General features: G+C 42.6%; 1 protein-coding gene across 2 annotated transcripts; it reads right to left on the reverse strand.

Annotated features, from left to right (window-relative positions):
- Window positions 1-3,251: 3,251 nt before the first annotated feature.
- Window positions 3,252-39,331, reverse strand: CRK (CRK proto-oncogene, adaptor protein). Of its 2 annotated transcripts, none has more exons than XM_073616651.1 (3): window positions 38,922-39,328; window positions 26,234-26,766; window positions 3,252-5,869 (listed from the first exon to the last, which is right to left on the reverse strand). In XM_073616651.1, the coding sequence occupies exons 1-3, from the start codon at window positions 39,133-39,135 to the stop codon at window positions 5,732-5,734; spliced, it is 885 nt and encodes a 294-aa protein (XP_073472752.1). In that variant the 5' UTR covers window positions 39,136-39,328; the 3' UTR covers window positions 3,252-5,731. The 2 variants fall into 2 exon arrangements, with proteins under 2 accessions (XP_073472752.1, XP_073472753.1); XM_073616652.1 differs by having other exon boundaries at window positions 5,733-5,869; window positions 26,404-26,766; window positions 38,922-39,331.
- Window positions 39,332-72,089: the final 32,758 nt, after the last annotated feature.

Genomic DNA, 72,089 nt, shown 5'->3' on the forward strand with positions numbered 1-72,089 from the left:
TTGGGCCTTATTGGAGAGATTGAAAGCAGCAGGAGCCATTGGCTTCCGTTGCGGTCAATCAAATCCAGTGACACGGGAGCCGGTGGACGAGTCCTGCTGGCTGTGTCATTGGATGCAGCAGGACTCGGGAGCATGCCTGCACGAGTGCCCCTTGGAAACCGGGTCTCCGAGGGGGCACTCGATGCGGGGAGGAGCCAGGAGTGCCGCTGGTGGACCCCAGAAGAGGATTGGGGCCACACTGTGCAAAACCCTTGCACAGAGGAGGAAAGTATACCATTTTTTTATAGCAACCTTTACAACCCCTTTAATAAAAAGACCTAAATCCACATTTTGAAAGGTGGCATGATTAGAAGTAGACCAAAGTGGAAACTGGGTGATTTCTGCTCAAAACACAATTTTGCTATCAATTTTACCCCACAAAATAGCAGTTGCTGTGCATTACAAATGATGTTCAGATGTGTTGGGGAGCACACACTATCCAGACTGAGGATTGCCTTTGTAATATAAAAGGTCTCACTTTTTTGTCCAAAAGGTAAATTTAATTACAATATCCGAGTTATCCAGAGACTGGTTTAGGGCTTATCTCTACAGGAGATTTTAATCTTATGCTACTGAGCAGTTTAACCACTTGTTTGCAATAACCTCGTTAGCAGCACACCGATTTCAGTGTATTGTGAATTAGGCAGCTGTTAGTTGTATAGCCTGGAGCTAGGCTTGCTATACATTTGTCAATTTTATCGGTCCCTGCCAGGAGAAGACTATGCTAGCCACTTGCAATAAATCGCATGTAAAATCCAGCAGGCTGGTTGTACCCAATTTGATCGATCAACGTTGTACATTTGGCCTGTCCACACATGGTTCGAATCTCGGCCAGTTCCTGCTGAACCGGCTGATATTCGAACTGTCTATGGCTGACCTAAGCAATCTACCACCCTTGGGGGGGGGGGGGAACAGTCAAAAATAAAAAAACACCTTATGGCAATTTTGTCAAAAGAAGCGGAATTTTGTCACCAGGTTCGATGGGAACAATTTTGATCTTGCGGTTCTTCAAAACCATCATTTTAGGTCTTGACAAAAAAAAAAAAAAAAAAATTACTAAATTGCCACGTGTATGGCCAGTTTTAATCTAAGTATGTTGCAAAACTTCTAGCTAAAAGAACGGATGTAAACTGTCAATGGCACTTTTTGAGACATAAAAAAAAATGATGGTATTAAGTACATATTAAACCATCACAATACACAGATAGCATATTGTGAAGTAGAATATTGCTACATCTTTCTGAATGGGGAACTTAAAAGAAAAGCAAAAAAAAAGGAAAAGCAAAAAAGGAAAAGCCATTAAACAAATCTAAATATTGCAAGCGTATATAGTGCTGTATGAAAACCTAGGCAGTATTTTGGCAACATAAGTTCTAAGAATTATGGGTTCATAAGATTCAACTTAATTCTGAACATGTACAATAGTATTGCCACCTTGTTTTACAATATACAATAATACAAGGACATTGCATGATCAGTAATACAAACATTCAGTTTTGCAGGTGATAAAAAAAGGTGCTTCAAACTAATAACTGGAAGAGCCTATTGTTCTGTAACAACCACATACATAAAAAAAGTCACACAAGACTTTGGTTTATACATTTGTGGCTGACCAGAGCACCAATTTACTTTGAATCTATTTACATTAGTGTTCTAGAAAGAAATTAGTGTTTGTTGCAGCTCACTAGGTTCACTTAATTTGGTCTGGAATCTTTTCCAGGTGATCAACAGTCAGTGTCAAAAGGCATACAAAATAAGTATAATAAATCAATGTTTCTCAACTCATGTAACCGATGGCCACCAACCAGAATTTACAGCAGAAATCAAAGGGGAAAGAAAAACATGAACGGCAGTATTAAAACAATGCTTTACAACATGGCTTTAGCTTGAACTAGAGAAACTAGATTGACAAAGTGCAATCACAACAGGTCACCAATATTTAGATATGGCCTACAGTATTCGTATACAAGCAAATTCAACTTACTGAGCATGAAGCCTATTGTTGGAGATACCAGAATAGAACAATGCAATGAGAAAACATGAAGTTGTGACACAGTCACATGGGCATCTGCATCCCTGAGCAGCTAAATCATGAAGGTTTTGGAAAATCTCGTTTCAGACATTATAGAAGACGTGACAGGAAAAAAAAAAAAAAAAAAAAAAAAAGTATTCCATAATTTTTGGGCTCTTTAGGGCCTGTGTTGATGGATGTTCCTGTCAACATAGGGCATCTTCCTACAAGTCAACAGTAAGGCAAAAACAGCCTGAAGGTAATTTACCTTAGGAGGTCACCCACACTGAAGTATGAGTGACTGAAAAAAAACAAAAAAAAAAACCTGGACCTCAAAAGCTAGCGGAATGCACTTGAAGCGTGCCATCAATGCAGGCCTGAATTAAAGGAACCCGACAGGAAAAATACAGAAAGTGCATTTGCTGCCTTTTTTCGAAGTACAGCTCAGGGGCTGACATTTTTATCCTATCTTTAGTATCTTTTGGGAAAGACAATGTTTACCTGTGGTCACGGTCTTGGAAAATCGTTAATTATAATGACTGTGACAGTCTTCACATGCAAAGTCAGCAAATGCAGCTTCCATATTTCTTTACCAACAAGTTGCCTTGAAACTCCTCCTGTCACAATTCCTTCTCATATGCATGGTTCATGATCATTTAGGAAGCCTTTTTCTTTCATTTTCTAGTAAATCTGTAAAACCAAAAAGGCACAGGCTGGAAAAAAGCTGCAGTAAATTGCAAAGAACTGGGTGCTCACTTGAAAGGTTGTTTGTGAACAAGCACCAACATGAAATCTTGGCTTAATTCTAAAAGTGGGTCCCGGGCACTTGAGATCAGGGGTGGGAACAATAACGTAATGTTTAGTGGCTAGCCAAGCCAATCTAGGTGCCAGCAAGCAACTTGACTCCCCCTGGCAAAAAACACATTAGGCACACTAGCTGTCCACTTCACAGGATCTGTTAAACCCAGGTTGACAAACAACAGTGGCAGGTCATCTGAGAAACAAGACAACAAACAGGAACTAAACCTAGTGTTAAACATTAATTGCACATTTATACATACACAAGTCACAAAAAAGGACTTCTGTATGATAAAAGTAAATTCGACATACAACAAAGTCCACCTAAATATTTATTAAAAACAGGAAAAAAAAAAAAAAAGGGTAGTAGTAGCGCTATATAAAAAGGCACACAATCCACAGATTTAACACCCCCATTAACTTGCCTTTATTAATCCTTCAATAAAAATAAACACACAAATTTGCATTAATACAAAAACATTAACAAATATAGTGTGCCGTTATTCATGCCCATGAAACTACTACCTCAACATAAACCTTCTAAAGACCATCTAGTGGAAAGCTCAATGTCTTACTAGCTGTAGGATTCACTTATGAGAAAGTTATTTCATTAGTATTAAAAATCAGTTTGGTTTTTAAACGTACACATTGGGCATATTTATGAAGTAGTAAATTGACTTTCACCAAACATTCACTGGTTTTGAATCAACCACTGTCATTTAAAACATACACCAATATTCACCACCTGTAGTGAATGTTTGGTTAACGATGTAGTTCCATTTAAGAAAAATACAAAAACAAAGAACAAAAACCGCAGGATGTAATTGTACTCATTTGATAAACACATTCACCCATACTCTCAAATAGCAATTTGAAAGTGATACGTTACCTGACATAAGAACTAAACAATCACAAATGGGATTAAAAGGAAAGAGCTTGTGGGATGTGCAATTTGAAAAAAAAATACAAAAAAATATATATACACACACAATTTAAACAACTTTTTAATCATTTGGAAGTGGAAAATGCTGCAGACATGGCCTAAATGATGCTTTCTGCCTTTGTGTTACTCCCCCTTTTTGTCAGGCTGCTATAGGTGTTGCAGTTCACATCTGGCACCATGTTCAACGTTAATCTCTTTCTGTAATACTGTGCCATTGCAGCTGAAAAATAGAAGGAAATTCCTCCTCTTTTTCGAGCACGTGTCAAAACACAAAATTTGTCACAAAAAGCTAGTACTTACATGACTAAGTTCTACAATGATGACCCCGGTAACATGATGCTCTAACTCAAGCTCATTTTTTATTTTATTTGACCTGTTCAGCATTGAGGCACAGCCAATGAATGGACAGAATATAAACTTGTCCGGAAATAATAATGGGGTTGATGTAATAACAGTACCACCATAGGGGTATTCTTATTTTGGGATGGCAATGTAACCATGAGAATGAAATAGGTGGGGAAGTGAGGCATGACCAATCCAATGATTGGACTGAGTTATTGGTTGGTGCTTTTGTCAAAGATAAAAAAAGGTTCAAAATGAGAAGGAGGTAAACTGACAGGATCAGTCTTCTAAACTCAAGGGACATCTTTTTTAGCACTCTTCAGTGACACTGTCAGTCCTTGCCATTGCTTTGCTAATGCCGTTTATCAATAGCGGTCTTTCTCATGGAATACTGCATGACAGCGCAGATCACTAGAGACACCCTATTTGCTCAGTACTCTTAGCTGGAATGATTTTCATGGTACTGTAGAAACCCGTACTTTGATTACTGGAGATCACTCGCATGTTTTGCTTCTTTAATGAAAAGCTGAAGACACTAATTCTCACTCGCAGCGCTGCTCTCCAGAACCCTTGGAAATGGAGGGGACAGATGTAGTGAGTGATAGGAAAGTAGAGCAGCAAGGGATAACAGGAAAAGTAGGAAGGAGGATAGTGATGTAAACAAGAGCCCAATAAAGGGCATGTAGTAGCGATTACAAGACTATCCAGTCAGAGTGCTGCTAAAAAAATGACTGTAATAAGTGTGGAGAAAAGGAGACAGCAAAAAAGGTCTAGACCCCAGGGAAGAAAATAAACCAAACAGATAGAAAGATAACTCATAAGGAGGAATCAGAATGCAAAAGCACCATGCCAAGGTTAGTGGAGTGTAGCCTCCAGGGACCATAAAGGGATGTGCCAGGAAGAGGAGAGAGAAGCGGGCAGGTGCAGAAGAGCAGAGTACTGGGTAGAAGACATGAATGATTTCTGGAACAGACTGCAGCACAGCATATAGATAAGTTGAGGCAAAAACTGAAATCCCATTGTCTTGAAAATTTAAAAAGCCTTGCAGGTTTATATATTAAGGATTAAAGAAATAATACTGGAAATAGCAAAGCAGCTCTTTGATTTTCATTTACAGCTGACTTAAACACAAAATGCATAATTTAGCCAAATAAATTGGCGTACAGTGTTTACAAAAGGAAACGTTAAAAGTCAGTTTTAGAAAATGGTGATGTCCAATGTCAGATCTTGAGACTTCTGCTGGTCTGGAAAACTATACAAAATGAGAAAGAACAAAAGCCCTGTAAAAAATATGTCTCTTGTTCAAATAAAATGCCTTGCTATAAGCAACCGTGCAGTTCACTGCATTTGCATGTGGTATTGCCATGCTTTGATGTTTCATTATTGCCTACTTTCAAAAAACAAAATGCGAGCTTGTACCCTGACTCTGCCAAAACTCATAGGAACTGCTTGATCACAAGCAAAGGGATTTTGGGGCATTTGCTACTTTTTTTAAGCTACACATCTCGAAACCTGTGGAAGGCAATCTAAATGGCAGATGGAGAAAGAGGGAAACAGAGCAAGATTGTTCGCATTTTGGGAATTGGTCCAAGTCACACTCAGCTGAAGTCTTCATCGGGGTTCTGTTGATCCAGCAGACGTACATGTGTAAATGGAAAGTGACCATATTTTCCGTTACACTCGCCTTCCCACTGACCACTCACGTTAATCTTTGTTACTTTCACTAGTTCACCAACCTGTGGAAGAAAAATGGGAGAAAATTAGCCTAAAACAAACACACACATATGCAGCTGCTCTGTAGACCAAGGAAATATTAACATTTTCAAAGAACATACTTTGTACAATGGGCTAACAATTCATGGAAAAGTGGAGATGCGGACCATCATACCAGCCAGTTATTAACAGTCTCATTTTCTAACCTAACCTGTTATGATCTATTAAGTGATGTGCCTAAACCGTAGGTAAAACAACTTGCTCACTCTTGATTAAAAACACACCACTGAAAGCAATTATAGGTTCAGAAGGGACAAACTGAATCAACAGCTTCAAAATCTTCATAAGGATTACACAAAAAAGGAAAAAGTTCTTTGTGCTTTCTTTATGCGCACAGGAAGTGACCAGGCCAATGCATTTCTGGCAAAATTAAAAAAAGGTATTTTCTGTACTTACTGAAAATGTTTAGCCGGAAAAGTGAACAAAAACAAACACAGCCAGCACATCTAAAGACAAGTAAACTGCAATACATTCAGGTTTTATGTTTGGTTTAGATAAGCTTTAAAGCAGTTGTGCATCAGACCAAAGATCATGCTCTTGCTATTTTTTGGAATGGTCTGATCAAAGCCGGTGGGTGGTAATCTTATGAAAGAACTTGATATTTGGTGAACAATGTAAAATTTTGATTCTGGACTAAGGCTGGGTTCACACTATTGCGAATTAAATGCAGGATTCCAGCATCTAATTCGCAATAGCAAGAGATTGTGATCAGCTCTCTATGGAGTCGGTTTACATACAGTCAGGTCCATAAATATTAGGACATCGAGATAATTCTAATCTTTTTTGGCTCAATACACCACCACAATGGATTTGAAATGAAACGAACAAGATGTGCTTTAACTGCAGACTTTCAGCTTTAATTTGAGGGTATTTACATTCAAATCAGGTGAGCGGTGTAGGAATTACAACAGTTTGTATATGTGCCTACCACTTTTTAAGGGACCAAAAGTAATGGGACAGATTAACAATCATCCAAACTTTCACTTTTTAATAATTGGTTGCAAATCCTTTGCAGTCAATTACAGCCTGAAGTCTGGAACGCATAGACATCACCAGACGCTGGGTTTCATCCCTGGTGATGCTCTGCCAGGCCTCTACTGCAACTGTCTTCAGTTCCTGCTTGTTCTTGTGGCATTTTCCCTTCAGTTTTGTCTTCAGCAAGTGAAATGCATGCTCAATCGGATTCAGGTCAGGTGATTGACTTGGCCATTGCATAACATTCCACTTTCCCCTTAAACTCTTTGGTTGCTTTTGCTGTATGCTTCAGGTCGTTGGCCATCTGCACTGTGAAGTGCCGTCCAATGAGTTCTAAAGCATTTTGCTGAATATGAGCAGATAATATTGCCCGAAACACTTCAGAATTCATCCTGCTGCTTTTGTCAGCAGTCACATCGTCAATAAATACAAGAGAACCAGTTCCATTGACAGTCATACATGCCCATGCCATGACACTACCATCACCATGCTTCACTGATGAGGTGGTATGCTTTGGATCATGAGCAGTTCCTTTCCTTCTCTTCTCATCACTCCGGTACAAGTTGATCTTGGTCTCATCTGTCCATAGGATGTTGTTCCAGAACTGTGAAGGCTTTTTTAGATGTTGTTTGGCAAACTCTAATCTGGCCTTCCTGTTTGAGGCTCACCAATGGTTTACATCTTGTGGTGAACCCTTCTCTTGATTGTTGACTTTGACACATGGACACCTACCTCCTGGGGAGTGTTCCTGATCTGGCCAACTGTTGGGAAGGGTGTTTTCTTCACCAGGGAAAGAATTCTTCGGTCATCCACAACAGTTGTTTTCCGTGGTCTTGAGGGTCTTTTGGTGTTGCTGAGCTCACCGGTGCATTCTTTCTTTTTAAGGATGTTCCAAACAGTTGATTTGGCCACACCTAATGTTTTTGCTATATCTCTGATGGGTTTTGTTTTTTCAGCCTAATGATGGCTTGATAGTGACAGCTCTTTGGATCTCATATTGAGAGTTGACAGCAACAGATTCCAAATGCAAATAGCACACTTGAAATGAACTCTGGACCTTTTATCTGCTCCTTGTAAATGGGATAATGAGGGAATAACACACACCTGGCCATGGAACAGCTGAGTAGCCAATTGTCCCATTACTTTTGGGACCTTAAAAAGTGGGAGGCACATATACAAACTGTTGTAATTCCTACACCGTTCACCTGATTTGGATGTAAATGCCCTCAAATTGAAGCTGAAAATCTGTTAAAGCACATCTTGTTAGTTTCTTTTTCAAATCCATTGTGGTGGTGGTGTATAGAGCCAAAAAGATTAGAATTGTGTCGATGTCCCAATATTTATGGACCTATCTCCGCTGCGGCTCCGGTGCAAATTTGCACAGGAGCCCTATGTGTCTTTTAGACAGTTTCAGGTCCAAATTCAGCCAAAAATTGGGGCTGAAATCAGACCTGGTATTAGGTGTGAACGAGCCTAAAGATCAGCAAAATCTTGTTTTCTCTAGTCCATCCAAGCTTTATCCTGTTGTCACTGAGACATACTGGCTGTTTTGGTCTGGTGCTCCTTTCTGTATTTCTAAGGTTTGAACCCATATTATCAGCAGTACCCCTCCCTTGAGATGTTAAATCACTTTAGCCTCAGAAGGATTTACCCCCTTAATGACCATTTTTTGACATATAACACTGCATTCGCACGATCACGCAATTGTCAGTCTATGTGGTACCCAAACAAAATTGGATGTGCTTTTTCTCACAAATCAAGCTTTCTTTTGGTGGTATTTGATCAACTTTGTTTTTTATTTTTTTGCGCTATAAAACAAAAAGACAATCAATTTTGAAAAAAAAAAAACAAAAAATTTTACTTTCAGCTAATACATATCCAAATAAACAAAATGTATTCAGTTTATGTCAATATGTATTGTACACATTTTTGGTAAAAAAATCCCAATAAGCGTATATCGATTGGTTTTATGGCATATTTATTTTTTTACTAGTAATGGCGGCAATCAGTGGTTTTTAGCGGGACTGCGAAATTGCGGCAGACAGACCGGACACATAACCGACATTTGATACTTTTTTGGGAACCCGAGACATTACAGTGAGCAGTGGTAAAAATATGCCCGGACATTGTACTGACACTGGCAGGGAAGGGGTTAATATGTTCCCGATTTGTGTTTTCTAACTGTAAGGGGGACTGGTACTACAGAAACGCACAGATCCGTCTTCCTGCTTAGCAGAAAGACAGATCTCAGTATTATCCCCTGACAGAACGGAGATCTACCATGTTCACTTCAGCAGATCCATGTTCTGTGTCTGCAGGTAATGATTGCGTGCAGCTGGCGGACAGAGTCCGCCAGGCCTGCTGATTGGCTCCCCCGATGGACAATCAGAGCTTGCCCATGAAAGCTACTGCATGAATCTCCATAACGGTACAGTGATTTGTGCAGCCAAGCCACCTAGCTGCAGTACATCTGCGGCGGGTGGTCGGCAAGTGGTTAAATTACCATTTTTGTGCATTTAATCTTCCTGTAATTCTTGATATAGGATACTGAACTGACCCAAGGCTGCTGGTGGGTGCCAAAATCATGGATGTGACATCAATAGCCCCAGAGCTGCCATTCAATTGACACTGTAGTATTCCCCTGCTATAATTTATTTACATTCCCTCTCTCGACAACCTCTCGTTTTATCTGACGACAGGGCAGAGGCACTGATCATAGGCGCCATCAGAGAGCACTGAATATTACCAGCAGTAACACTTGGCACATATTACAATTAGCTCCAGCTTAGTTTACATTTTTGTGCACCGACTGCTTAAATTAGCACTTATATTTAATAACTTCATGACATCTGGGAACTCTGCTGAGATAATGTGTGTAACAAATAGTGTGCTACAATCAACCTTCTATAAACACACAAACTAAAATAATAATAATAATAGTAGCCCTATAAGTGCTCAGTGCAATATACTGAATAGATCCAGAGGCATACAAACACATCAACACCAATAGCGAGACCTGATGAAACCCCCAAACTAAACAGGAATATCCACAGATGCTAATGAATAAAATAGCCTGTCCAGAGAATGAACTGGAATAAAAAGCACAATGATTCACCGGTAATTGCTCCAAACAGCTACTCCTACTACACTCTCAATCCATTAGGGGTATTCAGCGGTTTTCTCTTGCTGCTCCTCTTGTTTTTCCTCATTAAAGCGGGGGTCCACCTATCTATCTTTTTTTTTTTTTTTTGAGTTCATTCACAAACTTTTCTTCTCAGCATTACATACTCACATATTGTGTGTAATATGTCCGCCTGTGTCAGATTTTGTCGGAAAGAATAACTTATATTATTCACTGCAGGCGGTTTCCATCTTCATTGTGGGCATTTGAAGCCCTCAAGCATTTATTTCCTGGATGTGGTGAATGCTGTGCTCCCAGCATTCACCGCTCATTCCAGCACATGCTCAGTGGCATCCTGGAAAGCCTGAGACTAGCTCCCAGGAGTCTGGGAGAGGCTAGAAACACGCCTACTCCCACGGGAGGAGAACCAGGAAGTGCAAAGAAGAATAGAAAAATAAAAAAAGGTAATTACAGCGATTTAAATTTTTTTAAACGGCATGTCAGCATCTAGGCAAGGAAGAGAATACATACAGATATTGTTCAAAATTTGGGTGGAACCCCGCTTTAAGTATGGGTAGTCACATGAAAAAAAAGAGAGGCATCATTGCGCAATGATAAGGACTTGTAAAGGTATAGGGAAAGAAAACGAATCCACACACATTTGCTAAGATCAACAAAGGCTTATTTGCAAATTGTCAGACGCCTATAGCACAACCATCACTCCACATCTATTGTGCTTACTGACGTGCGCACTAGATGTCATCACTGGCTCCTGATGCGTTGCGTCACGTGACCCTTCCCTATACCAGTCCTTATTGTGCAATGATGCATCTCTCTTGTTTCATGTGACTACCCATACTTAATGAGGAACAACAAGAGGAGTAGCAAGAGAAAACAGCTGAATACCCCTAATGGATTGAGAGTGTAGTAGGAGTAGCTGTTTGGAGCAATTACCAGTGAATCATTGTGCTTTTTCTTCCAGTTCATTCTCTGGACAGGCTATTTATTAATTAGCATCTGTGGATATTCCTGTTTAATTTGGGGGTGTCATCAGGTCTCCCTATTGGTGGTGTTGATGTGTTTGTATGCCACTGGATCTATTATTATTCAGTATATTGCACTGAGCACTAATAGGGCTACTAGAATTATTATTATTTTAGTTTGTGTGTTTATAGAAGGTTGATTGTAGCTCACCATTTGTTACACATTATCTTCTCACGGTGTCAGAACACCATTAGAATGGTTGCAGATTAATCATTTGGTTATCTTTTATATATATTTATTCATATCAGCGCTTTAGTATAACTTTCAACATTATAGAACTGTGCCGAGTCCTCAGCTATCTCAAGAAGCAGCGGTGAGGTGAAGTGACATCACCCATACCTTCCGGAAGCAACGTATTTATCTTTGTATTATAACCACTACATTTTGTAAACTTTTCTTTGCCGAAAATTGTTTGGACACAGGTAAGGAAGGACAGGTGGTGGGTTAGGTTGTGGCAGGAAAGCAAACCTTAAATTTTTCATAAGTATGTATTTTTTAAGTAAGTTTTTCATATGTATAGCTGTGCTCAAAAGTTTGCATACTCTGACAGAAAACGTGAAAATTTTGGCATTGATGAAAATATGATTGATCATGCCAAAGAACTGTCATTTAAGGATAGTGATCGTATGAAACCATTATCAGTTGTTTGGCCCCTTTTTTAATTACAAGTCACCCAAATTGCCCTGATCAAAAGTTCACATACCTTGGAATGTTTGGCCATGGTACAGACACACACGTTAACATGTCAAAAAAAAGGCCAATTTCCTACAAATGTGGCTTTAAAAATTTCAATTAGTGTCTGCATATAATAATAGTCAATGGGTTTGTTCGTTCTCACATGGATGCACTGAGCAGGCTAGATACAGAGCCATGGGGAGCAGAAAAGAACTGTTACAAGCCCTGCGTAACAAGGTAATGGAACTTTATAAAGATGGAAAAGGATATAAAAAGATATCCAGAGCCTTGATATTCAGTCAGTACTTTTCAACCACCTATTAAGAAGAAGTGGAAAATTCAGGGATCTCTTGATCCCAAGCCAAGGTCCAGGAGATCAAGAAAGATTGCAGCCAAAACTGCCAGAAGAGTTGTTCAGGATACAAAGTAAAAACCCACAGGTAACCTCAGGAGAAATACAAGCTGCTCTGGAAAAAGACGGTGTGTTTGTTTAAGGAGCACAATAGGATGACATTTTGAGCTGCATGGTCAAGATGCCAGAAAGAAAGAGCTTTACTCTGCCAATGCCACAAAAAAGCCCGGTGAGGAGTGCCAAGGTTTTGTGGGGCATAGTGTAACCAGGCTTTTTTGTGACATTGGAGCAGTAAACACTAACTCAACTGGCAAGACACCCACCCATCACAGTATAAAGCTAGACCACCTTTATGAGGGAAGCAAATGCTGGCATAGGCTGGGTTTCTTTGCTTAGGCACTTCTGTTCTGCACTTCAACGATTGCAAAGCATGCCGGTAACTTCTCCCCATTCAGCCCTTTCATCTCTTACCCAGTCCACCTGTTAATCCCCATACTCTAACATATGCTCTCTACCTCTCCTCCCAGTTGTGTCCTCTCTAGAAAGTCTTTGCTTTTTTTTAATCATATTAATATATTATATTCGCACACATATCACCCTCACTTATGTCCTCTCCTTATTACTGCACTCAACTACTGCTAATTCTAACCCCACATACTAATAAAATCTCAAGACAGTAACACTGGTGCATGAATTTTCAAATCACTCACACTCCATATTTCCTCTTACCCTTCTGCCAACTTCTGGAGATATATCCCCAAACGCTGGGCCTCCATTTAACTGTGGCCATGACACCCATAACCACACAACCTCTGGCAGCACCCGCAATGAACAAAATTGAATTCCTATGCCTCTCCTGTCCAAAACCAGCCCCCCCTTTCTCATGTGTCCTATGGAATGCCCACTCTAAAACTCACCTCTGTCCTTTTTATCACTAACTCCTTATATCTACCTGCTGTTACTGAAACATGACTTCATGAATCCGACTCTGCTTCCCTCTCCCATGGTGGCCTTCTCTGGACTCACTCTTCCAGACCCAGTGACCGGAAGGGAGGTGGAGTTTGAGTCCTATCCCCAACAAAGCACATTTCAGGCTCTTCACTCTCCTCCGCCTCTCCTCATTTGAGGCGCACCGTTTTAGTTTATTTTCAGCAGTTTTTGAGAATTGCTGACCAGCCTCCTGGAACAGCACCAACCTTCCTTGAGGACTTCTCAGGCCTAGTAACCTTAATTTTTCTCTTATGAAATTCCCACAATCATTCCCAGTGATGTCAATATTCTTGTTATGGGCTCATGCACACTGCTTTTTTGCAGAGTATTTTAGCATAAGCGTTTTTCTGCAAACCCTCCCCCTTAGCTCATTTTTTTTGTGTGCGTTTGAGCTTCAAGCTTTTTCACACTTTGGCGTCTTTTCTGCTTGAAAGCGCCTCTCAAAAATGTGAGTTTGGTGGGCGTATCTGCCTGTAAGAGCATATGCCAAACTCACAAAGAGCTTTAGTGTGCATGGACATATTGGCTAACATGGAGGGGAGTTTCCAGGCAGAAAAAAAAAAAAAAAAAAAAGAGCCCAAAAGTCTGTAGGAGCAGCTTCGAGATGCAGTGTGCATAAGCCTTAATACTATCACTCCTTTGATCTGAAGCAATGCATACACAAGGTGTGTGTAAAAAGTTCAGTGATTGGTCCGATAGCTCAATGGCAACATGGGCCAGGTGTGCACGTGTTCACATGGCTATCCAGACATGCTGAAAAGTGTCACCTAGCGTGGAGTACAAGCGACCATCAGGGTAAACCCACTGTAGTCAGTGTTAGAGGTAGGGTCACAGTGCAATTGAGCAAACTTTAAGTTCTGCTACAAATTGGGGAAACCGGTGACAGACGCATGAAAAGATGGCGTAAAAATTACGGGATGGGAGCAGAAAATGTGTTGACTGGCTCAAATTTTTTTACCGACGGGAAGGAAATGACCGAGGAGGAGCCACGTTTGGGTCGGCCGTTGACAAGCAGAAACCCAGACATGATCGAGTGAGTGTGACAAATGCTGGCACAAGATCGGCGACTGACAGCAATGGCGGAGGAATTATACATTAGCAAGGACATGGTGCGCACCATAGCCCGCAAATATTTGGACAAGCAGAAGATCTGATCCTGGTTTGTGCCACACAAGCCAACAGACGAACAGAAAGCAAAATGAATATAAACCTCTGGAGATTTAATTTTGTGTGACCAGAATCCATCCTTTCTGCGAACCATCATCACAGGGGATGAGACCTGGTGACCAGTTCAATCTGGAACCCACGCGGCAATCGATGGAATGGTGTTCGCCATCTTCCCCGCCTGAAGAGCGTCATGAAAGGCGCACTTTTGCAGACGTGGCAGCAATACAAGAATGTGTGACAGGGGTTCTGCGATCAATTCCTAAAGAGACCTTTGCTAACAGTTTCCAGAAGGTTTATGAACGTTGCCAAAAGTGTGTTGTGAAGGACGGCGATTTTAAAGGACAATAAAGGAAATTAGTTTGTATTGTCTGTCTTGTTCCGATACCATTCAAACTTTAGACACTTTTTATACTCCTCACGCTGTGCAACATCTCCAACAATCCTTTTCCCCTCTCTGATCACCACCTTATTTAGTTTCACTCTTGTCCCTGTCTTCCACCTCCTCTCCTTCCAACCCCCTAACAGTTCTCTTTGCCACTTTACCTCTTAGCTATTCTGTTTTGGACCACCTCTATGAAAAAAAAAAATCTTACCCTGTCCCAAACTAGCCATTGCTGTCTACAACAGTTCGCTGTCATCCTCCCTGGACACATAGAATTTTTAACTGGGGCGATACGATTTCCGATTTTTTTGTCAGGTGCTTATATTCTGTAGATTTAAACTTATTTTTACGCTGCCCTTTTAAATTTTTTTTTTTTAATCACTGTTATTGCTGTCACAGGGAATGTAAACATCCCTTGTGACAGTAATAGGCAGTAAAGGTACTCTTTATGGAGGGATCTGGGGTCTATAACCCCAAACCCCTCCCACTTGAAAGTATTCAAAACGTCAAGATCAGCGTTTTTGAATAGTTTCTATTTTTTTTTTAAACTGGTGCCTATAGGATGCCAGTAATCTGGAAGTGATGACATCACTTCCAAGTTATTGGATCTAAGACCCAAACAAAGCCTGGCTGGTCGTTCGGGCCTCTCAGCGGGACAGGATACCCGGGCGGAGCGATGTCCCCTCCCGCAGCTTGCAATAACAGCCAAGCGGCTGCTGAGCCGCAAAGCCGACCGTCCGTTCTAAAGAACGGTACTGCAGGCATCACTCTGGTACAACAACTTGAAGCAATATCGGTAACAATGAAAATGACAATCCTCTACCAACATCATAGCAAACCAGGCCTCTTACCCTCAGAAGTGGACCACTTCACAGCTTATAGGTGGTCTGACAGCGCTCAAAAACCCATCAGGCTTGCTCCTGTTCACCATAAACTGCACAAAAGTTTAAGGCTTAAATGCTGTTGTCCCCTCTGAGAAAGTCTCTCCAAAGGTTAGATTCCTATATAGATATGCCATAAAATGAATTGTTCAATGCTCAAAATATACAGCAATGCCAATTCCCTCTGATGAAATGCTGTCATACATTTCTGTTGTAACAGCTGGAACTCTGCCTCCTCAAACTGGTTCTAAAACTTTACCACTGCCTCCCTGGACATGCTTGCACCCCCCTCATTACAGATAGAAGCAGGCCCCAACCCCTACAACCTTGGGACAAACAGACAAGTCTCAAAAAACATAGCCGGGCTCTTGAGGATCTGTGGCTTAAAACTAAAGCTGACCATATATTACACAATTTTATTGTACTATTTTCTTTTAGATTTACCAAAACCATATAATATTAGGTCAAACCTAAACACTTTAAATTCATATACATTAAGGCAGGCTCTTGACCTACACAGTTAAAAGGAAAATCTAAATGAAATTAAATAAGTATATTAGTATTAAATTAAATTGTACAATGTAAGGCCAGCCCAAGTCTCGGAAAGATAACAAATATACTGTAAATCTGCCCTCCAAAAAAAAAAAAATTCCTATCTCAACATTGAAAGCAGACCACTCATTAACACGCTCATCCTGTTCCCATTAACTCTTCTCTACTTTGCCCTCCATTGCCTCCACCCACTAACTCACTCACTGCCCAGGAGATCGCCAATCACTTCAAAAATGAGATACAATTCCTGATGAGATCTGCGTTGTACAGATACCTCCCCCCACGTCCACAGGTACACTCATTACGTCCCTCATTCAACCCAGCTACTATAGATGAGGTTGCTTAACTTTTTTTCTAATGCCGACATAACCACCTGTCCCCTCAGAACTACTACTGTCAACCTCTGGCTCTATCCTATACTCTCTAACACACACATCCAATCTTTCCCTCTCTTCTAGTGTTTTCCCCAACTCTCTAAAAAATGCACTAGTCATCCCTGTGTGCACCAGCCCCCCTAATACTTACCCGAGGTCCATCTAGATCCAGCAATGTTGCTCGAGAGACTTGGCTGTCCGGGACTCCCCCCTCATTGGCTGAGACATCAGCGTGGCGCCACTGGCTCCCGCTGCTGTCATAGAGCTAAGCAGAGAAAGGGGGCAGGGCAAGCCCTGGCTCCGTGTCTGAATGGACACAGGGAGTTACAGCTTGGCTCGGGTGCCCCCATAGCAAGCTGCTTGCTGTGGGGACACGCAAAAGGAGGGAGGGGCCAGGAGCACCAAAGCGGGACCCGAGAAGAGGAGGATCTGGGCTGCTCTGTGCAAAACCATTGCACAGAGCAGGTAAGTATAAAGGTGTGTTATTTTTAACGAAAAAAATAACCCCACAGAACTTTAGTATCCTTTTAATCTACGTCCCATCTCATTTTTTCCCCTTCACCTACAAAATCCTCAAATGCCTGGTCTACAAACAACTGAGCCATTACCTCACAGCACAACCTTGACCCCCTTCAGTCCGGATTTTGCCCTCAACACTTCACAGAAACAAATCTCCTAAAACTCACAAAATTTACTAAACGGCTAAAACCAATGGTGACCATTCTATGCGCCTACTCCTGGACCTTTCAGCTGTCCGATACGGTTGACCATTCCCTCCACCTCAAAAAACCTTCACTCCTTTGGTCTCTACGACTATACTCTTCATGAGTTCTCATTCTACCTATCCCACCGCACTGTCAGCGTCACCTGCAATTCTACCTCCTCTTTTCATTTTTCGTCGGGGTCCCCAAAAGGTTGCATTTTTGGACCTCTCCTATTCTCGATCTACACCTCCCTCGCTTGGTTAATCTCCCGTGGCTTTTAATATATCAGCTGATGAGATCCAAATCTCTCTCCACCCTTCAAGTTCACTCCACTTCCATTCACACAACAGATTAAAAAATTCTAAATACTAACAAAGCTATCCACAATTTTGCCCCCAGCAACATCACTAACCTTGCTTCAAAACGCCACCCAAATTGTTCTTTTCAAAATCTCCTGCTCTCTAGCTCCCCCATCACCTCCTACCATGCGTGACTCAAAGACTTCTCCCAAGCCTCCCCCATCCTCTGGAACTACCAACCCCAATCAGTCTGACTAGCTCATGTTTTGTCCAGTCGATATCTGAAAACCCTTCTTTTAATAGAAGCCTATCCTACCTCCACCTGACAACCGCACATTTCTTCTCTATCAACTAATCCCCCACAATTACCTTTTGGATCACTTGACCCTTCCTTTTAGATTGTAAACTCAAAAGCGCAAGGCCCTCCGATTCCTCCTGTACTGAATTGTATTTTAACTGTACTGTCTGCCCTCATGTTGTAATGCTTAGCGCTATATAAATCCTGTTAAACCCATGTTTGGGGGTTCCAAGTCATTTTCTAAGAAAAAAAAAAAGCTGATTTTAACATGAATGTGAGAAATGTCAAATTGGCCCAGACAGCAAGGTGTTTGGGCTGGTTCACACAACGTGGAGTCTAGTGCGTTTTTTTTCTGCATTAAAAAAAATGCATGGACAGAAGGTTACATGGATTCCAATGGCAAAGCTCACACCATTGCAGTGTGTTCCAGTACAGTCAGCAAAAGTAGAACATGCTGCATTTTTTCTGCAACGAACTGCACTGAAACACCAAAACTAGAGGTCGGCCAATATTTGGCCTTTAAGAAATCGACATCGGCCGATTTTTGTACAAAAATCATCCGATTACCTCCCTTCCCCACACTCCACTGACAGTTTCACACACTGAGCAGCTCTGTGCTCAGTGTGTGAAGCTGATTTGCAACTGAATACAGAGAGAGGAGCTGTCAGAATTCAGCGTGATGTCGGGGGTGGGTGGGACCCAGATATCAAACACCAGCTAATGGGATGGGATCTGGGCAGACGGCTACACGTATGTGGCCCTGCCCACTTTAAGCAGCCCAATCATTGGCTGGTGTTTGATAGCTGCAGGGCCCCACCCACCTCGGGTCCCACCCGACATCACGCTGAATTCTGACAGCTGGTCTCTGCATTCAGTTACATATAGTGTAACAAACTGACAAATCAGCTCAGTGTGAAACCTGCCAGTTCCAACCAATGCCACCTTCCCGTGCCACCTGCCAAAAAAAAAACCCAAAAAACACACGGCTTAAAAAAATAAATATCGGCCGCAAAAATCGTCATCATATATCGGCCGGCCCGATTTCTAAATATCGGCATGAGGGAAAAACCCATATCAGTCGACCTCTAACCAAAACGCCTCAAATGAAACGAATTAGAGCAAAAAAAAAAAAAAACAAGAAAACTGAAAAAAAAAAAAAAAAAAAAAAAAAAAAACACAAAAAAACAAAAAAACAAAAAACCACACCCACACAACTCAGGAAACTTTGCGAAAAATATGCACTGGAATGCATTTAAAACACATCAAAACATCAGAATGCATAACACGCATACAGAAACGCATCCGGAAAGCATCTGAACTGCGTTGCTGTGGTGTGAACTGGCCCCAAGCTACACTGTTATCTGCATACACTTGGCACCGATGCTGTAAAGTACTGGCCATAAAATGCTACTGGTTCATTAAAGACATAAATGGCAATTTTTCTCAATGACCCTAAAAATCAAAAGGTTTTGACAAAAAATGTTAATGCCGTCTGTAAAATTAGGCAGAAACAATAGGCTGTCCAACTGTAAATAGTACAGATATAAACAGAATAATGAGTCAACTTGGAATCTCATGTTCCATCTGTAGCTTCGAGTTTCCAAACCTCATGAATAAATGACTGAAAATACCCATTGTCCATAAAATATTACAGTCAGGGACTTCCTTCCTTTTCTAGCTACTCAATCTTTATGAAAAGGTCACATACAGGTCTAGAATCAGGTATCTTAGCATGCCCAATGGCTCAAACTACCAAGTCACAGGGTCTGAAAACAAAAACTTGAAAATTTGACACATGGATAGCAGGACATTATTGTAAAAATATGGAAATGCAGGATAAGTGGGCATCTGTGTGCGCTCTTTATTGTAGCCATCGCCTTGATATGCAACCATAGCTAGACCAATTCTGAAAAAAAAGACAAAAAAAAAAAAAAAAACACACAAACAAAACACTTGGTTCTTTTGGAAGCAATTAGCGAGTATTGCATTGTCCTTATACAAAACTTCCTTAATTTTACGGAATGTTCCATAGAAATGTAAAATGATTGCGGTATACAATTTAGTAAAATTCTGAAAATCCAAACCTCCTGTGCTATGAAGTATAACATAAGGCAAACCCTTTTTTTCCTTTTTGCTAGCGTGGAGAGAGATTAAAACTCCAGTCGGGTTTCTATTGCCGTCTGTGCCCATTAGTGACATTTACCCCCCCCCCCCTTTTTTTTTAATGTTCTCAAAAGTAAAAGAAAATCCCAAATATTGGGTTGTCACCAGAACAGAAATAGAAAAAAAACAAGGGTTGAGACAAATCATTTAACAATTACAGGGATGCTTCCATTAGTCAGCTTTTACTCATTTATGTAAAACCTTTATCCAAAAAGGGAAAAAGACCAAACATTACTTTTTTTTTTTTTTTAGGTTAACAAAAAAATTAAAGTAAAAATGTCAAATGGGTACAGCATTGCAAGACCGTGCAATTGTTATACAAGGTGTGACAGCACTGAAAGCTGAAAATTGGCCTGGGCAGAAAGGGGGTAAAAGTGCCCTGTATTGAACTGGTTAAAGTGGAGTTCCACCCAAAAGTGGAACTTCCACTCATCGGATTCCTCCCCCCCTCTGGTGTCACAGTTGGCACCTTTCAGGGGGGAGGGGGGTGCAGATACCTGTATATTACAGGTATCTGTACCCACTTCCGGCATAGATAGCCGCAGAATCTGCGGTTATTTACGCCACTTCCTGTCCAACAGCCCCCCCCCCCCCACGCGCTGTCTGCTGGGAAACACATGGGTCCCAGAGACAGCAGGGACCATCCATATTGCGCTGTGCGACTCGCGCATGCGCAGTAGGGAACCGGGAAGTGAAGCCGCAAGCCTTCAATTCCTGATTCCCTTATCGAAGATGGAGGTGGCAGCACCCGAGGACCGAGAGACGGTTCAGCCTCGGGTGCCGACATCGCAGGCGCCCTGGACAGGTAAGTGTTCATGTTTTAAAAGTCAGCAGCTGCAGTATTTATAGCTGCTGACTTTAAAAAAAAAATTTCAGCGGAGCTCCGCTTTAAGGATTGGTCAGCTGCAATCAATATACTGACATTTTGTTATTGGGTTTCATACTGCTTTAAGACTGGAGTATCTAGTTCAAGGATGTTTCTTTAATGTTAACCCCTTCATGCTCAAGGCTATTTCTGACATTTGTTGCCTACAAGTTAAAATCCTTACTTTTTTGCTAGAAAATTATATATATATATATATATATATATATATATATATATATATATATATATATATATATATATATATATATATTCAGAAGGTTGAGGTGCACTATAGTCTCAGATGGCCGTGCTTAGCAATGAAGCCCTCCCACAGGTTTCGACATAGAAAAAATCCAAACAAGGGATTGCTGCACAAACCGTATTTATTTTGAAATCTTCAAAAGGACATCACCACGACATCCATAAAATAAGGCATCCATAATAAACGTTTTCAGGCTATGTAGATAACGTCCTTCATCAGAAGATCATGCCTATTATATATTTTTCTTTTTTTATTGGGAAAAGACAAAAAAAACAAAAAAAATCCTATTTTTGTTTTTACACTGTCTCTTAAAAAAAAAATTCTGATAATTTTTATTGCTGTCAGTAAGCTTCCCTTGCGACAGTAATAGTCAGTGACAGGAACTCTTTTTCTAGAGATCTGGGGTCTATAAGACCCCAAATCCCACCTTTGCACTGAAAAGCATTCAAAACGCCAAGTTTTACAGTTTTGAATGCTGTAATTTTTTTAATTTGGTGCCTTAAAGTCTTCAGTAAACCGGAAATTATGTCATGACATCACTTCCGGGTTACCAGATCAGAGACCCAATCGAAGCAGATTCTGGCCTTGTTCGGGTCCCGACCAGCCGGCTGACATGCCGACTGGTCGCTAGAGGCCTCCCGGTGGATCCCCATTGAAAATGTCATTCTGTGACGAAATGCGTCTGGGAGGTACGTGCTGACGTCACCACGTCGCCCCATTGAGGACGGGAGTTTTGTAATGTTGCCGGCCGGCTTCGTTTTTAGCTACATTTGACCATTCGTTTGTAAGTGATTTTCTTTTTGTTAATAAATTAGTTTAAACGGTATCACGCTATTGGTATTATTCCCTTTTTTTTGGGACTGGTATTTTTTTTCATCCAACCCATGCGATGCATGGAGCCTTCGGTTCAATGCTGTGAGTCTGTTCCATCCATCCATTAGCCTCACTGCATCCGGTTGGCGATCCACCTGTTCGTTAGGATATCTGCATTTTGAGCCTGCCATCTGGTAAGGAGGCCCTCTGTTAGAGCTGCACGATTCTGGCTAAAATGAGAATCACGATTTTTTTGCTTAGAGGATAGATCACGATTCTCTCACGATTCTCGCGGCGTAACATCATCTTTCACATTAAAACAAAAAAAATTGCGCTAACTTTACTGTTTCTTTTTTTTAATTTATTGAAGTGTATTTTTTCACAAAAAATTGCATTTGAAAGACTGCTGGGCAAATACAGTGCGACATAAAATATTGCAGCAATTGCCATTTTATTCCATATTATAAAATATTATAATAAATAAATAAATATATATATATATATATATATATATATATATATATATATATATATATATATATATATATATATTTTATCTCTAATGTTTGGGGGTTCCAAGTAATTTTTTTTAGCAAAAAATATTGATTTTAACTTAAGAAAGAAGTGTCAGAAAAAGATTTAGACTTTAAGTGGTTAAACTTCCTGCATTTACACGTTGTTTAAAGCTTGGCAGATTGCCCAGGTTATTTGTTTACACAGAGAAGTTTATCCCTTTGATCTAAGAAGGAAGTTAGATACAATGTTTCAAGTTCTAAACTTGGCAGAATGCCTGGATGTTTTCTTTTGACAGCTGAGTGAGCAGATAATCTCTCCACTTGTTTATATGAAAGAATCGTCAAACTCAGCAGGAGAGATCGTCAGGGGAGGTGAATCGAGATCACGATTTTTTAACGATTAATTGTGCAGCTCTACCCTCTGTGTGGTGTTGGTGCACTGGATTTGTTAATCTCACTGGTTGATGTTCCACTTATTCGTTAGGATATTTGCATTCTTGGGCTTGCCATCTGGTAAGGAGGCTCTCTGTGTGGAGTTGGTGCACTGGATTTGTTATTTTCACCAGGTGTCTCATTGCTCTCTTTCTCCTTTTTCACATTGTGAGTGCTACTCTATTTAAATCCTAAATTGCATACCTGTGCCAATATTACACTATGTTATATTCATTTTCTTTTCTGGGACGATTTTGTGTTGTGGAATCAACATTCACCTGTGATATAAGTCTGCTACGAATTCATCATATTGTGACCTTTTTCTAATCAAGGCCTGGGCTGGGTTTAAGCCATCTGTCTAATTGGCTTATGTTTCTGGTAAGCCTGCCATTCACTAGTTGGGGATACACTTCGTCATGCCAATTCACTGGGTGTAATTCTATATGAACATTCAACATTTTGGACTTTACTTTGCACTATCACATATATTTAATTCTTTATATGGTTTTTGGATTGTTCTATTTATCTCATATTTTATTTTTTGCTTCATAGCTCACACTGAAAAGTAATTTTTTCAGATTTAACATATATATTTAATTTATTTAGCGCAGCTTTTCTGTTCAATATTTGTTTTGTGTATATCCCACAATAAGCTGCTGCTTATTAGATTTTTCCAAGCGCAGTTTTTTTCTCCTTTCTCCCGGTGGAATAACAGCTGAGCGGCTGCTAGCCGCATTGGTTGTTCTCCCAAGAAAGCCGACCATTTGCTTTAAACCGGCTGAAGGCATCACCCCGGTACAACCCCTTCAGGCCGAAGCCGCATATTTGCATATGGTTGGCGTGAAGGGGTTAACATTGGTCTCACGGCCTGAGAAATCTCAGGTCTGTGCAATTACATGATATACGAGTGGTCAAAATTTTACTGCACTTAATGTGGTTGTAAATCCTTACATATACCAAGTGCAGCGACTATCCCTATGTGATACACAGATTAAACAAATCCTCCCAAATAAGCTGTACCTGTTTAAATCGACAGTCCTCTTCTCTACAGCCATTCAAACTGCGCAACTTATACAGTTTGAGTATCCAGAAAGCAGGGGGATGGGTAGCTGAAGTTACACACTGTAGATCTCAGTGAGGGGAGCGCTTAGTCCTGAGGGGAGGAAAGGACACCATTTCCCCCCCTTCACAAAGCACAGAGGAACAAAGCTGAGGCTGTCAATCACAGGTTGTGTGCTGGAACTCCCCTCCAGTCCCTTTTACCTCTTGCTTGTTAGGAAAACCTGTCATAAGTGACTCATGCAGATAGAGGAAGGAGGCATCAGAAAGAAATTACACTTGGTGTGCTGGATTGAGACAAGTACACATTATAGGATAGGCTTTGTTCATATTTCATGTCAGAGGTTTACAACCACTATAAAATGCAGATACAGTAAGGTATCGCCCACAAAGTCAGAGTTGCTTGTCAGTATCTTATGAGTTGGACAAGTACAAACATTGGGGGTTATTTACTAAAGGCAAGTGCAAAGTGCACTTGAAATTGCACTGAAAGTGCAGTCGCTGTAGATCCAAGGGGGACATGCAAGGAAAATGAACACACAATTTTAGCTTGCACATGATTGGATAATAAAATCAGCAGAGCTTCACCCTCTTTTTAGATCTACCCCTCAGATTTACAGCGACTGCACTTTGCACTTGTAGTGCAAAGTGGATTTGCCTTTTGTAAATAACCCCCATAGTGTGCTGTCTATTCAATCCTTTGGCTATTCTGTACTATCTATAGAAGGAAATGAAGAATGTGCACAAAGTACAAGACAAGAGATCTGAGTAATACCTTTTAAGATCAAGAACAGAAAGAATATAGTCAGCCATACGTTTCTATACATTTTTTTTTTTGTTCAGCTGAACAAAATAAATCTAACACATTCCTAAAGGCATGCAAAACCGTTGATGGAAGAATCTTCCCTGCCGACTACTTGGTGCTGACTTTAAAAATTTTTACAAATATGATTGAAGCTCCTCTTTAAGGGCACACATCAAGACTACATTTGCACTGCATGCAGTGTGTGTCCATGGAAAGATATATGGAGAAGTATCCACAAAAACAGGGTTTTCCTTGATGGAAAATATTCTGTCTTATTAACCACTTCCCGACCAGCCGCCGTCAATATACAGCGGCAGGTCGGCACGATCCCACGAGCCGTTGTAGCTATACGTCGGCCTCTTTAAGCGGGATAGCAGGCGTGCGCAAGCTGCACTCAGGGGGTGCCGATGCTCGTGATCGGCGGTCACGATGACCGCTGGCCAAGAGTGGCAGAACAGGGACGTGTGTGTAAACACACAAATCCCTGTTCTGAGAGTAGATGCAGATTGTGAGCTCCTAATAGCTAGGAACCACGATCTGTCATCTCCTACAGTCAGTCCCCTCCCCCTACAGTTAGAACACAGTCAGGGAACACAGTTAACCCCTTGATCTCCCCCTAGTGTTAACCCCTTCCCTGCCAGTGACATTTATACAGTAATCAGTGCATTTTTATAGCATTGATCGCTGTATAATTGTCAATCGTCACAAAAATGTGTCAAAAGTGTCACCCAGTCACGAGAGAAGAAAAAAAAAAAAAAAAAACCAAAAAACGCAGATCGCTGCCATTACAATTAAAAAAAAAAAATAAAATAAAAATGCCATAAATCTATCCCATATTCTCTAGAAGCTATACATTTTGCGCAAACCAATATACGCTTATTGCAATTTTTTTTACCAAAAATATGTATTCTGTAAAAAAGTTTGCTTTTTAAAAAAAAAAAAATGGGCTATTCTAGCAAAAAGTACAAAATTTTATTTTTTTTTCCCCAAAATTGTCACTCTTTTTTGTTTATAGCACAAAAAAATCAAAACCGCAGAGATGATCAAATACCACCAAAAGAAAGCTCCATTTGTGGGGAAAAAAGGATGTCAACTTTGTTTGGGTACAGCATCGCACAGCCGCGCAACTGTCAGTTAAAGCGACGCAGTGCGGTAATGCAAAAAGCACTCTGGTCATTGAGCAGCCAAATCTTCCGGGGCTGAAGTGGTTAAATATGAAAATTAGGGGTAAAAAAACAAAACAAAAACAAAATTATACATAACTATTCTTGTACACAGTACAAGTATTCTCAAGATACAGGCATCTGATTTATATTTAAGAAGTTGTATTAAACTTGACAGTTCTGTTTAACTAACTAAAAAAAAAACAGGATGCTTTTTCCGAAAATCTCTCTGGAAGGAAAAAATATTAAGAATTGAATATCAATTTCAAATGGCAAAACCAACAACTCTCATAACATGCTTTTCCTCAACGCCCATACTTCAGTCTGCAGAAAAATAATCTATACTACTTTTAATTTAGCCTAAACAATGATTGAAATTGAAAGGAAAATCAATTTGAAAAAACAATTTTCCTTCATGGCTGCCACCATTATATACCTCCAAAGCCAAGGCTGTCTTGTCGTAGGCATTGGGGACTCGCTTCTGGATAACCCTGGCAAAAATGGGCCCATTCTGGAGGTTAGGCAGCGGAGTGTTGACACTGGGCTGAGCATAGGGCCCTGGCTCCGGCCCACCCAGTGGCTGCGGATGCGAATTTTCCTGGTTACCTCCAATCAGAGCAGACCCGGAAGTTGGGGGAGGCTTGTACTTTTCCACATAAGGCACTGGTATCATGCCCCGTCTTCCTTCGTTGTCCTCTGCATTCCACCACTGCTCCTCAGGCTTTTCCCTGATTCTCAAGACGTCTCCTTTCTTAAATGGTAGATCTTCTTCATCATTGCCATTAAAGTCAAAAAGAGCCCGTACATATTCTGCTTCTTCCTGCTTCAGGATCACTCCAGACTGCTTAGACTTAGAAACAGGTTCTATTAAAGTGGTAGTGTCCAGATAATGTATCTTATAAAATTCCAGCAGAGCAGGTAATGAGTCAAACTCTTGATCCCCTATCCGAAACCTGGTCTGGCCCATACCTGAATGGAAAAAAAAAAAAAAAGAAAAACATGAGCAAGCAACCTAAACTGTGTGTACTATAAAATATACATTTCCTTACTGTAGTTTAAAGAAAGCTGGCTAGACAGATTCTTGTAGTAAAAGGTAATTAGATATAAAGTACCAAACATTTAAAACAGTGGTCTTTTAAAGTGTTACTAAACCCACAGCAGTAAAAACAGTCTTAATGTGCAGTAAAGCATGCTTGTTATACTCACTGTGGAGCCTAAAGTGTTAATCCTTCACATTGCCTAAAAAGGCTATTTGATCGTGTCTTCTCTGATCCTCCCCTTCTTCCACAGTCAACAATTCATCTCCTGATAGTACAGAGTCTTGGGGGCACTCTACACATGCTCAGTTTGGTGTGTATTGCTAGAGGTTTTTTCTTACTTTCTTTTGGGAGGATGCATGTGATCGGCATGGAGCCAATCAGTACCGTCCAGACAGAAGGTCAGGAGTCATGCAGCCTCATAGGACAGTTGGAGAACGAAAACTCCTCATAAGCTTTAACCAGTGCTCAGCCAGACACTGATAGAAGTCACAAGACTTCTATATAAAGCTAATGAGAAAAAAGGTATTTATCAGTTTATATTTACTAAAATAATTGCATTCCCATGTTCTGTGTACTGTGGGAGACCAGATATAGTTAATGCAGGGTCCTGGGTTTAGTAACACTTTAATGTCACCTGAGTGCAGCCCACCTAGTAAAATACTTGCCACTATCCACATTCTAGTGGGCTTTATAGTAAATCCTTGTCATTGCACAGCCTCAGAAACAAAACTGCTTTCATCAGGTGGGCTTACTGTGCATGAGCACTGTGGCCTCATTTATTTCCATGAATGAGCTGTTCCTATGGTGACTTCTAGCCATTCAGCAGAGTATGGCTCATTCATAGTAAATATTGGAGACGCCGTGTGCATGGGAAGTGAGAGGACAACCCTTGCAGGGACATTTTCATTACAAGGGCTTTATAGGTGGTGTGGGTGGTATTTACGCAATGAGTGCACTATTCGCACAGAAGGTGCCCACGGACGCACATGAGCAGGGCATGGAAGCTAAACAGGGTGGATAAAATTCAATGAACAAAAAAAGAAAAAAAAAAAGAAAAAGGGATTTAAATATTTATTTAAATCAGATTTTTTTTTTATAAAATTTATTTTCATAAAATGCTTTTGGAGTAAAAAGCTATCGAAAGTTTTTTTTTTTTTTTTACGATACATGAATTTAGTTTATTCAGCTTATTTATGTAGCATGAGGCTGTATATTCTGCAATATTTAAAATTTTGGTAAACTCAATTCAATGAATCCAAGCTGAAATAACATGCACTGCATTGATGCATTCACACAATTTCACAGTAACCATAAAAAAAATCCCAAAGTTCAGGAATATTCCTTTATACCGTTTTGCAAATCTAAGTACACTACAAACTGTATGATTGAATTGATGATATCTGATATCACTGTTTTACTAACCTGACAGCTTATTCTAAATAGGAAACCTTAATTTTGTTTGCAAATATTAAAGATTTTAACTACCAGCAAGAATAAGTCCCTACATTTCAAATCCATCATGGCAGCACCTGTTAGCGGGCATCCACTCACCTGCTGCCACCATGTCGCTCACCTTGTTGCGTCACTGCTGCATCACCAGCTGTCCCATTAAAGTATATAGGACTGTCAGTGAGTCAACAGGGGGTCAGAGGAGGAGCCACTGCAGGACAGAGATGACAGTTGCTCTTTAAAAAATTTGAATTTAAATCAAGCCTTTTTACTAGTGATTTAAACCAAATCCACCCTGTCTGCCACTTTAACAGAGCAGTCAAAATTGGCCTCATTTTGTTCAATATCCGAAATCCCATCAATGGCCTGAGGGCATCTTTTTTACTGGTTTACATGACCACTTATCATAAGTTCAGTCATGAAAACAACCACCTGCCACTAAATATCCATAAAATATATATTCACACATGACCATGCAACAAACACGTACAATTTAAAACAATGTCACCAACATTCTGTATTCTCCACAACAATGTGAGCATACATAATACAATGTACTCATTTACTGTTTCCAACATTTAAAATTTCTAGGGTCAACACTGCTGAACTGCCAACTTTGCAACTTACTAGGAACACAGTCTCAAAAGTCCACAAATTGGTACCATAGTATAAAGTTTTGGATGACAGAATACCATGCAACTTTCCTTCCAAGGAAATTGTAAGTCTACAAAATACGCATGACAAAACCACAAAATGTCTACAATGATGTTTCCAGGCATGGAAAAAGTTGTGAGACAAATCAGAGGATTTCTAATTTTTTCTTTTTATATTATTTTTACTTGCCCTCCCCACATTCTAGCGATGTGCCCAGCATACTCCCTGGTCCAGTATTGCCAGTCCTCTTGGCAGGACACTCACATCATTCTGCCTTCCATGGGGGTATGACAGTAGGCTAGGCACACAGTACTCCAAGACTGAGAAGCCACCCGCATGTACTTGCTCATGAAGTGATTACCTGTGAATGACATGCATCCAGGGCCAATCATTCCCAAGTAAATGTTCCATGAGTGTTCCAGGCTACCACTGCTTTCAATGGGGCTGCAGCTGATCACTGGAAACCCCTACCGAGTCCCCTCACTGTGTCAGAAAAACAGCGTGAAAAAAAAAAAAAAAAAAGGGAATGGCGGCACATAAAAAATAGTTTTATTTCAAATTCATTAAAGCTACTTTCACACTGAAAGTGCCCAGGGTTAGCGATAAAGCACTGCTAGTTTTAGTGGCACTTTATTGTCGTTTTAGCATCGCTTTTCCACCGCTAGCGGCCTAAGAAAGGGTTAAAAGCACCCGTGTTGCAGCGCTGCTGAAGCACTTTGCAGGCGCTTCAGCAGCGCTGCCCATTCATTTCAATAGGCAGGGCGTGTTGGAAGCAGTGTATACACAGTTTCCAAACTGCCCCAACGATGCGGCTTGCAGAACTTTTTTTCACACACCTCTGCTTAGGCATCGTTAATTGGTCATGGGTTCTACTCTGATTTAAATCTGTGTAGCCGCAGGTGAGGAATAATCAAAATGATAACTCCCACTACAATCCAGACAGACAAACCAAAAAACGCAGCATACACTTGAAAAAAACAAAGAATATAAGAATAACCCACAAAGAAGCTATTCAAAAAACACAAAAATAAGATATACTAAATATGCAAAAAGTAAATCAACGAAATAACTAAAGATAGACTTTATATTCCTCCCGGGAGCACCAATGATGGGGCACTGTCGTCGCCCCCCCCCCCCCAATTCATGTATGGGTTGGGGAATTTGGTTAAAATCTGGGAGTTTGAACCTGTGTGACACACTTACCTGTTGGTTGAAATTGATGAAAAAACTGCCTTTTAAAGAACTGGACAATGTGGATTGAAATAAATTAGAACTCACCAGGGGGCGTTAGTATATTGTCTGGCTGATGGGAAATTTGAATTTGGGACACTTGTGCACTAGTGAACATCTGAATTGCATTGGTCCTGTTCCTAGTTATAGGCAACTTCAGATGCTTGTATGCCCAGGTATCCCATGGCACATTATGAAGGAAATTGTGACAATATCTTTCATGGTTTTGGTGTAATCCTACCCTGTTCTACCACCTGCACCTCCTTACTGGGTAGGGAGGCAATCCATTGCATTGCTGACTAATAAAAAGACACAGGTGGTCAGAAGGGTCAAGTATACACAACAACCATACAAGTTCTTGTTACAATTTCCCAGCTCTCAAGGGTTTCTAGCTATTGGGAGACTTTACAAAAAAAGCTTTAAGCAAACTGTGAAATTTCCTCATGGGTAAAGGGATGTTATGGGAGTAACATCTGGTTTAATTTGATCAAAAAAAAGCATTATAGGGGCAAAATAAAGTCAGTGGATTTCATTTCTAAATGATAGTACCTAAGCAGGTTGTTTCTCGCCTCTCGCTATTTCCAAGGCAGCAGCGGGCAGGGCTGAGAATATTAGTGGGGGCAGACGTCAGCGAGGAGGAGACAGGCGGACGTGCCTGGTCACATGAGTGCCGCTGTATTATGAGAATAATTATCAATTAATCGTTTCAGCCATAGATCACTCATGATAGTGGGAAACATCCCATTCAAAATTCAACCCATCCAGAATTCTTGTTTGTAAATTAGAGATCCAAAATACCTCCCTCCTGCACAGCAACCTAAATGGGCTTCCCCTGAACATTAAGCTTGACCTTCTCTTTTAACTGATACCAATGAGGCAACTCCCTTATGGCATGTATTGTAGGATCTTGCTACATTAGTAGATTTATTAGTTTTGATATCATTTAAGTGTTCCCAAAACCTGTCTAAGGCGTCTGGTGGTACGTCCCACATATTGTATAAGGCAAGCTTTACATGTGATCACATAAATTACATATCTGGTGTTGCAATTTAGAAACTGTTTCAGTCTATATGGTCTGTAGTTGACACTAGATATGACAACCTCACCCAAAGCAATATGGGGACAACCTTGGCATTCTCTCCCCCCACATTTATAGTTGCCCCTAAAATGCAGCCAAGTAGTACTTGTCTAAGGCTCCATTCACACTAGCGCGTTTTTTGATGCATTTTGCAGAAATGCATGGGAATTTTTTAACATGGGTTCCTATGGAACATGTTCACATCAATGCTTTTTTGTATCTCTGCGTTTTTGGAAAGGGTCGGGGACTTTTTTTCATGCAAAAAGCAGCGTTTTGCATGTAATGGATTTCAATGGACAAGCATCAAAAACGCAAGTGCACCGTTTTTGCAGCGTTTTTGGTGCGTTTTTGCCGTTTTTTTATTTTTTTGTAATTTTTTTTTAAGACTGTAAAAAAAAATGAAAAAAAAAAAAAGGCAAAACGCAAATCGCGGCAAAAACGCTACAAAAACGCTGCTCAAAAACGTGCCAAGCATGAAAAAAAAACCTCCAAAAACGCTCAAAAGCAACATGCATAGGTGTGAATCGAGCCTTAGGATCAAGAGAACTGGGCAAAGATCGTGCCCTCCTGGAAATATCTATACCCGGTTTCATCACATCCAACAAAATGTCATCCTCATGGTAAAAGGTAAAATATTTTCTTACCATTTCATTCACCTTTTTGAAACTCTAAAGCTATTTGGGGCAACCAAAGTGGGTCTAAATTTGGAGAAAGGTCTATGGTGTTTAAGAAGATCCTGTCTATTTTTAGTTTTGGCTATACTGTATGGCCGATTCAGCATCCAAGTTCCCTAAATCTATTAGATAGCAAAGCCGATTCTTTCTCAAAATCGAGATCCTCGCTACAAATCGGCCCACCGGTATCCCTCTAATGGTGTGCACAGGATGATTGGTTTGGGTGAAGATACATAGCGCACTCAAAGCATTACGCACAAAATTGAGGAAATATGCTAATCTACTTTTCAAGAAATTACTAAGCTTTATTTTTATTTTAAGTGTTATTAAACAAACAATAGTTAAATCAGTCTGCATATGAAGCATAGCATGCTTGTTATACTCACTGTGGAACTTAAGGGGTTAATCCTCTGCATTGTGTAAAAAGACTGTTTTATCCTGTATGCAGAGATCCTCCCCCTCCTGCACTGTCTATCTGGGGAAGGCCAGCTAACAGGCAGAGTAGCCAACCTGCACATGCTCAGTTGTGTCTTATGCTGGAGAGAACATTTACTTGTTCTCAGAAATAGCCAGGTCACATAATATTGACATCACACGTGGGCGTGTATACAGGCGGCAGTGGAAATCTCCTCCTTCCTGAACACTCAGCACTGGAGAAACTGCAGTTTATCATATAACCGTGGTATACAGATCATCCAAAAAGGTATATAAGTGGCAATATTTTAATGTAAAATAAAGATTTATAAGCTGTGGGGGGCAGATGAACTATTTTCATATTACTGGGTTTAGTAGCACTTTAAATTGTAGGTTAAAATATACTGAAAAGTGTAAAATAGCAAATATATGGCAATACTCTCCCAGCCTGCAAAGTATCATTCGATTCTTTGACTTTGCATTTCATGCAAGCAGGAATATATGCCTACTCTAAAAGACAGAGGATTTTAGGGTGACTTCTCACTCCCCATTCGCTTTTTGGATTTAGCATAAATAAGAGCATGCATATTTTTACTATTTTACAATGCAAACAGAGTATTTCAGACTAGCAATTTAAAGTGTAGCTGTGTTAAGGAAACTATTTTGTTTTTAGGAAAGCAGCTAAACACAGCATCACTTTTCGTTCACTATGGTGCACCTTTATAAACTGTGAATGTGGCTTTCACCAAAAATTTTTCAAGGCCTATGGATAGTAAAATGTACATCATTTGTCGCCATTGCACCGGTGAATGCAATTTTAAAGTGTGCCATGTTTGGTATCCATTTGTTTAGCGAAGCATCTTTTATATTTTACAGAAACACAACTGGCTTATGTATTGTGTTTTTTGCATTCAAATTCAAAAGCGTTTGGTGCTTTGGCCTTGTCTCTTGTGCAGAGATTTTTCCAAAGTCTTGGAATCTTATGACGTTATATACTTCCCCCACGAGTTCACATCTTGATGTGTTTTTACAGCAGGTTTGCGTTTTTTCATGCAGTCAAAATTCACACCAGACCCTTATCCAAGCACGCAGCCTGGCAGGAAAGGGAGGGGACAAGCAAGCGCCCCCTCTCCTGAACCTTACCATGCCGACTGCCCTCAACATGGAGGGGGCGCTTTGGGGCGTTGCCCCACCCCCAACAGCACCCTGTCTCCATAACACTGGCATGCGCCGTCTGCCTGTTCTTAAATAGCTAAAGGGGGGGTGGGGACACACGATGATGTTGATATTTAAAGAGGAGCTCCAGGCTCCTTCAGCAAATACTGTTGCTGCTGACTTAATATTAGGACACTTACCTGTCCACAAATCCAACAGATTCAGATTTGACTCAAATCAAACGAATTTTCAATCAGCTCTCGGGTGCCGCCACCAACTCGGCTAAGGGAAACTGGCAGTAAAGCCCTCCCTCACAGCCAGTTCCCTACTGCGTACGTGCGAAGCACTATGCTCTTTGTGAATGGCCCGGCCACAGGGGAAGGAGGGGGCCGAACTTCTGGCTGATGTCGCCATGATGAAGTCAGCCAGAAGTGGGAGATAAGTACCTGTCAAAACCAGGTACCCCCCCCCCGCCCCCCCAACAGGTGCTGAATGTGGCAGTGGAGGGGGAGGCAAACAAGCAGAGCGTCCCCTTTTGAGTGGAGCTCCACCGAAAGAGTCTAATTACCTTTTCTATTATAATGGTTCATTTGCTCAGTTTAAACATTTTATAAGTTTTCTATTTCCTATTGTAAATAAAATATGGGTTTATTTATGAGATTTGCAAATCATTGCATTCTGTTTTTATGTAGATTTTACACAGCATTCAAACTATTTTGGAATGGGGAGTGTAAAAAGAACGTGTCACCAGATAACCAATTTCGACAACATACTTCCCATAACATGTGCATTTAAAGCAGTATTAAAACACAAATGAAAATGTGTTACATTTCAGCTTACCAATTCTTAATTATGGGGGCTGCTTCCATTTTTTAGGATTTTTTTCCATTATTTTCACTTGGTGATCCGAGCCAGTAAATGCTATTTTTCAGCCTTCTTTAACAGACCCAAGATGTCCAGACAAAGTAGCAGTTAGAGAATTGAGACAAAACATTAAACACTGAGACTCGGTTCACACCAGAGGCGGCACGACTTGCAGGTCACCTCACCGAGGCGACCTGCACACGACTGCCCGGGCGACTTGCAAAACGACTTCTGTATAGAAGTCTATGCAAGTCGCCCCCAAAGTCGTACAGGAACCTTTTTCTAAGTCGGAGCGACGCAATTAGAACGGTTCCATTGTACTGAACGGGACGCTACTTGTCAGGCGACCTAGGTCGCCTGACAAGTCGTCCTAGTGTGAACCGAGCCTGAAAGGGGTGCTTGCAATGATCGTTTATTCATTTTAAAACATTTATCCCAAGAGAGAAAAAAACATGTTTTAACTGCTTACACAGTGTTAGCTTGAGTTCAGCTTCAATTTGTTGGTCAAGTCCATCTATATCTGTAGGCTACCACTCTCCCCAGATTGACAATGTTGCTGTCCTAAGGTGTCTCCATTGCTCCTCCATGAAGAGCAGATACACCCCAAAGACAGAAGTGTGTTACTGGCCAGATCACCAGGTGAAAAAGGGAAATAAAAACTAAAGGAAAAACTAATGCAGACACCACATGTAAGAATTGGTAAGATGCAGTTTACTACATTTTTGTTTATGTGATTCATATAAATTGTAACATTTTATGCAAATGTTTTACCTGTAAAAGCCTACCTTGCGTGGACATCCAAAAGCCCTGACAATGAGTGCAGCAACATTGGCTGTGATGTCAACAGGCTCAGAGCGGTCACTTTAGCTCTACTGCCTGACATGCAGCCCTATGGTATTTGAAGTGTGGCCCTCAGGCCCCAGCAGTCAAATAGTGGGCACACTGGATTGTAAAGTGGTCCTTAACGAAGTTGTAGAGGCAGAAGGTATTTTATCTTAATGCATTAAGATAAAAAGCCTTTTGTAGGCAGCAACCCCCCCATCTCTGTCCATGAGTGTGTCGATCATCTGAGACCCTCCATTCCTGATCGGCTGAGACACAGCAGCGACACCATTGGATCCCGCTGCTGTCAAAGTCAGTCAGCCAATCAGGAGAGGGGGGGCGGGACTCAGCCCAGGTGCCCCCATAGCAAGCTGTTTGCTGTGGGGGCACTGAACAGGAGGGAGGGGACAGGAGCACAGAAGAGGGACCCAAGAAGAGGATCCAGGCTGCTCTGTGCAAATCCACTGCAAGAGAGCAGGAAAGGAGGTTTGTTATTTTTATTGAAAAAAAAGGGGACTTTACAATAGCTTTAAGAGCAATCTCTAGTTTCATGCAATGTCCCCAGGCTCTGACCTCACATGCATGACCTCAGTCGCCAACCACTCCGAAGAACAGTCTCTGATCATTTTCTCTACCAAGTCTCCTGTGCTTCACAGTCTTCTGTAGTAAGACATAATTACTACATGCATTGGGCTGTGGACACAGGTCAGCATGGACACCGTGACTGGTCTGTGGCTAAGCAGCCCCATACACAACAATGCATTGCATTTTGACACCTTTTTATTGGAAACAGAATTAACTTTTTAATCACTTCAGCCCTGGAAGAATTTACCCCCTTCCTGACCAGGCCATTTTTGCAATATAGCACTGCGTTGCTTTAACTGACAATTGCGTGGTTGTGCCACGCTGTACCCATACAAAATAGAAAAATTTCCCCACAAAGAGAGTATTCTTTAGGTGGCATTTGATCACCTCTGCAGTTTTTATTTTTTGCGCTATAAACAAAGAGCAACAAGTTTGAAAAAAAATATATATATATTTTTTACATTTGCTATAATAAATATCCCAAATTTAAAAAAAAAAATATTTCCTTAGTTTAGGCCGATATACATTCTTCTACATATTTTTGGTAAAAAAACAAAAAATAATAATCGCAATAAGCATATATTGAGTGGTTTGCACAAAAGTTATAGCGTCTACAAAATAGGGGATAGATTTTAGGCATTTTTATTATTTTTTTTTACTAGTAATGGTAGTGATCAGCGATTTTTATTGGGACAGCGATATTGCGACGGACAAATCGGACACTTTTTTGGGACCATTGACATCTATACAGTGATCAGAGCTAAAAATAGCCGATTACTGTATAAATGTCACTGGCAGGGAAGGGGTTAACACTAGGGGGCGATCAAGGGGTTAAGTGTGTGTTCTAACTGTGGGGGGATGGGACTGACTGGGAGAGAAGACAGATCAGGGATTTCTGCATTTACACACACAAATTCCCGTTCCTGCTCTCGTGCCTACAATCGCGGGTGGCCATTGGGGATCGTGCCCGTCGGCCACGCCCATCGGGCTTCCCACCGTGCAGCAGGCGCGCGCCTATGGCTCTTAAAGCAGCCACGGTATATACACAGCAATTCGCGCAGCAGAGCCATTCTGCCAGTTAAGCAATCTTAGCTACAGGAGCTCTTCTATTGGATTGGACTACAAGGGCCAGCCTTCGTTCCCCATCTGCAATGAGCCTTGGCCACCCATGACCCAGTCACCGGTTTTCCTTCCTTGGATCACTTTGGGTATATCCTGGCCACTGCAGACAAGTACATCCCACAAGAGCTACAGTTTTGGAGATTCTCTGACCCAGTCATCTAGCCATGATAGTCTGGCCCTTGTCAAAGTCACTCAAATCCTTTACACTTGCTTCTTTATTTACTGCTTTCAACACATCAACTTCAGGGACAACATGTTCATGTGCTGCTCAATATAGCCCACCCACATTCAGATGCCACTGTAATGAGATAATCAATGGTATTCACTTTACACATCAAAGACTGATCAGTGTATATACTGGAGCACTCATGGGAATCCACAGACCCCACCCATACATTGTATTTTAGCACTGACTGTTAAAAGTACAGATACCCTCTAAACACACTGCCAGGGACCGCTCTCAACCATTGCTGACCACCTTACATACACGTCAGCACTTTGAGTGGTTATACCGGGGATGATGCCTGTAGCTACAGGCATCATCCCAGCAGTGTGTGTTTTTTTTTCACAACCAGTGATTCTCTTATGTAAAAGCCATCCTATCGGCTAACTATTCGCTGGATTGCCTTAAGAGGTACTGGGATGAGTCTTCCCTTCGGGTGCCTTTTTGGGCCTTCCTATGCCACCCAGCAGTGCAGCCATTGGTACCACTGGTTTCCCATTGAGCCGATTGGGGACCAGAACTTACCCGATTATCTCTATGCTATATTAAACCAGAAGTGATAAGCATTTAGTCACTTCCTGTTTCGGTCTTGCTTACCAGCAAGGGAAAACTTTGGATCAAAGCGATCTGAGTTGGACCTGAAGCTTTCAAGGGCAGAGAGGTCCGGGGTCTAAAAGACCCCTAGATCACTCAGTAAAGATAACCTGTCACTACCTATTGCAATGTATGTTTACGTTACCTGTGATAAGTTTTCAAAAAACAAAAACTGCAACGGCAATCTGACACGGACATCACCAGTAACACTAATACAGTGATCAGTGCTAAAACTATACACTGTACTAATAAAACTGGCTGGAAAAGGATTAACACCTTGGGTAGTCAAGTCGGTTAAATGTGTGTAATATGTGCAGCTTTTTACTAATGATCTTTTTCTTCTTCCTTTGCAGAGAGAAGAAACAGATCATTCCCTCCATACAGAGCCCTGTGTTGTCTATACAGGGCTCTGGGCTGTAATAAGACACAGCCAATGAGCAGGTCCCAACCGTGAATCATTCGCTGGGACCTGGTGACAAACTCCTGCTGTGTACAAGCACAGCTAATGTCGCTGGGAAGGGGGACGTCAAGTGCCCTAAAACCGGCCTACATTTCGGGCGGTCTGGAAGTGGTTAAAGAAGCCCAGGTACTAATGTAAACAGATATGAAGAACCCCGTTATTACAAGCAAGTGATTACGTTATTACATGCAAGTGATTACGTTATTACAAGCAAGTAACAGTGATGGCTTCTTCCGTTTTCTTTATTTAGGCTCCCCCCCCCCTTTCACCTGATTTGCCCAGTAAAACACCTCCTGTTATTGGGTGCCCAACACTCTCAAAGGGCAACAGAGACACTTTTGAACTGCAGCATCGCCCTCCTGGGGGGAGGGGAGTGTTAGATGTACTAGCGGATTTAGATACACTAACAGATTGAACCTGAACTCTAGCTAATGCTTTATAAGCTGTAAACACTGATCATTGTAAGCACCCCTGTCAGTGGTAAATTGTTTGTCTTGACCTCCTAACTGCTACATCTGCAGGACAGTTTAGCCAGATCACTAGTTGAAAAAAAAAAAATGAAGACAGTAAAAAAAAAAAAAAAAAATACAGCCAGAAAATCTAAAGACTGGTAAGCTGAAATATAATAAACGGCTGCTTTTGGGTTTAATAGCACTTCTAGTCCTGGGCCTCTCATCACTACAGTCCTTCCCCCCAATAATCATAGCCCCAGGACCTGGATCACCCCAATCCTGACTCCAGTCCCCTCCCCCTCACTCACCGCTCTGCCGGTTGTTGCCGACGCTGTTGATGATGTAATGGGAGACTTTGGAGTTCTCGCTGACGGAAAGCACGTAGTCCCCGGGGATGGTGGTGGAGTCCCGCACCAGAAATACCCCGTGCCGCTGGCCCTGCAGCAGGTTCACCGCCTCCTGTCGGTTCTGCCTCCCCCAGTACCAGCTCGCTCGGTCCTCGGAGTCGAAATTGCCGGCCATGGCCCTTTCCTCCCCCTTAGTCGCCGCTCCCCGGTATCCCGTCAACCCGGCTCTAGGCGCCCACCGACGCCGCCCGTCGTCAGTCAAGCAGCACACGGGCCACTTGCAACCGATCCCGACCTCACCAAACCCGAAATGGCGGCACAGGAAAGATCTGACCTCACCTTCCGGAAGTGCGTCATCAGAGCGGCGTCCGCGGCGCGTGTAAAAACGTGCGCCGCCTCCTCTGTAGAGGTCAGGAGTGTCCGGGGCGGGGCGAGTAGAGGAGAGAAGGGGCTGGGGCGGCGGGGCTGGGGCGGGGCGAGGAGAGAAGGGGCTAGGGCTAGGGCTGGGGCGGGGCGAGGAGAGAAGGGGCTGGGGCGGCGGGGCGGGGCGAGAAGGGGCTGGGGCGGTGGGGCGAGAATAGATAGTAATGGCTTCTTCAACACTGAAGCCTGGGAAGTAAAGGAACCAATGCAGGCTGCCTGATATGATCTTTATGGGGCTTTCTCCAGTGTGCCCTTCTGAATCCGGTTCTACCTTATTAGTGCAGGCTTAACTTCTCTGACTTATGGGTTGTTTTATTAGTGTGTATTGAACTCTGTGTGCTTTGGAACCCCAAAATAGGCAGACGACAAATAAAATGAATAGAAAATAAAAGCAGAATCGAAGCCTGGTGTTGTGACCTGTCAAATCCATGTGATCGGACGCTCCTCCAATCAAAAGCTCTTTCTGCAGCCTGTTACAGTGGAACCAACCCCCACTAATTCTTTATAGCCAAGGAAGCTGCCATGTTAGCCTCTGAGCTACAGCTGCCATGGCGCTGGGCATGATTGTTAGAACACCAGCCATGTGATGGCTTGACAGTTTGGTTGAAGGCACAGTGTGACAGTTATCATTCAGGGCATGACTTGAATAAGGCTGGGTTCACACTATTGCGATTTGTCCCTGAAACGGAGAACAGGTACACACCAGACCCCCGCTGACAGCTGCATCCGTCTGCGGTGTGAACCCAGCTTGTTTGGGAAGCTAAAGTTTTGTCACAAACTGCAAACAGGCAGGCTCTTTATTGTAGAGGAGACAGGCAATGTCTCTTCTTTAATAAAATACACCTACTTGCCTGCTCACAGTGTTCTCCAGCATGTGAACTGAGCTGTACATGCACAGCTCAGCTTACATTGCTGCCAGGATGATTGAATCATGCGCAAGAGTGACATCATCCCACGTCAGCCAATAAAGATGGCTAAAGACCAAGACCCAGCTAAAGATGCTGGTGAGGGATGGTGACCATTGATGGAAAGGTAAGTTTATCTCCCTTTAGGTGCAGGTTAAAATTAATGATGATCAATTTTAAAGCAGAACTAAAATAAGAAAAACTCTTCCCTTTACGAGGTCCTTCGCAGACATCTCCTCAGCTTCTTCCAGGTGCCTACCTTTGGCCGCCTTGATTGGCCAGTGAGTAATGACATCACATGCATGGAGTCATTCATCCCAACATACTCGCACTGTGCCAACATTACAAACGGAGCTGCGCATGTGCAGGGGTGCTAGCATACAGGCAGTGTGCCAGAATGTAAACAAAGCTGTGAAATGTGCAGCCCAGTGTGCATTCTAGAGAGGATTGTGAGCAGGCAGTTAAAGAGAAAGTAAACCCTGATGGGTTTACTTCCTCTGTTTCCCAGCAAAGGTAAAGCATAATGGGCTACTATGCATTGCATAGTAACCCATTATGTGTCACTTACCTGACACAGGAGCCTGCGATGTCACCGCTGTCCCTACTTCCACGAAGCGTCCATCTTCTTTCCGGGTATCGCGGCTCCAGCGCTGTGATTGGCTGGAGCAGCGATGACGTCACTCCTGCACATGTGCGCTGGTGCCGCCACTAACGGCATGATCGCTGTTAGAAACGGCACGCTCAGTGCACATGCGCCGTAGACATCGGTGCCTGTCTTTTGGAAATATCTCCTAAACCGTGTAGGTTTAGGAGATATTTCTTGCACCTACAGGTAAGCCTTAATCTAGGCTTACCTGTAGGTAAAAGTGGTCTGTAAGGGTTTACAACCATTAAAGCATATTTTATTGCAGAAAAGACATGCAAAAAATAAAACACATATTAAGAGGTTTTGTTTTTTTCTAACCCCTAGAAAGTAGGCTTCCCCGACTCGTTAGACAATTTCGGAGGTAACAAATCCAGGGGTTACAGCAGTGTTTCTCAACTCCAGTTCTCAAGGCGCCCCAGCAGGTCATGGTTTCAGGATTCCCCTCAGATGAAACGGCTGTAGTATTTACCTAGCTGTGAAACTGATCAAATCACCTGTGCAAAATAATGTAAAGTCTGAAAACATGACCTGTGTGGGGCACCTTGAGGACTGGAGTTGAGAAACACTGGGTTACAGAACAGCGCATCCAGGAGGAGTAAGAAAAGGAAAGACGTGTATAGGGTAGTCTGTGCATTCAAAGAGCTCAGCAACAAAGCCCCAGGAACATTAACAGACTCTAGGTGTTTCCTAAACTATAAGTGATCCAGGGCTCCCAAGACTTTTCAAACTGAGGTAATTTATCATTTAAGATGGCCGAGAGTTACTGGTTGACCATTATCCAGGAGAGTTTGGTCTTAAATATGTCGAACAAGATAGTGGGAGACTTCCATGACTTCGATATCACATGGGCTGCTAGAAACACTAAATAAATCAGCCTCCTCCCATGTCGTGGAGCTTCTAGTATGGGTCAGCCAAATAAAGCCTGTCGTGGGTTTCTCCATGTTTCAGAAGAAAATATGTTGCAAAAAGGCGGCAGAAGTTCTCTTATGCTTAAAAAGGCAACTAAATGTAAAAAAAAACCCCAAAAACGCAATGTATCTTCTGCAATAAAGTACTCTTATCTGCTATGCACAATCCTCTGCAGAATGTACACTAAGCTGCACATGCGCAGCTCAATGTTCATTCTGGCACACTCAGCGTGGCGGGTGTTAGGTTCAACTTTTAAATAAGTTGCTTTAAGTTTATATTGCTTTGTCAAATTTAAGCTCTTATTAAAGAAATAGACACAGAAACAGAGTATCTGTATATCAATCTACGAGCCCTGGTGTCCCGTATTCATCTGAACTGTCTTGGTTTATTGAATATTTTTATAAGATTGGTTACATGACGCAAATATCAAAGTACAATTTAGATATCAGCTAATAAAAGCAGTTTCGACAGATAATTTCTTATCAGCAGTCAAAGGTTACAATAAAAGCAGTTTCATCGAGAATAATGTGTCAGCAGACAAAGGTTAATTTCATAAGAGACTGCAACATAGGCATTATATTTTATAACAGATTTACACGTAGACATTCAGATTAAGTGAGAACTCTAAATCAAATCCCTAACCCTATCAATTTCCCCCTTTGACATCATCCTCTCCTTCCCCCTGGGTCCTCATGAATAAGTTCTAGTCAGTTTTTCCCCAGAGTCCTCTCCCTGACCGCGAGTTGTCAGAGGGGTAAAACCCATCCCCCTAGGTATTACCAACATCTTAAATTCAAGAAGAGGAGTTTTGTAGGAGTAGGGTGATGTCAATACACATTTATCAGTATGCCCTGTCTATTCTCCTAATTTTCCTATTTATTTTCCTGTATACACATATATTTGTGATTGTAAGTGAAATTAATATTAAAATAATAATAACCATTGGACTTAACAACCAGTGAAAGGTATTGGTTGCTGTAGAAGACATTCCACTAAATATATCCCACCAATGTGGTGCAGTATCCTGTTGTATCTGTGATGAAAGATGCACTAGTCTTCCTTTGTCAATTATTGCAGATACGAGGTTATTCTGTAGGGTATGTTCTAGTGTTTCTATGTGTCGTCTTAACAACTCTGATTGTTCCAAAACCTGTTTTAGTGGGTCTAAAGAAATTATAAAGGGTGTAGTGTCAGTGAGATTATGTACCTCATAAACAGAAGAGAATACCTTATCGGCGTCTGGTTCAAAAAGATAGGTGTGGTTAGCCCATTGTAATATTTTAATCTTTTTTATACATCCCGCAAACGGCACCGATTTATTTAACGCTAACATGGTGCGGTTGTCATTAGTAATGATACAAATATGCTGGGGTCCTATTTCTATGAATCTATTGTTCACATTTATTGGTGTTCTTTGCATTTTGCATATGCTAGTTTGGTATTTTAACCAGTTGCTGACCGCCGCACGACGATGTACGTCGACAGAGCGGCACGGGCAGGCAAAAGGGCTTACCTGTACGTCCTTGCCTGCCCGCGGGTGGGGGGTCCGATCAGACCCCCCCCGGTGCCAGCGGCGGTCGGATCGAGGTCAGGGTCGATCAAAGGTGAGGGGGGGGCCACTCATTCGTGGCTCCCCCCTCGCGATCGCTCCTGGCCAATGACAAGCTTCCTCGGCTTCTGTGAATGTAAACAGAAGCGGAGGAAGTGATGTCATCTCTCCTCGAGCCGGTCTTTTCATCCGGCGCCGAAGAGAGAAGGCATCCAAGTAAGTGCACCAACACTACACTAACAGTAGAACACGCAGGCACACTTGTCACCCCCCTGTCACCCCCTGATCACCCCCTGTACCCCCTGTCACTCTGACACCAATAGCAGGTTTTTTTTTTTCTGATTTATTGCATTGGTGTCAGTTTGTGTCAGTTACAAGTGTTAGGGCAGTTAGGTTAGCCCCCTTTAGGTCTAGGGTACCCCCCTTTAGGTCCAGGGTACCCCCCTAACCCCCCTAATAAAGTTTTAACCCCGTGATCACCCCCCGTCGCCAGTGTCACTAAGCGATCGTTTTTCTGATCGCTGTATTAGTGACACAGGTGACGCTAGTTAGGGAGGTAAGTATATAGGTTTGCTGTCAGTGTTTTATAGCGACAGGGACCCCCATATACTACCTACTAAAGGTTTTAACCCCTTGATTGCCCCCTAGTTAACCCTTTCACCAGCGATCACCATATAATTGTTACGGGTGACGCTGGTTAGTTGGTTTGTTTTTTGTAGTTTATTGTAGTTTATTACAGTTTTAGGGCACCCGCCGTTTATTACCCTATAAAGGTTTAACCCCCTAATTGCCCGGCGGTGATAGAAGTTAAGTTTTTAGGATCAGATAAGGTCTGCGTCGCCCCAGGCAGCGTCAGGTTAGCGCCAGTACCGCTAACACCCACGCACGCAGCATACACCTCCCTTAGTGCTATAGTATCTGAACGGATCGATATCTGATCCGATCAGATCTATACTCCCCAGCAGTTTAGGGTCCCCCAAAAAAACGCAGTGTTAGCGGGATCAGCCCAGATACCTGCTAGCACCTGCGTTTTGCTCCTCGGCCCAGCCCAGCCCAGCCCACCCAAGTGCAGTATCGATCGATAACTGTCACAAAACACTAAGCACACATAACTGCAGCGTTCGCAGAGTCAGGCCTGATCCCTGCGATCGCTAACAGTTTTTTGGTAGCGCTTTGAATCAGTCGCTGACAGTCAGGAGCTTTTTTGCCTGTGAGTCTCACTAGTGTACCCCTAAATTTAGAGCCCAAAATGGCAAATAGAAGGTACACTAGTGAAGAGGCCTACACGTTTCTGAGCATGACAGATAGTGAAGAGGAAGTCACTCATCTGTCAAGTTCAAGCTCAGAATACGAACCTGTAGAGGACAGCGGCTCCATGACAGATAGCTCTGACGACGGAGTTGTGGTCCCTGCTAGGGTCAGGTGTACCAGACCCCGATCTTCTTCTTCTGTCCTTGAAGTGCAAGAACCGCAGGGCTCTCGTATGGAGCAGAGAAGTACTAGTGCCGCTACTCCTTCTGGTGAACTGGCAAGCACCAGCGGCCTAGTACACCCTGGTCGTACATCCAGCACTGCAGTATCACGTGGTGACGTGGCGAGTCCCATAAGTGCAGTTCAAGCTGGCGAGGTGGCAAGCACAACTAGTGTCCCGCTGCCACCAAGAAGACAAAGACAGGCCCGTCGTGCCCATAGTGCCCTTCCTGCTGCATTCGCCAATCCAAATTGGGTACCCACCACTTCTGCAGCACCCGTACTTCCCCCTTTCACTGGCCAACCCGGAATTCAGGTGGAAACAGTTGACTTTATGCCACTAGATTTTTATTCACTGTTTTTCACCGAAGATCTCTATAGATCTATTGTGGACCAAAGCAATTTGTACGCTGGTCAACACATCGCCGCTAATCCCCAGTCCTCCCTTGCCAGAGATTGGAGACCAATAGGGATGAGCTTCGAGTTCGAGTCGAACTCATGTTCGACTCGAACATTGGCTGTTCGCAAGTTCACCGAACAGCGAACAATTTGGGGTGTTCGCGGCAAATTCGAATGCCGCGGAACACCCTTTAAAAGTCTATGGGAGAAATCAAAAGTGCTAATTTTAAAGGCTAATATGCAAGTTATTGTCATAAAAAGTGTTTGGGGACCTGGGTCCTGCCCCAGGGGACATGGATCAATGCAAAAAAAAGTTTTAAAAACGGCCGTTTTTTCAGGAGCAGTGATTTTAATAATACTTAAAGTCAATCAATAAAAGTGTAATATCCCTTTAAATTTCGTACCTGGGGGGTGTCTATAGTGTGCCTGTAAAGGGGCGCATGTTTCCTGTGTTTAGAACAGTCTGACAGCAAAATGACATTTTGAAGGAAAAAACTCATTTAAAACTACCCGCGGCTATTGCATTGCTGACAATACACATAGAAGTTCATTGATAAAAACGGCATGGGAATTCCCCAAAGGGGAACCCCGAACCAAGAAGAAAAGAAGAAGAGAAGAAGAGAAGAGCGGGAGCCTCCCCCCCATGCCATGGGTGCGGAGCGGCCCGAGGAGAAGAAGACAGAAGACGCCGCGGAGGAGATGCTGGACGAGAACGCCGGAGGAAGAACCAGAAGAACCAGAAGAGCCAGAAGAACCAGAAGATGAAGCAAGATAGAAGAAAGAAGAAGCATTTAAATAAAGGAATTGTCAAAAACTGTCTCTTGTCATTTTTAACATTTTTGACACTTTTTTCGTGAAATGGTAGGGGTACTTATGTACCCCCTTACCATTTCACACAGGGGGGGGGCCGGGATCTGGGGGTCACCTTGTTAAAGGGGGCTTCCAGATTCCGATAAGCCCCCCGCCCGCAGACCCCCACAACCACCGGCCAGGGTTGTGGGGATGAGGCCCTTGTCCTCATCAACATGGGGACAAGGTGTTTTGGGGGGCTACCCCAAAGCACCCTCCCAATGTTGAGGGCATGTGGCCTGGTACGGTTCAGGAGGGAGGGGGGGCCGCACTCTCGTCCCCCCCTCTTTTCCTGCGGCCTGCCAGGTTGCGTGCTCGGATAAGGGTCTGGTATGGATTTTTGGGGGGACCCCACGCCGTTTTTTTTTTTTTTTTTTTTGGCGCGGGGTTCCCCTTAAAATCCATACCAGACCTGAAGGGTCTGGTATGGAATTTAGGGGGAACCCCACGTCATTTTTTTTTTTAAATTTTGGCCGGGGTTCCCCTTAATATCCATACCAGACCTGAAGGGCCTGGTATGGAATTTAGGGGGACCCCCACGTCATTTTTTTTTTTTAATTTTGGTTCGGGGTTCCCCTTTGGGGAATTCCCATGCCGTTTTTATCAATGAACTTCTATGTGTATTGTCGGCAATGCAATAGCCGCGGGTAGTTTTAAATGAGTTTTTTCCTTCAAAATGTCATTTTGCTGTCAGACTGTTCTAAACACAGGAAACATGCGCCCCTTTACAGGCACACTATAGACACCCCCCAGGTACGAAATTTAAAGGGATATTACACTTTTATTGTTTGACTTTAAGCATTATTAAAATCACTGCTCCTGAAAAAACGGCCGTTTTTAAAACTTTTTTTTGCATTGATCCATGTCCCCTGGGGCAGGACCCAGGTCCCCAAACACTTTTTATGACAATAACTTGCATATAAGCCTTGAAAATTAGCACTTTTGATTATTCATGTTCGTGTCCCATAGACTTTAACGGTGTTCGCATGTTCGAACGAACTTTTTTCCTGTTCGCATGTTCTGGTGCGAACCGAACAGGGGGGTGTTCGGCTCATCCCTAGAGACCAATTACGGTCTCCGAATTTAAGATCTTTCTGGGCCTTTCCCTCAACATGGGCATAACCAAAAAGAGTGAGTTGCGGTCATATTGGTCCACTGACCCAATTCACCATATGCCCGTGTTCTCTGCTTCAATGGCCAGGGCACGATACGAGCAGATTTTGTGGTTCATGCACTTCAACGACAATGAACTCTGTCGTCCTCGTGGAGACCCTGCATACTATCGGCTCTACAAAATTCGGCCCCTCGTAAACCACTTCAACCAACGTTTTGCAGACTTGTTTACTCCCCATCAAGTTGTCTGCGTTGATGAGTCCCTGATTAAGTTTTCTGGCCGCTTGTCCTTCAAACAGTACCTTCCCAGCAAGCGTGCCAGATACGGGGTCAAGATGTATAAGCTCTGTGACAGGGCCACAGGCTATACATGTAGATTTATGGTTTATGAGGGCAAAGATAGTCACGTAGAGCCGATAAACTGCCCTGACTACATAGGAAGCGCTGGCAAGATAGTGTGGGACTTGGTGTCACCCTTATTCGGAAAGGGGTACCACTTGTACGTGGACAATTATTATAATACGAGCGTGCCACTTTTTAGTCACTTGTTTGATCAGCAGATTGGAGCATGTGGCACCGTGCGACCTAATCGCCGGGGCTTTCCCCAGCGGCTTGTAGATTCCCGTCTTAGGCTGGGGGAGAGAGCCTGCTTGCAGTATAATAATTTGCTCGCTATGAAGTGGAGGGATAAGAAGAATGTTTTCGTTCTCACCTCCCTCCAGCGGCTTGTAGATTCCCGTCTTAGGCTGGGGGAGAGAGCCTGCTTGCAGTATAATAATTTGCTCGCTATGAAGTGGAGGGATAAGAAGAATGTTTTCGTTCTCACCTCCCTTCATGCAGACACGACGACCCAAATTACTACGGCGACTGGTGTTGTGGAGAAACCCCTCTGTGTCCACGAATACAACCTTAATATGGGAGGGGTGGACCTCAACGACCAGTTGTTGGTGCCGTACCTAATTGCCCGTAAGGCCAGACGCTGGTACAAAAAAGTGTCTGTTTATTTATTTCAATTGGCTTTGCTGAACGCTCATGTGCTATACAGAGCTTCAGGACGGACTGGATCCTTCCTTAAATTCCAGGAAGAGATCCTCAGAGCCCTTCTGTTTCCAGACGGTGCTCCACCTCACCTTCCCAATCCAAATGCAGTAGGCCGGCTGCATGAGAGGCATTTTCCTTTTGTCCTCCAGAGTACCCCTACCCAACGAGCCCCCCAAAGAAAATGTCGTGTCTGCAGAAAGCGCGGATTTAGGCATGACACCCGGTATTATTGTCCCTCCTGTCCTGGCAATCCTGGTCTTTGCATTGGTGAATGTTTTGAACGCTACCATACACTAGTTGAGTATTAGCGTAGCGTACAGCACTGCACAGACTAGGACACACTTCCACAGGGTCTCCCAAGATGCCATCGCATTTTGAGAGACCCAAACCTGGAACCGTTACAGTTTTAAAAGTTACAGTTATAAAAAAAAAAAGTAAAAAAAAAAAAAAAAGTAAAAAAAAAAAAAAAAAATACACAAAAAAAATATAAAATAAAAAAACCAAAAATAGTTGTCGTTTTATTGTTCTCTCTCTCTCTATTTTCTCTCTATTGTTCTGCTCTTTTTTACTGTATTCTATTCTGCAATGTTTTATTGTTATGTTTTATCATGTTTGCTTTTCAGGTATGTAATTTTTTTATAGTTTACTGTGTTTTAAACATTTTTTTGTTTTCAGGTACGCCATTCAGCTGCAGCGTGGATTTATTTATCTTGACAGCAACAGCGTTTGCTCCCACGATACATAAAGCCGTGACGCCAGCGCTGTCGGAGGTGATTTCACCACCACAGTTACATACTTCAGCATATATGCCGAAGCGTGGGGGCAGAAGTGGGTGGAGGAGCGATTTGCTCCTGCCTTTTGCGGGAGGATGCCCCCATGCTTCGGCATATATATATTTTAGGTAGGCACAGGTTGCGTTAAATGTTTTATTTTTTTACTATGTTTTTTTTTTGTATTTGCTTTGCAGGTATGGTAAGTATTACTGTTATACTGTAATGTTACTTTGTTTTTTGTTAACCATCATTTGCTTAGCAGGTACGCCATTCAGTTGCAGCGCGGATTTATTTATCTTGACAGCAACGGCATTTGCTCCCACGATACATAAAGCCGTGACTCCAGCGCTGTCGGAGGTGATTTCACCACCACAGTTACATACTTCAGCATATATGCCGAAGCGTGGGGGCAGAAGTGGGTGGAGGAGCGATTTGCTCCTGCCTTTTGTGGGAGGATGCCCCCATGCTTCGGCATATATATATTTTAGGTAGGCACAGGTTGCGTTAAATGTTTTATTTTTTACTATGTTTTTTTTTTTTTGTATTTGCTTTGCAGGTATGGTAAGTATTACTGTTATACTGTAATGTTACTTTGTTTTTTGTTAACCATCATTTGCTTAGCAGGTACGCCATTCAGTTGCAGCGCGGATTTATTTATCTTGACAGCAACGGCATTTGCTCCCACGATACATAAAGCCGTGACTCCAGCGCTGTCGGAGGTGATTTCACCACCACAGTTACATACTTCAGCATATATGCCGAAGCGTGGGGGCAGAAGTGGGTGGAGGAGCGATTTGCTCCTGCCTTTTGTGGGAGGATGCCCCCATGCTTCGGCATATATATATTTTAGGTAGGCACAGGTTGCGTTAAATGTTTTATTTTTTACTATGTTTTTTTTTTTTTTGTATTTGCTTTGCAGGTATGGTAAGTATTACTGTTATACTGTAATGTTACTTTGTTTTTTGTTAACCATCATTTGCTTAGCAGGTACGCCATTCAGTTGCAGCGCGGATTTATTTATCTTGACAGCAACAGCGTTTGCTCCCACGATACATAAAGCCGTGACTCCAGCGCTGTCGGAGGTGATTTCACCACCACAGTTACATACTTCAGCATATATGCCGAAGCGTGGGGGCAGTGGGTGGAGGAGCAATTTGCTCCTGCCTTTTGCGGGAGGATGCCCCCATGCTTCGGCATATATAAATGGTGCATGTATGCCCATCATTAGAAGTGGGTGGATGAAGGGAGGTATTCTAATGGTGGGCATACCCACCAATCAATATCTTTTTTTCGTTCAGCCCACAGGCTGCATGAAAAAAAAGTTTACAATATATGCCCAACAAGGACCAGCAACATACTGGTATGTTGCTGGACTTTGAGTGGTTATACCAGAATGATGCCTGCAGGTTTAGGTATCATCTTGGTATCATTCTTTTCAGCCAGCGGTCGGCTTTCATGTAAAAGCAATCCTAGCGGCTAATTAGCCTCTAGACTGCTTTTACAAGCAGTGGGAGGAAATGCCCCCCCCCACCGTCTTCCATGTTTTTCTCTGGCTCTCCTGTCCCAACAGGGAACCTGAGAATGCAGCCGGTGATTCGGCCAGCTGACCATAGAGCTGATCAGAGACCAGAATGGCTCCAAACATCTCTATGGCCTAAGAATCCGGAAGCTACGAGCATTTCATGACTTAGATTTCGCCGGATGTAAACAGCGCCATTGGGAAATTGGGAAAGCATTTTATCACACCGATCTTGGTGTGGTCAGATGCTTTGAGGGCAGAGGAGAGATCTAGGGTCTAATAGACCCCAATTAATATAAAAAAATTAATATAAAAAAAAAAAAAAAAAAAAAAGCACCCCTGTCCCCCCCTGCTCTCGCGCAAAGGCGAACGCAAGCGTTGGTCTGGCGTCAAATGTAAACAGCAATTGCACCATGCATGTGAGGTATCACCGCGAAGGTCAGATCGAGGGCAGTAATTTTAGCAGTAGACCTCCTCTGTAAATCTAAAGTGGTAACCTGTAAAGGCTTTTAAAGGCTTTTAAAAATGTATTTAGTTTGTCGCCACTGCACGTTTGTGCGCAATTTTAAAACATGTTATGTTTGGTATCCATGTACTCGGCCTAAGATCATCTTTTTTATTTCATCAAACATTTGGGCAATATAGTGTGTTTTAGTGCATTAAAATTTTAAAAAGTGTGTTTTTTCCCCAAAAAATGCGTTTGAAAAATCGCTGCGCAAATACTGTGTGAAAAAAAAAAATGAAACACCCACCATTTTAATCTGTAGGGCATTTGCTTTAAAAAAATATATAATGTTTGGGGGTTCAAAGTAATTTTCTTGCAAAAAAAAATAATTTTTTCATGTAAACAAAAAGTGTCAGAAAGGGCTTTGTCTTCAAGTGGTTAGAAGAGTGGGTGATGTGTGACATAAGCTTCTAAATGTTGTGCATAAAATGCCAGGACAGTTCAAAACCCCCCCAAATGACCCCATTTTGGAAAGTAGACACCCCAAGCTATTTGCTGAGAGGCATGTCGAGTCCATGGAATATTTTATATTGTGACACAAGTTGCGGGAAAAAGACAAATTTTTTTTTTCATATTGTCATTCCACTGGAAGGTTATAGTTACTTCTGAGAGTGGGTCTGCCTGTATCCATGCAATACCTACATCTATATGAAATGGTCGCCTGTGTCCTTTAACAGTGTAATTACCTACATCATAATACTTATTCATCTCATATCCTGAATCATTTGCTACTTTAGGATCATCTATAACCCATTGAAAATTTGCTGTTTCCTCTACCTCTATTACATTAATACCAGGAGTCCATGCATGTATTTGTAAAACAACAATCTTCAACAGAAAATATGTAAGTAGATATTTCATCATGTTGTTTTCTCGGGTTGTTTCTTGCAATGTGATGCGTGTATCCAGGTAGGTTTTCCTTCCAGCTTTACTGAGGTGGCCGTGGTCAGAAGCACTTGATAAGGACCTTCAAACCTTGGCTCCAATGTCTTTCTGGTGTGTTTCTTTACATATACATAATCCCCTGGTAGCAGAGTATGTGTACCTGCTATTGAATTAGGGTCTGGAAGAGAAGAATACACACTTTTGTGGATCTTAGTTAGACATTGTTGTAATTGTATTACATATGCAGTCAAACTATCACATTGCAATTGCATACTCTGTGGAAAGTATAAACCTAATCTAGGTGCATTCCCAAAAAGTATTTCATATGGGCATAATCCTGTTTTTCCTGTTGGAGTGTACCTTATAGAGAATAAAGCCAAAGGCAGACATTCAGGCCATGGCTTGTTTAACTCTTGCATGGCTTTTTGTATTTTTAACTTTATTGTCCCATTTACTCTCTCCACTGATCCCGAACTCTGTGGGTGGTAAGGGGTGTGAAAACTTTGTTGAACCCCTAACATGGTCATTACATTCTGCATGATTTCTCCTGTAAAGTGTGTTCCCCTATCTGATTCTATGGTTTCAGGAAGACCAAACCTAGGTATTAACTCAGTGATCAGTTTCTTGGCTGTGGCTTTTGCTGTAGCTGATTTTACTGGATAACTTTCAGGCCAACCTGAGAATAAATCGATACACACGAGGACAAACTCAAAGGGGCCGCTCTTGGGCATTTGTATGTAGTCAATTTGCAGTCTCTGGAAGGGGTATTGGGCCCGGACCTGGTGTCTTCGTGGGGTTTTTACTCTCTGTCCTGGGTTATTCAGAAAAACAGATTTGGCAGGCTGCACAGTAGTTTCTCGCAGTACTACTGAATCCAGGGGCGAGCCATCCTTGGTTCACAATCCTATTCATGGAAGTGGAACTGACATGTGTGGGTAGGTGAACTGCCGCTGCCATTGCTGGGTACAGAGAGGCAGGCAGGCATATTTTGCCTCCTTCCCTCCATACATTGTCAAGGTCTGGTGCTGCTCCCATACTGACCCACTTATCTTTCTCGCTCTCCCCTGCTTGCTCCTGTAATATACTCAGCTGCTGCCATGTTGGTTCTGGGATACTCACCTCTACCGCTGCTAAGGTCTCAGGGCTTCCTTCCCCTAGAGCTGCCTGTTTTGCAGTCAAATCTGCAAATGCATTTCCTTTTGCCTCAATTGTTTTTGCGCTCGTGTGTGCCGCTATCTTCATGATGGCCACTCGTTTAACCTTTTGAAGATTGTTCAGGACTCTCTTAATCCCTTCTCCATGTTTTACAGGTGTAGCTGCTGCTGTCAGATAACCTCTAGCCTTCCATATATGGCCATAATCGTGCGCTACGCCATAAACGTAAGCGGAGTCAGTGTAAATATTCCCTTCTCGTCCTTTTAAGTATTCTAGGGCTTGTTCTAAAGCTTTTAATTCTGCTTCTTGTGCTGACATGTGGGCTGGTAAGGGCTGTGCGTCAATCACCTGTGTATCAGTCACTACGGCATACCCTGTGTGATATTTACCCTTGTCATCAGCAAACCTACTGCCATCTATGTACAAAGTGTGTTCAGCGTTTAAAATCGGTGTATCTGTAACATGTGGGAATCCCATTGTCTCCTGTTCCATGAGCTGAAAACAATCGTGTTCATCTACTTCTTTAAACAAAAGAGTGTCAGGTACCTCATTTCCTTTCTCACTAGTACTATTAGCACTATCATTCCCCCTTGCCAAATTTGGTGACGGAAGAGGCAAAAAGGTGGCCAAATTTAAGGTTGTACAGCGCTGAAAAGTGACATTTGGAGGGAAGAGTAAAGTACACTGTGACCTTAATTGCCTAGCCATGGAAATGTGTTTGGGCTGTACCTGAGACAAGATTGCATGTATGTCATGTGTGGTATGCACTACAACTGGATTGTCTAGAACAATCTCTGATGACTTATCTATGATAATTGACACTGCAGCTACCGCCCGTACACAGGACGGTGAACCTCTAGATACTGGATCTAATGCTGCTGAAAAGTAAGCGACTGGTCTTTGTTTTACATGTGCCTGTGTCAGAACACCTGTGGCGTGTCCAGTGATCTCAGCAACGTATAGATTGAATTTCTTAGTGTAATCAGGAATACCAATGGCCGGGGCAGAAATCAATAGCCTTTTCAAAGTGATAAACGACTCATAAGCTACTTCTGTAAGCACATACGGTACAATTTTCAAACAATCGTATAATGGCTGCATCAAAGCGCTAGCATGTGGTATCCATTGTCTACAATATGACACAATACCTAAAAACATACGCAACTGTTTGAAATTCCATGGGGGTAACATTCCCTTTATCACTTGAACCCTCTCCTCAGTGAGATGTCTTGTACCCTGTGATATACAATGTCCCAGAAAGATAACTTTTTCCTGACACATTTGTAATTTGTTCCTATTAACCTTGCAACCCTTTTCTGCTAGAAATCGCAACAAATTAAGGGTGGTATCCAAACAAATTTCCTTGTCCGGGCAGCATAACAATAAATCATCCACATATTGTAACAATACACAGGAATCTGGTGGTACCCATTCTCCTCTCAAGTACAGGATATAACCCTGACTTATGTGAATTTTTCTCTATATCAGTGTATGGGGGTGGGATGGTTGAAGTAATATTATTTAAGGTTTCAACATTTTTTGTTCTTCTATCTTTCATATCCCAACCATCACAATCTGGATTATATTTCCACCCCTCTTCTTTTGCTCTATTTGAAACCTTAATTAAGCATTGAACCTGACGCATCCATTGCTTCTCTAACACCTCTCCTTGTCTGTCCCTTTTTATTTCACTCCATACATCCGGGTCTAAACCCGCTGCTCCTTTCACCTTAAATTTACAAAGGACATCCTTTAAGTCCCGCGCTTCATCTTCCCCACAGATGTTTTTAATTATCTGTGGCACTGTGTAATGTGCCACAATTCCCTAACGGGGTTTTGTGTTCCTCTGGCCCATTCTGACAGTCCTGCCTAGGTAGCGTTTTGGGACACTTAGTGTACAATATAAAACACTTAACCAAGTTACACTAGTTCCTCGTTGCCTTTTCCTCCTAGGATGCCAGAATACTAAAAACCTCTCCTGAATGAGATTCTTGAAACCGAATTACTTTATATGCTAGTCAACTGACAAATATTATGACCAGACTGACGACTACAACATATACAAACATTCCTTGAAGTGACCAGGTATCCGACTAGATCTCCGGGCTTTATGGAGACCTGCTTTATGGAGCAGACAGGGCTTATACTTTCAACCCGTCTATGGTTTATGAGTTAGATGTGAGGTTAATAAGCGTCAGACCCCCAAGCTCACAAGTTCCCAATCATGTGAGGTAAGGCGCATTCCGTTGCTTAGTTCGGCAATCCCCTTCTAACTCATACCATCCTTGACAAGGCTCATTCACTTTCTCAACAAGACAGACAGACAACAAACAACAAATAATTCCAGCAATATAAACCACAATATGCAGTAATTCTAGACTCACCACTACAGAGGCTGGTGTTTTAAAACCAGGAGAACCGTAACTGACAGAACGGATAGGCACAAATCAGGGGAGCACAGAATATAAGAAAAATAAAGCTTTTTCTTACCTGGCCAGGTTTTTGATCTGTGGTTCCCGGAATGCCTGTCCCTTCGTTCCGTCAGCGTAGCTCAGCCACCTCTTGTAGTATCATCGGTGGGTCCCACGTTCGGGCGCCAAACTGTTAGGTTCAACTTTTAAATAAGTTACTTTAAGTTTATATTGCTTTGTCAAATTTAAGCTCTTATTAAAGAAATAGACACAGAAACAGAGTATCTGTATATCAATCTACGAGCCCTGGTGTCCCGTATTCATCTGAACTGTCTTGGTTTATTGAATATTTTTATAAGATTGGTTACATGACGCAAATATCAAAGTACAATTTAGATATCAGCTAATAAAAGCAGTTTCGACAGATAATTTCTTATCAGCAGTCAAAGGTTACAATAAAAGCAGTTTCATCGAGAATAATGTGTCAGCAGACAAAGGTTAATTTCATAAGAGACTGCAACATAGGCATTATATTTTATAACAGATTTACACGTAGACATTCAGATTAAGTGAGAACTCTAAATCAAATCCCTAACCCTATCACGGGATTACATCACTCTTATGCATGCGGGAGAGTAAAAACATCCTGTGCCAGCCAATCAAAACGGCCAAAGATCAGCACCTGGAAGAACCCAGGGAGAAGATGCCGATGCCAGCAAGAGATTCTATAGGCATCAGACCATTGGAACTAAGGGAAGTATTTGTGCCTGTAGTTCTGCTTTAAAGTGAATAAAGCCAAGACTTTTTTTAGGATCCGCTGTGGAAAAAAACCCGTGTCAGGTTTTTGTTGCAGTCTGTGATTCCGCTGGAAAGATTCAACCTCTCCATTAGTTCTGTCACCCTCTGTGCAAGTTCTGGTGACCATTGTTAATTGGACAAAAAAGTCATGAGAAATGAAGATTTTTTTTTTTTTTTTTTTACAGGAACAGGATGGAAAGGCAAATCCTCTAATTGGGGCAACTAAGAGGAGATATCCCCTCACTTTGGAAAGATCTCCTTTTACTTTCGCCTATGTCCTTGGGTCAGTTAGGTGAAGGGAAATCTCCCTGATGGGACACAAAAAAGATCTTTGCGTGAACAACCAGTCTTTGACTCTAAACACTACTAAACCAGCTGATCTCCACAGAAAAGACTGCTAATATTAAAAAAAAAAACCCTGAAAATTGAATATCAAATACCGCAATTTTTCTTTCCTGACTGACTCCGTGTCAGCACAGGCATGGGTATGGGCCTCGCCCATCCCTACAATGATAGGACATTTAACTCATAAATCTTAGCACCTGGGCCAGCACCACATTCTGTAACTAGCACTCTGAATGGGCGGACAGGTGTGCTGACATGAAGCCAGTCAGGAAAGGAAAATTGCGGTAAGTATTTGATATTCAATTTTCCGTTTTCCTGACAACTCCATGTCATCACACACATGGGAAATAACTAGAGAAGATACAGGGTGGGTACGTTTGCAGAACAATTTTAATTATCGTGCCACAGAGCACATGACTCCATGGAAACACCCTTCGCTGCTGCCCAGTATGTAGAAATACTGAAAGTAGCATGCTCCCTGATGTCATCAGTCAATACCAACCCCGTCTCCTTATAGGCCAAGGTTATAGCTTAATTATCCAGGAAGTGGTACAAAAGTATATGAGAGAGAAGAGACTTGACTCCTATGTGGACAGTATATGCCTAAAAAGTCACTATGATTGCACTTCAACCCCAAAATAAGGCAATACAAAAAGTATCCCAAACAGAAGGGGATAGAGAAAAGCGGGGCTAACAGAAGAGCAAAAACCTGGTATATGTATCAAAAGTGAAAAATTTTTTGGCATAAAACACAAATAACAGGTAAATGGGTAGTGACCCAATGTAGTACTGTGCCTAGTAAAGTATCGCCGACCACCTAAAAGGCTGGTCTGTCGCGATCACAGACAAGGGGAACAAAACAACATAAACAAAAACATAGACAGCGTCCGGACTCACAGTAAATTGGTGTTAGCCTTGTTGTCCACTATGGGGAGTAGAACAGAAATTGCTAAGTAGGGCTCCAAGGCCGACATCAATCCCTGAGGTGGAAGGGCTCGGGGGAGGGTGATGGGGGACTGGGAACAGCAAGGAAGGTCATGTAGTAACCACAGGGTGTATGGGGGGGCTCAATGTTGGCACCAGCTGATGGAGGTATCTTGCCGGTGTCCGCAGGACAACAATTCTGGACAGTCTAATGTAAAGGGCAAAGCTGCCGAAGTTCAATGCTGTGTGAAAGTATATCACAAATACATCACAAATACAGCAAGTTGTTTTGAGATGACCAGTGGTCCGGGATGTCCTGGACTGGATGTATTCTCAAGAGCCAGAGGCAATGAGCTGTTAGTGAAGTACACCACCAGTATGCATAAATGTAACTGTATCAAAAGTTATATAGCAATTGCTGTTCTACTCCCCATGGTGGACAACAAGGCTGACACCAATTTACTGTGCGTCCGGACGCTGTCTATGTTTTATGTTTTTGTTTATGTTGTTTTGTTCCCCTTGTCTGCGATCACGACAGACCAGCTTTTTAGGTGGTCGGCGATACTTTACTAGGTACAGTACTACATTGGTTTACTACCCTTTTACCTGTTATTTGTGTTTATGCCAATAAATGTTTTACTTTTGATACATATACCAGGTTTTTGCTCTTCTGTTAGCCCCGCTTTTCTCTATCCCCTCCTGTTTGGGATACTTTTTGTATTATCCAGGAAGTAGCTAATCTATCAATGGGTCAGCGCTTCAGACTATTAAAACACTGCTGCCCCCCTATGTAAGTAGGGAACACCTCAGTGATACCCCAAAGAGGTTAAAGTCAAAATATAGGGGATGGAGCTGTGTAAAGACAGAGAGTGTGAGTGTTTTAAAGTGACAGGTGCTTTAGTGCGTGATACAATCCTACATAGATGGAAGATAAAAAATAAAAAATGTGAATTGACCAAAAGTTAATAAATATTATAAGGTGATAAATCCTTGTTTGAATTGTCAACTATATATACAAACAATTATAATCCAATCCAATAAGCAAACTCAATCCTTATATTATCAAAATTATAGAGCATGTGTTAGCAAAATCCACTGATTAAAAAATGCAGTGACAAGTGCCAAATATAGAAAAACCGTGGTTCTCAGACCACAGTGCAATACACACAGTGCAATAATGTGCAAAAAACGTTAAAAATTAAAAACAATCTATTATATAAAAAATATGTATCAAAAAAAATATATATAGTCCCATATACTATTTAATATAAAAGTTCATAATGGTGATGCAATGTGCAGTGCAATCAATTCTCATGCAAATCATATAACGTATTTCCCAGGAGATTCTTCTTTAATAATGGAGAGCCGTGCAATAGCTTTTAGCAATTTCCCCCAATCTGATTGCACTCACCGGAGTGCCCTGCCCCTGCAGGAGTATGAGCGTGTGATGTTAATCCTCAGCCTTTAATCGCTCCAATCCCACCGGTGCCAGTATCCTTCCACTTGACCCAATCCAGGTAAACCACTCGTTGAGAGGGGGAGGGGGACTCACTGCCCCTTGCTGTAGCACAGATCCCAGCCGGACATCCACTTTCATATGTTAAATAAAAAATAAAAAATCCATCATAGCGTAACTTTGTTTGTAATTAATTATTTTATTTGTGTAATACAGTCCAACACCAAGACTGAATCCATTCAAACCAATAGAAAAACTTAAAAATGGTGTTAATAAAAGAAGAGAGGGAGCTCGCAGGCTCACTGCCTCTCCACACAGTCCGGGGATGCAGCGCTACTGAAAACCGCTGCTTGCGTTCCACCGGTCTGGTTCCCGGAACCACGATACACGGAAGTGACGCTGTGCGTGCCAAGATAGTCCTGCCTTACGTGTTTCGTCATACGGACGTCATCGGAACATGATCTGCACTATGTTGTAAGTCAGTGGTCATCAACCCTGTCCTCAGGGCCCACTAACAGGCCAGGTTTGCAAGATAGCTGAAATACATCACATGTGATATCATTTGCTGCTCATTGATTGCAGTATTCTAGTCTGCATCTCTCCAAGGTAATACATAAAATCTGGCCTGTTAGTGGGCCCCGAGGACAGGGTCGATGACCACTGTTGTAAGCTGCATTAGTGCTCAGTTTCACAGATTTTAGGAAATACCAAATACAACATTTGAACAGCCTGCCTCGATCAGCCTCTGCCTTTCAAAATCCAAGCCTGCAACCGCAGCCTCTGAGGAGATGGATGAAGCACTGGACCCTGAGACAGCAGACCCCGGACTTTGGTGTCCTCAAACTCAGTAGACACAGATACGGAAACCATAGACATTTGGGCCATTAGGGTATTACTGCCAGAACTCTGACTTTATCGGTCTTCTGAGAAAGTTGAAGATTAGCGATGTCGGTGGAAAGGCATATGCAATTTGAAAAGATCATGCTGCTGTCAGAGCATTTGTCACTGATACCTGTGGGCAAGGTAGACTGGTGTAAAACATTGGCAGTTTTGCATTTGCTGGGGATGCAAATAGGTCCAGCCCCGGCTGAAAAGCCCAATGTATCACATTGGACAGGTATGTGGATTCAAGAACCACTTCTTCATTGTCTAACGGATGTCTTGACAAATAGTCTGCCTCAAGATTGGAGGGACCTGGAATATAGGCTGCTCACAGATGGAGAAGAATCGACTGAACATCCCTGAATTGTAACTTGAAAGGGCGAAAAAGGGCTTGAAAGGCAGCTCCCATATCCAGGATGTTGGACACTATATTCTTCACTTGGCAGGGCCACTTGCCTTGGGCTACTCTCCCCTGGCAGGTAGATCCCCAACCTTGAGTACTGTCATTGGTTGTGACTACTATCCAGGCAATTGGCAAAAGGTGTGACCGGACGAAAGATTATAGGGGTCTAGCCACCAGCTCAGAACATTCTTCACCTGTGATGAGGTTTGAATCTATTGGCTTGTGTTGTGACTTCCACTGGGACAGGAAACTGAATCAGAAAGCTCGGGCCTTCCACTGAGCCCATCTCACCATGGGTATTGCAGCCACCATTGTCCCCACTACCTGGTGGCATTGTTTTGGCTGCGAGAAAGTTGGCTGTCAGTGCAGAACAAAATCTCTGATGAATCCCTGGAATCTTCTACTCTGGAAGGGACACCATGCTTTGATGAGTGTCTCCACACACTCATAGGTATATGAGGCATTGAGTAGGTGTGAGATTGCTTTTTTTTTTTTTTTTTTTTATGAAGCTGATCAGCCAACCGAAGTCCAAAGAACTGACCGCACTAGCATCTGGTGTGAAAGAAGAGTTTCCCGATTCTGGTTCGGCAAAAGCAGATCGCCTAGGTAATGGTAAAATTGAGCTCCTCTCTGCCATAAAAGGACCACCAGAGAGAGAAGAACCTTGGAGAACACCCTTGGAGAGGTTGTAACCCTGAAGGGCAAATGAACAAACTGAAGGTGTAGAGGCCCCAAGGCGAAGCAGAGATATTTTGGCAGTTTTGAAGTATTGGAATATGAACATAAGAATCTCTTAGATCCACGGATAGCTGCCAATCTCCTGGTTAAACAATTTTTAGTATGGTTTGACATGATTCCATCTTGAAGTGTTCTTTCCTTATATATCCATTCCACCTCGTTAGGTCTACAGGGATCTTTGTTGGAATGCACTTGGAGCACGTCATCTAGCGGAACAGACAAGAGTGACCCTTGGATATGGTGCGCAAGACCCACTTCTCTTTTACATTGGTCCATACTCTTTGAAACCAGAGCAGACTGGCCCCTACTGGAAGGGACTAGGTGAGCAAACAGTCAAAACGACTTAGAAGTTTCTCGCAGTTGGGTCCAAGCTTTTCACCCACACTTCCATGGCTTGCCACTGACACCAAATGCCATTGCAGGCCTGCATGCCTCACCAGCTAATACATATATCTTTTGAGGTCAAGGTGAGCTCCTTGTCTATGATATCCCTAAACGATACTGCGTCTTCTAGAGGCAGTGTCACATGCCTTTCCAACCTCAACGGGGCAGCATCCACAACACAACCGGTACTTGAGGTCTTCTTTCCTAAAAGGATAATGTTTGGACAAACAGTTGAGAAAAGAAAATGTGTTATTTATCTAGGATCCATTTTCCCATTGATGTATCCCGATATGCTTGAAATATTTCTTCTTTTTGGGGCGACTCTCTAGCTTGTCCTCCCTTATCAAGGAGCGTCTGACCGCCCTCACAAAGTCATTCACCTCGGTTTAATCAAACCTGCCCCCTGATCTACATTTTCATCTGAGGTTTCTCCCGGATCAGAGCCAGATGCGTAAGCTTCAGGAGGTATTGGTAGCTGCAACACGGTTTTCATCCTGGGAAGCGAAGGCCATCCTTTGCACTGCAGGACGTCTCCGATTAGCATAAGCTTCCAAGGTGTCTTGAAACATTTGTTTCAATAATGACACTATTTTTGATTTGTCTGCCTCCCTCTACCTCATGGCCTCCAGAAAGCAAGTTTTGCAGGCTGTCTTGCCAGGAAGGGCCACATTTGGACAGGCCCAGCATCCCCTTGATAGATATATGGGGTAAATCCGCGCAGTGGTTGAGTGTAGTTAGGATATGGGGCTGCTGCCTCTACAGATACAATACCACCTAAGTGGAGTGTATTAGAATTTGGTAAAAAGCAGGAGTAGTTATGGCGCTGCCCTTGTGGGGTTAGAATTTTTATTTTTTTCTATTAGTGGACAATTCCACTATATATTACATGGTGTACATAACTCCTATAGATCTAGAGTATTATTCTTAAAAATTATATTTATGAGCGAAAAAAACCCCAAAAAAAACGTATATGTACCAAAATAACGTGAGTGTTTTAGATCTGGAATCTGTGACTGGTACTCGGTTACTAATAATCACATTGTAATAAAAGTGAAATATCAACATAAAATTATTTCCACAAAGTGCATTTGTGCTAAACCAGTGCTATAAATGTCATAAAGTGACTGCTGCTAAATCATACAGAATCATACAAAATGTCCAGTGCTATGAATTCCATAAAGTGACTGGTGCTAGATCATACAAAATCATATTAAATGTCCAATATAAAAGGTGACTGATGTGTTTTTCATTTGGTAAAAAGCAGGAGTAGTTATGGCGCTGCCCTTGGGGTTAGAAATTTTTTTTTCTATTAGTGGACAATTCCTCTATATATTACCTGGTGTACATAACTCCTATAGATCTAGAGTATTATTCTTAAAAATTATATTTATGAGCGAAGCAAAAAGCAAAAGAACAAAAAAACCCCCCAAAAAACAAAAAAAACAAAATAACGTGAGTGTTTTAGATCTGGAATCTGTGACTGGTACTCGGTTACTAATAATCACATTGTAATAAATGTGAAATATCAACATAAAATACTTCAATCATTTCCACAAAGTGCATTTGTGCTAAACCAGTGCTATAAATGTCATACAGTGACTGCTGCTAAATCATACAGAATCATACAAAATGTCCAGTGCTATGAATTCCATAAAGTGACTGGTGCTAGATCATACAAAATCATACTAAATATCCAATATAAAAGGTGACTGATGTGTTTTTAACTAGTAATCTTGGATAGGAAAAGTTCCATTAATGAAAAAAAAAGAAAGTTCTTTTTGCAGTATTTTAGGATGTTCAATCTCTGAGAAACAGATTTCTGTAGGAAAATTTCTTATCCAGGTGCTGGCTTTTTAATTAGTGCCTTATCTGCATGCTCTGATACTGCTTGCACTCACCGGATTTTCTTTCCCCTGCAGGGGTGCAGGCAGTCACAGTATCTGCCACTGTGTAGCAATCATAGATGTCTCCAAACTTTACTTTCCGTGTTGTTTTGATGTATTACATATAAAAGAAAGGAGGGATACCCATAGCGTAAAACCGTATAGAAACTTTTATTAAAGCTTAATAACACTGTGGTACTCACATTTTCAATGATAAAAACGAGCATGAAAAAGATATCAAAATCGCTTTGCTAGAGGTGCTGCAAGACGTCCGGAAGCCCGCCCCGGCAGCAGTCACTTTATGACATTTATAGCACTGGTTTAGCACAAATGCACTTTGTGGAAATAATTGAAGTGTTTTTATGTTGATATTTCACTTTTATTACAATGTGATTATTAGTAACCGAGTACCAGTCACAGATTCCAGATCTAAAACACTCATGTTATTTTGGTACATATAGGTTTTTTTTTTTTGTTCTTTTGCTTCGCTCATAAATATAATTTTTAAGAATAATACTCTAGATCTATAGGAGTTATGTACACCAGGTAATATATAGAGGAATTGTCCACTAATAGAAAAAAAATTTCTAACCCCACAAGGGCAGCGCCATAACTACTCCCGCTTTTTACCAAATTAAAAACACATCAGTCACCTTTTATATTGGACATTTAATATGATATTGTATGATCTAGCACCAGTCACTTTATGGAATTCATAGCACTGGACATTTTGTATGATTCTGTATGATTTAACAGCAGTCACTTTATGACATTTATAGCACTGGTTTAGCACAAATGCACTTTGTGGAAATAATTTCATGTTGATATTTCACTTTTATTACAATGTGATTATTAGTAACCGAGTACCAGTCACAGATTCCAGATCTAAAACACTCACGTTATTTTGGTACATATAGGTTTTTTTGTTTTTTTTTCGCTCATAAATATAATTTTTAAGAATAATACTCTAGATCTATAGGAGTTATGTACACCAGGTAATATATAGTGGAATTGTCCACTAATAGAAGAAAAAATTTTTCTAACCCCACAAGGGTAACGCCATAACTACTCCTGCTTTTTACCAGCATCCCCTTGGTTGTGGCTGTGAGTAATGATCAGACTCATCACGCTCCTGAGGTGACTGAAGTTTAAAGGAGAAGCAGAGAGACGGGATACATTGTGCCTTTCCTTGATCTGTATCCACTACTTGAAGAGGAGGCACAGTCACCGGTAGAATGGTGAGATCTGGAAGGATTACAATATATCTGCCATTAGCCAGACAGCTCACAAAGGAGGAGGGGAATGAGAGAAAAAAAAAATTGATCTCTCTCTCTCATATATATATATATATATATATATATATATATATATATATATATATATATATATATATATATTCTATATCTATCTCAATCGCCATACCTTCTTTGCATAAGCTGGTCTTTTGGAGGGGTTGGCTCTTGATTTGGCATTCTGTACTAAAAATCCTATTTTCTTTTTCGCACATCATGGGACACAGGGTTAGGCTAATATTCATTACCTACTAGGACGTCCTAGAGCCTTGAGGGGAGGGAGACACCCTGTCAAACAATAGCCATCAGACCTTGTATGGCAGCCCACAGTACACTGCGTCCGAAAGCCAAATCCTCGGCTGCTCAAACATCCACTTGATAAAATTTTGTGAACGTATGCACTGAAGACCAGGTAGCAGCTTTATAAATCTGAGCCAGATACCTGATGGCAAAAAGCCCAGGAGGTTCCTACACCCCTGGTAGAATGAGCTCTCACCCTAAAGGGAGGAGCTTTAATGTTTCAAACCTTAGGTCTGAATGACTAATTGACGGACCCAATTGGCAATGGAAGCTGCCTGCCCCCTTCTTGGGTCCTTTTGGTAAAACAAAAAAGGAGTCTGATCCTCGGATCTCCGCAGATCTAGACAAACAAACCTTGACTGCCCGGACAATGTCCAAGGAATGCAGTTGTCCCTCTTCCGCCGAACGAGACCGAGAGAAAAAAAAAAAGGCAAAATAATGTCCTGATTTAAATGAAAAGCTGACACCACCTTTGGCAAAAAGGATGGAACAGGTCGTAACATGACTCTGTCATCGTGAAGGAGCAAGTATGGTTCCCTGCACGAAAGGGCCGCCAACTCTGACACCCTTCTAGCCGAGGTGATGGCCATCAGGAAGGCTAGCTTGTGTAACAGCAAGTCTAATGGAATTTCCTTGATAGGCTCAAATGGTTGTTTCTTTAACACAGACAGCACCAAGTTAAAGTCCCAAGGACACATAGGTGACCTAATGGGGGGAAGCAAATGAGTTGCCCCCTGCAGAAAAGGTTCGGACCAGCGAATGGGAGGCTAAAGGCCTTTGGAAGAATACTGACAGGGCCGAAATCTGACCTCCGATTGTACTCAAATCCAATCTGATTTCCACAGCCGTCTGTAGAAAAGTGAGACTTCTCCCAATCACTTATTTCCGAGGATGACATTTTTTGGCTTCACACCAAGCAATATATGTCTTCCTGCCCTTATGATATATCTTCTCAGTATTCACCAGTGTAGACACCACTGGCCCGAGATGCCACGGTCCTTTAACACCCTGGCTTCAATAGCCATGCCGTCAAATTTAGAGACTGTAAATTTGGGTGGAATATAGAGCCGCGTACACACGGGTGGACTTTTCGATCGGACTGGTCCGACGGACTTTCAACTGACTTTTTAACGAACGGACTTGCCTACACACGATCACACCAAATTCCGACGGATTCGTACATGATGACGTACACCGGACTAAAATAAGGAAGTTGATAGCCAGTAGCCAATAGCTGCCCTAGCGTTGGTTTTTGTCCGTCAGACTAGCATACAGAAGAGCGGCTTTCTGGGTCCGGCGGAGTTACGACGTAAAGATTTGAAGCATGTTCCAAATCTAAAGTCCGTCAGATTTTCCACTGGAAAAGTCCCCTGAAGGTCCGATGAAGCCCACACACGATCGGATTGTCCGCCGGACTCGGTCCGTCGGACCAGTCCAATAGAAAAGTCCGACCGTGTGTACGCTGCATTGGACCTCGAGACAGTAGATTGGGGCGATGTGGAAGCGTCTATGGCCCGTCGATTGTCAGTCTCACAATTTCCGGAAACCAGGGCCTTCTGGAGCAGGCTGGTGCCACCAGAATGACTGGAACCCCCTCTCTCCAAATCCTGCGCAACAAATGTGGAAGGAGAGGGATCGGAGGGAAAGCATAAACTAGGGAGTACTGGCTCCATGGAACTACCAGAGCATATGCTCCAATTGCCAGAGGATCTCTTGTTCGGGACACAAACTGCTGTAGCTTGTTGTTGAACCTGGATGCCAGTAGGTCGACCTCTGCCCATCTCCAATGCTTCCAAATTTCCTGGAAGGCCCCTGGGTGTAGGGACCATTCCCCCAGGCAGATCTGCTGGCGGCTGTGAATCTGCCTTCCAGTTCTCTACTTCTGGGATATGGACTGCCGATAGAATCGGCACATGATCTTCTGCCAAGTCTAGTATGTGGTTCACCTCCTTCAGAGCTGAACGACTCCTGGTACTGCCTTGGTAATTTAAATACGACACTGCAGTGGCATTGTCGGACTGAACCCTGATAGGGCAGTCCTGAAGCTGAACATCTTGTTGTAAAGGCCTGCAATGGAACTGGGCATAGGGCACTGCCTCGAAGGAGGACACCATCCTCCCTAGAAGACTCATACAGAGCCGAATGGAGGGTTGTCTGTTGCCCCTTATCTGACGCACCTGATCCTTCAGGGCACAGATCCTTACGGGTGGCAAAAATACCCTTGCTTGGACCGTATCTAGGATCAGATCTAAATACTTTAGACTTTGAGCTGGTCTCAAGGCTGACTTTTCGGTATTTATGATCCAGCTTAAGCTTTCCAAATATCGTACTGTGCATGTTGTGCTCTGTTCTAGAGCCTGTAGTGAGTGATCTCTGAGCAGGAGGTCGTCCAGATACCCAAGCACCAAGATCCCTTGGGCCCTTAAAAGACCCAGTACTGGTGCTAGGACCTGTGTGAACACCCAGGGAGCTGTGGCAAGCCTGAAGGGTAGAGCCACAAACTAAAAATGACATTCCTCTACTGCAAATCGCAGAAACCTCTGCTGAGGCTGAAAGATAGGTAGGTGTAAATACGCATCTTTTATATTGATGGAGGCTAGAAAGTCTGCCATCTGGAGCGAGGCTACCACTGAGTGGACAGACTCCATCCAAAAGGACTGGATTAGTAGATACTGGTTCAGGGATCTTCGATCCAAAATGGGCCTTGTGTTCCCGTTTGGTTTTTGTAAAACCCCGCGCCCCTTTCGGATACAGGAACCTCTACAATCACTCCTTGGTGCACTAAATTATGTGGTGCCCGAAGCAATAAGTTTCTTTTTGGAGGATCCGAGGGAACGCTGGATCTTATAAACCTCTGAGGGGGAACCCCCCCGCAACTCCAGCTTGTAACTGCAGGATATAGTTGAGGTTACCCACTCGTCCTGAACTATTGTTCTCCAAATGTCTGCAAAGTGCAGCAGCCTTACCCCCACCTGATAGAAAAAGAGGGCTTGTTGCTGTTTTGAAGAGTTTTGGACCCAGGGCTTTTTCTGGCCCTTGCCTTGCAGGTTGCCCCTGGCTCTAGCGCCATCTGCGTTGGCACTGAGACACTTGAGGAATTAGTCCCTGATGTTTTAAACAGGGGGATGCTTGGTGTTTTTCTTCACATAAAGTAGAGAACTCTTCCCTCCGTAAATCTTTTGGATATATTTGTCCAAATGATCTTCAAATAAATGTTCCCCATGAAAGGGGAAACCTGCCAATAACTTTTTACAAGGAAGCTCGGCTGACCAGTTCTTAAGCCACAAAAGTCTGTGCATATGTACAGACAGGAGATAGAGAGCCAAACAAGAAACCTGCTGTATTGATTTCCAGCCAGTTCTTCCCGGTTAGGCCTGTCAGGCCGTCTGACCTGATCATTTACAGACTGGCAGATACCAGTTGCTGCAACAACTGGCTGAATAGCTGAACTGGCCAAACAAAAGGAAGCCTTTAATAATGACTCCAATTTCTTGTCAATAGGGTCTTTCAAGTTAAGTTCTTGTTTAACCGCTTGCCGAGCAGCCACCGCAACATGGCTCGGCTGCGTGAATCGCTGTCATGTTGTGTCGATTCCCTTTTTGTCCACTAGGGGCGCGCGCACGCCCATGGAGCCGATGCGAGTGCCGGGCGGTTGCGATCACCGCCGGGCTCTCGCAATCGCTCGGGGCACACAACTGGGATCTGTGTGTGTAAACACAGTTTCCGGTTCTCGGAGAGGGGGAAGTGACAGATCGTCTGTTCATACAGAGTATGAACAGTGATCTCTCTCTTCTCCTACACAGTCCACTCCCTCCTTCAGTTAGAACACACATTAGGGAACACATTAACCCCTTGATCGCCCCCTAGTATTAACCCCTTCCCTGCCAGTGACCTTTTTACAGTAATCAATGCATTTTTATAGCACTGATCGCTGTATAAATGCCAATGGTCCCAAAAATGTGTCAAAATTGTCCGACGTGTCCGCCTTAATGTTGCAGTTGCGATAAAAATCGCAGATCGCTGCCATTACTATTATTATTAGTAAAAAAAAAAAAAAAAAAAATAATAATAATAAATAATAAAAATGCCATATAACTATCCCCTATTTTGTAGACACTATAACTTTTGTGCAAACCAATCAATATACGCTTATTGTGATTTTTTTTTACCAAAAATATGTAGAAGAATACATATCGGCCTAAACTGAGGGAAAAAATAGTTTTTTATATATATTGTTGGGGGATATTTATTATAGCAAAAAGTAAAAAATGCATTTTTTTCAAAATTGTCACTCTTTTTGTTTATAGCGCAAAAAATAAAAACCGCACAGGTGATCAAATACCACCAAAAGAAAGCTCTATTTGTGGAAAAAAAGGACGTCAATTTTGTTTGGGTGCAATATCGCACGACCATGCAATTGTCCATTAAAGGGACGCAGTGCCGAATCGCAAAAAGTGCTCTGGTCAAGAAGGGGGTAAAATCTTAATGTCACGGAACGTCCCACACTCCGCTTGAGTGCTTCCGTCATATACCACTTCCTCCCAGTCTGTATACAGATATCCCAACCTCTCTGAGCACAAACAAGGCGACACTTGCTTGTTGCTACCAAGAACTCACTTTATTTAGAATCAAAATTACAAGACTTTATATGCCGTTGGAACCTCCTCTAACAATACAACTGTAACCTAATTAACATGAGCTAATTATCTAATCCTTTATACAGCCTAGGTGACTGAGACATGACCTTTCGCCCAGACTTGTGGTCACCCAGCTTCACACAGTGATATAAACACAATAGCTGGAGCTAATTACAATTAACAATACAAAAACAAAACCTAATTAACATGAGCTCCAATAGGAGTCGTCCTGTCTCCTACATTGTATACAGGACAATGTGATCAGCTCATTCAATTAACATACATCCTGGGAGATATTGTGGACAAATATTACTGTCCCATTTTAAGTAGTCCAAGATATATTTTCTCACTCACCCTGTGCCAGGATGGCACAGGGTGACTTAGACATAAGATGTATTCTGAGTTCCACGGGCCCTCCCGTCACATCTCTCCCCTTTCGGCAGGAGACTAGCACAGGAGGAGACCCCAGACGGGTTGACTCCGAAGTTAGTAAGTAGTTCCAGTCCTCTACTGCTTGTACCCACACAGTACCCCAAATAAATTGTTCCAAACAAAGCATTACTCACCCAGCCAACCTCTGCCTCTCTCAGAAAACATATCTCCCTGGAATCCTTTCTGCCGCTGGAGAGAAGACAGGGTGTCTGGGCTCACTCTGTCATGCTGTTGGGGATCTGGGCCCACTGCCCAGCATCCCTGGGGTATACAGGTAGAGACTGAAGTCCCATCCACCTTCACAGGAAATCCATCCTCTGTTAGTTGAGGGCAGAGTCCAGCAGTCCTCGGCCCTGTTGCCAGCCCTTCTGCTGGAAACCCCACACCATCTGTTCCGGCTAACTGTTGGAGAGGGAGGCCGACTGCCCCGCCTCCCTGGAACTCTGTAGTTGTTGCCGGTGCTGGGCAGAGGTTGGTAGCACTCTGCCCTGTTGCCAGCACTTCTGCTGGGGACTCCGCATCCTCCGCTCCGGCTAACCGTTGGGGCAGGAGGCTGGCTTCCTCCACTCCCAAACTGTGTAGCTGCCATTGGGGAGGTGAGCCGGCTGCTTCCTTTTCCATTCCCTCATCTGGCTGCTGGGACGACATGTCGATGGTACTGTCTCCCAGGTACATGGATCTTTGCTGGGGAGGAAAGCCCGCTTCCTCCACCCTGGCCAACTGTTGGGGAGGGACAACACACACCTCCTCTCCCTTCTCCCCCTGTATCTGCTGCTGGGAAGTGATTGCCATCTTCTCACCCTGAACCTCCACAATTGCTGCAGGTGTGGGGCAGAGGTCTTAGACCCTCTGTCCGGTTGCCAGCACTTCTGCTGGGGGTTTGCCAGGTGGTTCCTCCTCTACAGAAACGTCTATGAAATCCCCAGTCTCTGGAATTGGTAAAAGTGTGGGACAGAGGTCTTGGACCCTCTGTTCAGTTACCAGATCTTCAGCTGGAGAAGTTTGTTTTAACTCCATAGATGCTGCTGGCAGAAAATCACATGTCCCTGTCAGTGTTGTGGGAGAAAGGCCGACTACCTCTTCTCTCAAGAAGGCCAAAGCCACTGTTGGTGCTGGGCAGAGCACAGTGAACTTTGGCCCTGATAGCAGCTCTTCTGCTGGAGGCTCATCAGTTTGTTCTTCCTCAGCAGAAAAGTCTATCAAATCCCATGTCTCTGCAACTGATGTCTGGGGATAGAGGTTCACCATCTCCTGTCCATGGAACCCAGAAGATGCTATCATTTCTGGGCAGAGGTTAACAGAGCTCTGCCCTGTTGTCAGCACTTCAGGTTTTGAGACGGCAATCTCCGGATTTTCCACTGCCGATTCTCTGGCATGCTGCTGAACTTGTTCTAGCAGTTTCCTGTATGCCCTTTCCAGATGCTGTTCTTTCCTTAGCAAATGGTCCAGATCAGGTTTGAGCTCTGAGACCCCTGCAAGACCGAGCATAGACTCTCTATATTCTCTCAGGTCCTCAAGGTCAGGTTCCCCTTCATCGCCAAACATAAAAAGATCTGTAAGGCTCTCCCACAGCAATCCAGGGCCGCCAAAGTCATATTCCTCCGGAGAGCATTCTGTTGTCTCCCCTAAATATCCCTCCTCTGCGTGCCATTGCAGAGCCCGATAACGATTGTCCAGCTCTATCTCCTGCTGGACTAACCTGTCCAAATCAGTCATCCATTGCTCCTGGGGCTGCTCTCCCAAGAATGCCATCCGCAATGCCCGTTGGTCACTGGCCCGTTGTTCTTGGGTTGGAAAGCACTTGCCCTGTTTTATACCAGCGAGACGGAGGGCTGCAATCCAGAGCTCCACCCGAATTTGCTGCCTGAGCTCCAGGTATTCATCCTTAGACACAGTCCTGGTGTATGTTGAAAGGATGATCCGCAGAAGCCCCAGGAACTCTGATGCCAGGTCCATATTTCCGCTGGGGTGACTGAAGTCTGCTATGCTGATCTTGGATCCAGTTGGAGGTTTGGATGTTCCAGACTGCAGGAAGCTTTCCCGCTGCTTGCCACCAATGTCACGGAACGTCCCACACTCCGCTTGAGTGCTTCCGTCATATAC

Source organism: Aquarana catesbeiana, linkage group LG02 (genome assembly GCF_042186555.1).
Source record: "Aquarana catesbeiana isolate 2022-GZ linkage group LG02, ASM4218655v1, whole genome shotgun sequence".
NCBI lineage: Eukaryota > Metazoa > Chordata > Amphibia > Anura > Ranidae > Aquarana > Aquarana catesbeiana.

Excerpts from the sequence above, each read along its gene's own strand:
- CRK (XM_073616651.1), bottom strand. The coding sequence starts at position 39,135 with ATGGCCGGCAATTTCGACTCCGAGGACCGAGCGAGCTGGTACTGGGGG. Across the intron at positions 26,767-38,921 it reads CGGCAACAACCGGCAGAGCG|GTATGGGCCAGACCAGGTTT; the intron begins GTGAGTGAGGGG and ends TTTTCCATTCAG. Across the intron at positions 5,870-26,233 it reads AGACAGCCTTGGCTTTGGAG|GTTGGTGAACTAGTGAAAGT; the intron begins GTATATAATGGT and ends TTTCTTCCACAG.